Genomic DNA, 72,089 nt, shown 5'->3' on the forward strand with positions numbered 1-72,089 from the left:
GGAAACACGAGATATATTGGTTGGTTGAGGTGAAGATGGAAAGAGGAAAAGTTTGTAAATGATGACATGGTTGTGGTGCAAAATGTTTAAAGTAATAGTTCGATTGGGAATTAAGGGATATTTTGGTTGGCCGAAATGAGAAGGGCTATAATATGATATATATAGTTCGGTTGCAGGAAACAATAAATATGGTGTGCAAAATGCTCAAAATGATAGTTCGAATTGGGAATAAGGGATTATATTGGTTGGTTGAAGTAAGGATGATAAGAGAAAAAAATTATAATAATGAGATAATTGTGGTGCAAAATGTTCAAAATAATAGTTTGGTTTGGATATATTGGGGAATAAGAGATTAATTTTAGTCCAAAATGCTTAAAATGATTCGGTTAGGGAACAAGGGATATATTGGTTGGTTGAAGTGAGGATGGTAAGAGAAAATGTTTGTAAATGATGAGATGATTGTGGTGCAAAATTTTTTAAATAATAGTTCGATTAAGGAGTAAGGAATATGTTGGTTGGCCGAAGCCGAAATGAGAAGGGTTGTAATATGATATATAGTTCGATTGCGGGAAACAATGGATATGTTATGCAAAATGCTTAAAATGACAGTCCAATTGGGGAAAAGGATTATATTTGTTGGTTGAAGTGAGGATGGTAAAAGAAAATTTGTAATAATGAGATGATTGTGGTATAAAAAATACTCGAAATGATATTCGGTTAAGATATATTGGGGAATAAGAGATTGGTTATAGTGCAAAATATTTAAAATGATTGGGTTAAGAAATAAGAGATGGGTTATAGTACAAAATGTTCAAAAATGATTCGGTTGGGGAACTAAGGAACTAAGGATATATTGATTGGTTGAAGTGAGGATGATAAGAAGAAATGTTTGTAAGTGATGAGATAGCTGTGGTGGTTTTAAATAATAATTCGATTATGAGTAAAGAATATGTTGATTGACCGAAATTAGAAGGACTGTAATATGATATATTGTTCGGTTGTAGGAAACAATGAATATATTATGCAAAATGCTCAAAATTATAGTTCGATTAGGGAACAAGGGACTATATTGGTTGGTTGAAGTGATGATGGTTAGAGTACACATTTGTAATGATGAGAACGCTCCCCTTGAAACGATGTCATTTCCTCTTGCGATCGTCTTCACCCACGCATCGCTGGAAGGATAAGAACACCCCGTTTTGATTTTCTAAAAAAATAGAACTTCTTCCATAGTCAACCAAAACGGTTTATTCAAAAGGTGAAATGATCACCATACTTCGGTGGTCATTTCCTCTACAAAAATAGGAATGAATCATCCCTATTCCGGCCACTTGAGCCAAGAACTGCCAAACCAAAATAAGTGTTTTTGACTAAGTCGATCCACTTGGATGGATCAACCGACTCCGGGATACTATATAAAGCCTCCCTGAATAAATCCGAAGTCAAGAGATCTACTATTTACCTTTAAATCAAAGATTTACAAAAATATGCCATTAAAGCTTCAAGTTTTCGGATTTTTTGAAAACTTTGCATAATGCCTTAAAGCTCGGATCTGAACATCCCAACAACTTCCCTGACGTCTTAGAAGTGTTCTCCAATCCTTGGTAAGTTTCTAATCACACTCTAATTCATATTTCCAGCTTAAATTTGAAAATTTTAAATTTCAAATCGCAAAAGCTTGTATGTTGCCTTGTTATGATGTTTGATGATTGAAAATGGATCATAAGATCACATACGAACTTTCTGTGTAGGTTAGAAACAATCAATCAACCAAAAATAGAAATACCCAAATTTGAATTTTATAAAATTCAAAAATCAAGTTTGTTGTTATTGGGCTAATCCTCTTCACAACCCATAAAGCTAATGAGTTGGGGGCAACTATTTGGATTTGATCCATCCTGATTATGTTTGATCAAAATCAAAAATTTCAAAATAATAGAAAATTTTGAGTTCTTGATTTTGTTCAAACAAGAAACTAATGTTCTTGTTTTGGTACCAATCAAGTATATGTAGCATTAAAAAGCTATTGGATAACTCTTTACACTTCAAAATAACTTTAAAATTAAAACTCCGTTTTTTTTATCACTGATTGTTTTAAACAAATTGATCATCATTTAAGTCGATTGATACCTCGAGATGATGATCAACATGTTTCTAGGAGCTTTGTGAAGCTACCCAAGACCTCAAATCAAATAATTTGAGCAAAAATCAAAGTAGAAAAACCGGTAACTTTGGTATTCTTGAGGACCGAGAGGTCCGACTGAACATCCTCGGTTTGTGCTGAGACCTAGTACCGTTAAAATAGAACATAGGACCGAGACTTAGGATCGAGAATTTCAATAAGACCGACATGTATGACCGATCATCTCGAGCTAGGACCGAGAGGTTTGACCTAGGATTTTTATATCCAGGACCAAGAGGTCTGACCTAGGACCAAAGAATATATACATAGGACCAAGAATTCCAAAAACCGCCCATGGTCGTGGGGTTTATACACCCCGACCGAAGATCTTAGCTAAGGACTGAGAGTCCTTAACACTTTGACCGAGGGATTTCAACACTCTGAAAGAAGATCCCAAGCCTCGACCTAGACTGGGGGTTTTTAGATCTCTACCGATAAAAATGAACCCAAGGCCTAGGACTAAAGATGACAATTTGAAACCGTCCCGCAAAAACCGAACCGAATTGACCCATTTGGGGACAACTTCCCCTCAAAACTGAACGGAGATAGGGCGGGGATGGTATTTGTGTCCCTTGCCCCGATCTACCCCGATTATGCCCTAAATACTATAAAACATAATTAAATATATTAAATCACCAATATATTTATTTATTCACTATATTTTAGAAGAGTTGTAACTTTATTTCTTTATAATAATATAAAATTTCAATATATATCATATTAAAATATCCGTTTATATAATATTATTTTATAATTATTTTTAAATATTTTATTAACGGTATCCCACGGGGATTCTCTAAAACCGAACAAAACCGAACAAAACCGAACAAAACCGAACAAAACCGAACGGGGTGGGGATGGTATTAAAAAATCCCCGAACTAAAAATGGTACGGGGATGGTAAATGCATTCCCCGTCCCGAACCTCCCCACTGCCATTCCTACCTAGGACCCCATTCATAAGGCCGATTTTGTTCCACTTTTTAAAACCCAAAATTATTTTTGTAATTTTGGAATACCAATCAATTTTCTAAAAATCTCAAGTGATTAGAAAATGATTTCAAAATATTTTTAGGATATTTCTACAAAATTATGACTAATGACTATTTTGTGTTTATTTCTAAATCTTAACACCCTTAAAATGACTGATGTTCTTCATGTATACTCTTCCTTAGATATCATTAGCAACATGTACTATCATTTAAATATCGTTGTTTCAATATTTCAAATAATTCTAAAATCTAGAAGCATGTTTGGGATCAGAAGAGTAATAGGTTAAAATACAAACGTTATACAATTGATTTTTAAATGTCAAGTTTATGAGTAGAGACCGTTTTTAAAACCGGTACGGAGGATGAAGCGCGAATGCACTTTCCTAAGTATCACCAAAATTCGAACTAAAATGAAACTCTAATGAAAAATATGTTTATACACGTACACCTTTTTATTGATTTTTTAAAAATCATTTGGTGACTATGTCTTCAAATAAATAATATTTCTTAAATTAATTATGTTTAATTAATTTAAACTAGAATTTTGTAAAAATTCAATCATCATTTAATTACTGTAAATTCCCATATTATTAAAATTTGAATAAAATTGATTACTTTTATAATTAATTTTAAAAGGCTGCCAATTGTTTTCAAAAACTTTTAAAATAATGTTTTATTTTAAAACAATGTCTGACACGTAAATCAATGTTGAAACTATCAAACCTGGAGCCACTCCGGGCCCACACCACGCGCCGCGGGATTCTCGGTGGTTACAACTTTATTGGCGACTTTATTGGGAATTGAATGTTTAACTTGAAAACATAAACTTAACTTTTGAAAAACGATTGTAACACGTTTTCCACCCAATAGGAAATTCCTGAAAGGTACAACACCTAACTGACGCATATGTTTTACCCTATTAACCGCTTATACGTGTAAAGGGTATATCACCCTCACCCTACCCTACTTGCAAAGAAGTACATGACCGGGATCAGTATTCTACACCTATGTGCAAAGATTGTCAATAAAGAATGACAACTTGTTACAAACCGAGTGATGTTGTGAGAGGAAAAATTAGAATGCACCAGATTGACCCCACCCTTTGGCGACGAGTTGTCTGATAGGATGCAAACAATGTGGAGGTGGGGGGATTCCCAATTGAGTATATATTCTATGGTTTATGGAGGAAGTTTTACCCCTCATTATCGACGAATGAATCTCTCTTATGATTCCCCTTAGAATAAAAAACTTGGTTATTATCACCCATCTAGTTGTTTGTCGTGCCTAAACAACCAAAATCTCGTCACTATAAGATCCAACGTATTTTTATCCAGATACTACCGAGAGATAGAGTCAAAATTGAAGTAGAATAACATAGTATGCCGCAGGGAATAAAGCCTCTCTTCTATTAAAAGCGGGAACGTGTCATAACTTGACTCGACCACGATGTTCTCGTTTCATTCTACCGCCCAGGTGAAAGGCATGTGACAAGCAACTACATCGGCTAAGAATGCCATTAAAATTTCTTTAATGTTTAGTTTTACACACACCTTTTTTTAGGAGGTCTACAACCATTATGTGCCTTAGCACAATAACAATAAAGGACGTGACTACTATATATGTATTAGTGTATGCATGTATAGTCTAAGTGAGCATCTTAAACGTGTTCCTTCTTTTCAAAACAGACACATGTTTGTAAATATTTTGAATTCCCAACCATAGACAATGTCCATGCTGACGAATATCGTGCTGGTTCCATGGATAGATTCTTTCCATGCAAACGAATGGAACTAGCGATTCTATGGACTCATTCCTATCATGAGTTTCATAAACTTCGAGGTTAACTCCACCTTCATCATAGAAATACAAAGAAGGTGGAACCCATAAAACGGATCTACTTCATTGGAGAAGGGCATATGTGCCCGACCATAGAAGAATTCCGAGGTATCCTAATGATGGACAACAAGAATGTTGTACATTTGAAACCATTTGTAGAATAAATTTCCCTAAGGAAGCTCTTGCAAGAGGAGTAGAAATACTCGGTAACATCCGACGTTATCCTCGCAAGGACGTATATCGACTTCCCAACATGAACCTAAATGAAAGTAAGGAATGGATAAATTCCTTTGACCTTAGGATCATCCATGATAACGATGACAATCCTACTAGATCACTTCTTTTTAATACTAACAATTGGTAAACCCTCCTCAAGAATCCAATACGAAGGGGAAACAAAGAACCCTCATGAATCATCTTGACAAAAATGTTGATAGGTCTAAATAACTCATGCCTATCTTCCATTATGAGCAAAATGGGTTCAACTCTTATTCTCTACATCTGGCTGCTCGACAAACTTAAGCAGTTGTTGTTAGTGTATCCTAGAGACATCATGTCCCCTTCCCTTTAGTATTGAAGAATGAAGAAAGCTTCGCCCGAACCTCTTGTATAGAGTGACGACGCAATCAGGAAAATACTTCCATGGAATCCCATCAAGAAAATGATATTCATGATGGATGACAAACCCATGATTACGCTTTTAGGCTTGGAATGAGTTTTTGATCAATATTTTACATCTACAACGACAACTTGATATTTTTTCTAGGATCTCTATTTAAAAAATATTTAGTTTTAAAAATAAGTCAAATGTGAGGGGAACTAATTTTAATGTTGAAAATTTTAAGTTTATAAAAATGAGGCTTTTTAGACAACTCCATAACTTAGCGTCCCATCGAATCTAAAAGAGATTGAGAGTTTTTGTTTTATGGGAAGTATGTCATAGACCTACTTTAATTTTTTTCAATTTTAATTTCCTCACGAATAGAGATTCACCACCTAATTTATAAAAAATAGGAAATTAGAATCGAGTTCGGCATTTGGTTACGTGTGGGAAAGGATTTTTAGACGCCATGTCTCACAACTCCCCTAAGGTCTTTACTAATTAATTTTTGACCGTTTTTCAAATTTATGACACGTTACGATTTAAAATTTTATATTTTTAACATTTTAAGGGTTTGCATGAGATAAAAGACAATGAATGAAATAGACAAAGACAAATTTTAAAAATCCTAGACAATTAGTTCATGAATAAGGTTTTCCTTAACAAAATCAAGACTAAGCACATTAATGATAAGGATTTTATTGGCTTAAGTCTAATTTGATTTTCATGAATCTTTGTTAAAGTGAACAATGAATATCTTGAAGGCTCTATTTATATTTTTTTGGGGTTATATATATATATATATATATATATAATTGAGCTCAAGAGAACTCATAAAAAATCCTATGTCTAAGTTAGGGATAGGTTCAATTTTTAGTTAAGTGTTTGATTTTAAAAATTTTATTCAAAACCTAGGATCAAACAAGCCACAAACCTATCTAAGAAAATAAAAAAATATCAACAAAAATAAACCTAAATCTAAAGTGTAGAAAAAGAAGAAATCCTAAAACCTATACACAAATATAATTAAAATAAAAGCCAAAGAGCTGAAGGAAGGCAACAAACGTCGGATGAGAATCGCCAACAATATTTTTTAGCCATGAGGAAGCATTCAAAGTATCAGCAGTGGAACGTCGCTGCAATTCTTCAATTGCTGGAATTATTTCTGGATCAGAAGCGTTGCTGGAAAAGCGTTGACAACAATATTGGCTATTCTTTTTGGTAGGACAACCCTAAAACTCAAACAACACAACCAAGTAACCCGAAACAAGACGAAAACTCAAAATATTTCTGGACAAAACAATCAAGATCAATATTTAAAATCAAGAACATGCATATTTTCGATCACTTCTTTTTATATAATTTTTGTTTTTCAATCAAAAACTACTTAGAGCTGTCTATTTTTTTTTGTATGATATACTATTCACATTAAATAACATTCCTACAAAAATTCACCTAAACCTGATATGTGCAAGGCTAAGAATGAAAACTTACAAATTCCAAAACATGAAAACATGCATGTTTTGGGTCACTTTTGGTTTTTCAATTTATATGCTTGTCAAAACAGCCCAGAAATTTTTAAATTTTTTATATGTTTTTAAGACTATAGTAATTAACATGCATATAAAATTTTGGCCCATGGGGAGGCAAGAAAGGTGGAAAACCAAGATACAAAGTCAAGGACGCGAAGGGTGCTTATTTTTTTAGTATTATTAATCATATTTCGACTATGTCTTTGCTTTGGTTTTAAAGTTTCTATTTTTTTTATTCATGTTACATAACATACATATTTACATAATCATGGACGAAAAGAGGCCAAGTAAACAACAAATTAAAGCATGCAATGGTTTTTATTTTAATGAAATAGGCAAAACATTGAAAAAAAGGGGAAATCAAGAACTTACAATATGAGCTACTCTGGATTTCGGTTGTGCAAGGAATTTGTCAGCCTTAGTATGATTTTGTGGAGGAATGGAAGGGGCTAAAGGAATTTGGAGATAAAAATGGTGACCTTTGTGCAAGTGCACAAGGGTGTGTATTTATAGAGAACTCGTGAGAAATCCAGGGTTCAAGGCCCATTTAACACGCTGCATCGTTAAAAAATTTTTTTTGCATTTAAACATGTTCAAATGTTTAAAATGGACCAATCTCCATTTGACATGTCACTAATGTAATATGTTATCCAATGAGATTTGAGATTTATTAAATACATGATATAATATTTCGTCATTTTAATTTTTAATTAAAAAATGACCTCGACTACAACAGTTCTTCTTTCCATTTCCCCCAACCAACGGTTCTACAAACACCTATAAAAAAAATTAATTAATTTTTTTTATTAATTAGTTTAAACAATTAACTAATTAATAATAAAATAGAAAACAAAATGATTATTTCTTTTTAAAAGTCTAATTAAATAAAAAAAACTAAATTAATTATCTAAAATAACTCATCTAAACTAATTAAAAAAACGATTTTGTATATTTTTAATTAATCTAACTAAATAAAAAATCAAACAACTAAACGAGTTATTCAAAATAACTAATCTAAGTTAATTTAAAACAACTAATTTAATTAACAAAATTATACAAAATGATTATGATGGGCATTTTTTTTTGTTTTTTTGGTTGTAGAGAATCATTTTTATCCTCTATTTCATAATTTAAAAATAATTTTTAGTTATTAAAATTATTTTATAAATTTTTTATATTAGCTCATTGCATCGGATTAGAAGTAAATAATTAATTTAGAAGCGTATCAACTGAATTCTAAATTAATTAAATTCTGAATGGTTGAAATGAAATATAAATATATATAATTAGACAAATCAAATAAACCAAATTAAATAAATAAATTAAAAATAAATATTTTGTTAATAATATTAATTTATTTAACACCTAGTGGCCAAATGTTTGAATCAAATATGACCTAACTTAAATCTGATGTTTGATTAGTGTGCAAAATATGGTGTGATGCACGCATTTGATCCGGAATCTAAGGTTTGGTCGATCTCTGTCTTAATACAAACGGGTTTTATTTTATCAACACGTTTATTTTATCAACACGTTTACTAATGATTATTTCTACAAAATTATGACTAATGACTATTTTGTGTTTATTTCTAAATCTTAACACCCTTAAAATGACTGATGTTCTTTAGGTATACTCTTTCTTAGATATCATTAGCAACATGTACTATCATTTAAATATCGTTGTTTCAATATTTCAAATAATTCTAAAATCTAAAAGCATGTTTGGGATCAGAAGATTAATAGGTTAATATACAAACGTTATACAACTGATTTTTAAATGTCAAATTTATGAGTAGAGACCGTTTTTAAAACGGGTACGGAGGATGAAGCGCGAATGCACTTTCCTGAGTATCACCAAAATTCGAACCAAAATGAAACTCTAATGAAAAATATGTTTATACACGTACACCTTTTTATTGATTTTTTAAAAATCATTTGGTGACTATGTCTTCAAATAAATACTATTTCTTAAATTAATTATGTTTAATTAATTTAAACTAGAATTTTGTAAAAATTCAATCATTATTTAATTACTGTAAATTCCCATATTATTAAAATTTGAATAAAATTGATTACTTTTATAATTAATTTTAAAAGGCTGCCAAGTGTTTTCAAAAACTTTTAAAATAATGTTTTATTTTAAAACAATGTCTGACACGTAAATCAATGTTAAAACTATCAAATCTGGAGCCACTCCGGACCCACACCACGCGCCGCGGGATTCTCGGTGGTTACAACTTTATTGGTGACTTTATTCGGAATTGAATGTTTAACTTGAAAACATAAACTTAACTTTTGAAAAACGATTGTAACACGTTTTCCACCAATAGGAAATTCCTGAAAGGTACAACACCTAACTGACGCATATGTTTTACCCTATTAACCGCTTATACGTGTAAGGGGTATATCACCCTCACCCTACCCTACTTGCAAAGAAGTACATGACCGGGATCAGTATTCTACACCTATGTGCAAAGATTGTCAATAAAGAATGACAACTTGTTACAAACCGAGTGATGTTGTGAGAGGAAAAACTAGAATGCACCAGATTGACCCCACCCTTTGGCGACGAGTTGTCTGATAGGATGCAAACAATGTGGAGGTGGGGGGATTCCCAATTGAGTATATATTCTCTGGTTTATGGCGGAAGCTTTACCCCCTCCACTATCGACGAATGAATCTCTCTTATGATTCCCCTTAGAATAAAAAACTTGGTTATTATCACCCATCTAGTTGTTTGTCGTGCCTAAACAACCAAAATCTCGTCACTATAAGATCCAACGTATTTTTATCCAGATACTACCGGGAGATAGAGTCAAAATTGAAGTAGAATAACATAGTATGCCGCAGGGAATCAAGCCTCTCTTCTATTAAAAGCGGGTACGTGTCATAGCTTGACTCGACCACGGTGTTCTCGTTTCATTCTACCGCCCAGGTGAAAGGCATGTGACAAGCAACTACATCGGCTAAGAATGCCATTAAAATTTCTTTAATGTTTAGTTTTACACACGCCTTTTTTTAGGAGGTCTACAACCATTATGTGCCTTAGCACAATAACAATAAAGGACGTGACTACTATATATGTATTAGTGTATGCATGTATAGTCTAAGTGAGCATCTTAAATGTGTTCCTTCTTTTCAAAACAGACACATGTTTGTAAATATTTTGAATTCCCAACCATAGACAATGTCCATGCTGACGAATATCGTGCTGGTTCCATGGATAGATTCTTTCCATGCAAACGAATGGAACTAACGATTCTATGGACTCATTCCTATCATGAGTTTCATAAACTTCGAGATTAACTCCACCTTCATCATAGAAATACAAAGAAGGTGGAACCCATAAAACGGATCTACTTCATTGGAGAAGGGCATATGTGCCCGACCATAGAAGAATTCTGAGGTATCCTAATGATGGACAACAAGAATGTTGTACATTTGAAACCATTTGTAGAATAAATTTCCCTAAGGAAGCTCTTGCAAAAGGAGTAGAAATACTCGGTAACATCCGACGTTATCCTCGCAAGGACGTATATCGACTTCCCAACATGTACCTAAATGAAAGTAAGGAATGGATAAATTCCTTTGACCTTAGGATCATCCATGATAACGATGACGATCCTACTAGATCACTTCTTTTTAATACTAACAATTGGTAAACCCTCCTCAAGAATCCAATACGAAGGGGAAACAAAGAACCCTCATGAATCATCTTGACAGAAACGCTGATAGGTCTGAATAACTCATGCATATCTTCCATTATAAGCAAAATGGGTTCAACTCTTATTCTCTACATCTGGTTGCTCGACAAACTTAAGCAGTTGTTGTTAGTGTATCCTAGAGACATTATGTCCCCTTCCCTTTAGTATTGAAGAATGAAGAAAGCTTCGCCCGAACCTCTATTATAGAGTGACGACGCAATCAGGAAAATACTTCCATGGTATCCCATCAAGAAAATGATATTCATGATGGATGACAAACCCATGATTACGCTTTTAGGCTTGGAATGAGTTTTTGATCAATATTTTACATCTACAACGACAACTTGATATTTTTTCTAGGATCTCTATTTAAAAAATATTTAGTTTTAAAAACAAGTCAAATGTGAGGGGAACTAATTTTAATGTTGAAAAATTTAAGTTTATAAAAATGAGGCTTTTTAGACAACTCCATAACTTAGCGTCCCATCGAATCTAAAAGAGATTGAGAGTTTTTGTTTTATGGGATGTATGTCATAGACCTACTTTAATTTTTTTTTTCAATTTTAAGTTCCTCACGAATAGAGATTCACCACCTAATTTATAAAAAATAGGAAATCAGAATCGAGTTCGGCATTTGGTTACGCGTGGGAAAGGATTTTTAGACGCCATGTCTCACAACTCCCCTAAGGTTTTACTAATTAATTTTTGACCGTTTTTCAAATTTATGACACGTTACGATTTAAAATTTTATATTTTTAACATTTTAAGGGTTTGCATGAGATAAAAGACAATGAATGAAATAGACAAAGACAAATTTTAAAAATCCTAGACAATTAGTTCATGAATAAGGTTTTCCTTAACAAAATCAAGACTAAGCACATTAATGATAAGCATTTTATTGGCTTAAGTCTAATTTGATTTTCATGAATCTTTGTTAAAGTGAACAATAAATATCTTGAAGGCTCTATTTATATTTTTTTGGGGTTATATATATATATATATATATATATATATATATATATATATATATATATATATATATATATAATTGAGCTCAAGAGAACTCATAAAAAATCCTAGGTCTAAGTTAGGGATAGGTTCAATTTTTAGTTAAGTTTTTGATTTTAAAATTTTTATTCAAAACCTAGGATCAAACAAGCCACAAACCTATCTAAGAAAATAAAAAATATCAACAAAAATAAACCTAAATCTAAAGTGTAAAAAAAAAGAAATCCTAAAACCTATACACAAATGTAATTAAAATAAAAGCCAAAGAGATGAAGGAAGAGAACAAACGTCGGATGAGAATCGCCAACAACATATTTTAGCCATGAGGAAGCATTCAAAGTATCAGCAGTGGAACGTCGCTGCAATTCTTCAATTGCTGGAATTATTTCTGGATCAGAAGCGTTGCTGGAAAAGCGTTGACAACAGTATTGGCTATTCTTTTTGGTAGGACAACCCTAAAACTCAAACAACACAACCAAGTAACCCGAAACAAGACGAAAACTCAAAATATTTCTGGACAAAACAATCAAGATCAATATTTAAAATCAGGAATATGCATATTTTCGATCACTTCTTTTTATATTATTTTTGTTTTTCAATCAAAAACTACTTAGAGCTGTCTATTTTTTTTGTTTGTATAATATACTATTCACATTAAATAAAATTCCTACAAAAATTCACCTAAACCTGATATGTGCAAGGCTAAGAATGAAAACTTACAAATTCCAAAACATGAAAACATGCATGTTTTGGGTCACTTTTGGTTTTTCAATTTATATGCTTGTCAAAACAGCTCAGAAATTTCTAAATTTTTTATATGTTTTTAAAACTATAGTAATTAACATGCATATAAAATTTTGTCCCATGGGGAGGCAAGAAAGGTGGAAAACCAAGATACAAAGTCAAGGACGCGAAGGGTGCTTATTTTTTTTAGTATTATTAATCATATTTCGACTATGTCCTTGCTTTGGTTTTAAAGTTTCTATTTTTTTTATTCATGTTACATAACATACATATTTACATAATCATGGACGAAAAGAGGTCAAGTAAACAACAAATTAAAGCATGCAATAGTTTTTATTTTAATGAAATAGGCAAAACATTGAAAAAAAGGGGAAATCAAGAACTTACAATATGAGCTACTCTGGATTTCCATTGTGCAAGGAATTTGGCAGCCTTAGTATGATTTTGTGGAGGAATGGAAGGGGCTAAAGGAATTTGGAGATAAAAATGGTGACCTTTGTGCAAGTGCACAAGGGTGTGTATTTATAGAGAACTCGTGAGAAATCCTAGGGTTCAAGGCCATTTAACACGCTGCATCGTTAAAAAAAAAGATTTTGCATTTAAACATGTACAAATGTTTAAAATGGACCAATCTCCATTTGACATGTCACTAATGTAATATGTTATCCAATGAGATTTATTAAATAAATGATATAATATTTGGTAATTTTAATTTTTAATTAAAAAATGTCGACCTTGGCTACAGTTCTTCTTTTCATTTTTTTTATTTTCCTCAAACCAACTGTTCTACAAACACCTAAAAAAAAAAAAAAAGTAATTAATTTTTTTTATTAATTAGTTTAAACAATTAACTAATTAATAATAAAAAAGAAAACAAAATGATTATTTCTTTTTAAAAGTCTAATTAAATAAAAAAAACTAAATTAATTATCTAAAATAACTCATCTAAACTAATTAAAAAAACAATTTTGTATATTTTTAATTAATCTAACTGAATAAAAAATCAAACAACTAAACCACGATTTTGTATATTTTTAATTAATCTAACTGAATAAAAAATCAAACAACTAAACCAGTTATTCAAAATAACTAATCTAAGTTAATTTAAAACAACTAATTTAATTAACAAAATTATACAAAATGATTATGATGGGCATTTGTTTTTGTTTTTTTGGTTGCAGAGAATCATTTTTATCCTCTATTTGATAATTTAAAAATAATTTTTAGTTATTAAAATTATTTTATAAATTTTTTATATTAGCTCATTGCATCAGATTAAAAAGTAAATAATTAATTTAGAACGCATCAATTGAATTCTAAATTAATTAAATTCTGAATTATTGAAATGAACTATAAATATATATAATTAGAGAAATCAAATAAACCAAATTAAATAAATAAATTAAAAATAAATATTTTGTTAATAATATTAATTTATTTAACACCTAGTCAATGAGGCCAAATGTTTGAATCAAATATGACCTAACTTAAATCTGATGTTTGATTAGTGTGCAAAATATGGTGTGATGCACGCATTTGATCCAGAATCTAAGGGTTGTTCGATCTCTGTCTTAATACAAACGGGTTTTATTTTATCAACACGTTTACTAATGATTAATCTGAGAATTGTATAAAGCTAGGTGCATTAAGATATGGTCTGTTAATCTAGATAAGTTTGAGATTGAAGAAATCGGAGAGATGTCTAAAACGATGTGTTTGAGAGAATGTAGTATGAGAATGGTCGAATATTCATTCGTCCATTTCTCATAATTTATTCTTTCAAGCATCGATTTTAGGCAGCTCTACAATTTTTTTAATCTCAAATTTATCAGGATTAATATACCATATCTTCGGACATTTAGCGTGATGATCAAGACACCCAACAATAAACGTGATGATAAAATATAACAAGTTTAGAAAAACCCTTAGATTCCGGTTCAAATGCTGGCATCCGTCTTCCTTTGATAATATTAACACTGAAGAAGCTGGAGCCGCCTCCATTGGGGACAATCTATCGCAGACGAAGGTCACGATCGACTTGGTTCTGCATACGAGTGGGGCGCCATCGGAGTAATGCCATTTAAAAAGAAAACGAATTAATAAACGCGTTTCTGTCTTCTCTGTCATACAAAAAACGCATAAATAAATGCCTATGAACGGTTCATTTAAGTATTTTGGTCCTTTTCAAATTATATATTTTTTTTTAATAACGGTTGATTTCTTTATTTGCAAATTAATTCTTCAATTTTTTTTTTTTTACTTTCAAGATAAAAATCATAATATTTTTTAAATATATAATTAAATTATTAAATTTATTATACTTGAAATTTGATCTCATTTACTTAAATTTTATAAATTATAATTCAACCATCATAATATGTTTGTTTATTTAGATATATTATTGAATTATTTTGTTTGTTTATGAATTATTGATATATAATTAATTTTATCTTATTTTTATTAAATTAATGAAAAAAGATTGGGATTAAATATATAAAGTTGATAAATATATAAATAAGATTAAAAAGTTAGTGTAAAAAGAAATATTTTTTGTATTTTGAATTTAAGAATTAGAGATTTTCTAATTATTTATATAAAGTAAAGGAATAAGTTGGGGTATAATATTTTTTAATTATTTATATAATTTAATAAATATATATAATTAATATATATTAATTAAGAATTTCAAAAGTCTCTTCATTTCAATGATTCTTTATATTTTTTAAATAAAAATATATATATAGATAAATAATTTTATTTTTTTTAATTATTTTAAAATTTATATAATTATATATGAAATATATAATTATAAAACTCTTTAAAAATTAATTCATAATATATTTATATTAAAATATATTAATTTGTTTGATTATTTGTTTCTCTTTATATTCAAATAATAGGAGGTGATAGTGTAAAAGATTGGGTATTAAAAATATATATATATTTTTTTAAAATAAAGACTAAGAAATAGAAATTCACTAGGTGAAAGTTTAAAATAATTATAAAATTTTATATGAAAAAGTGCAAAATACTCAGAATGGTAGTTCAATTGGGGAACAAATGATATGTTGGTTGTTCGAAATTCGAAGGTCTGTAATATGATGAATTTGTTGTGTGTAAAATACTTAAATTGATAGTCCAATTTAGGGATGCAAGTGAGTCGAGTCGAGCTCGAACTAGCTTAAGCTCGAGCTCGAACTATCTTAAGCTCGAGCTCGACTAAAATTAAATTTTCAAATTCGAACTCGAACTTAAACTCAAACGAAAATCTTTTTCAAAACGAAAATATCAATCTTTCAAACATATTCAACATTTAAAACATAATATTTCAAAATAAAATACGAAACAATCATAACTATTCAAAATATTAAAAACATGATAGTCTAATAATATCAAACAATCATTAAGATCAAAACTCCAAAACATAAAATTCTAAAATCAAAATACAAAATTATATATATTTTTTTGAATAGTCAATATATTAATCTTTTTTAAGTCATGTTCTTCAAGTATAGCACACATATAACTATCAACCTGCATTCAATAATATGAAATATTTAAGCTTATAAATAATTAATATAAAAATACATGTTCAAACAAATAACTAAAATTTAACTTAATTTAAGAAAGTTAAATACAAAAGATCTGTTTTCTTTTAAATATTATTATATATATTTGAATTAACAAGATTCTATTAACTTATTTACAGCAAGAATTTATTAAATTTTTGATATATTATAATATATTATTAATCTTGTAAATTCTTTTTTTTTTAACATATTATATATAGTATATATACACTAACCTTTTTTTATCTCTTCATATTATATATAAAATATATATTAACATTTTTTATCTTTTATTAAATATAATATAATAACTTTTTTTTTATCTTAATATTTTTTTATCTCTTTTAATATTATATATAATATACTAATTATTATATCCCTAATATTGTCTATCCCTTTTTTCTATTATCAATCTAACCCTAATATAAATTAAAAATCATTATTATTATATATAATAATGTTTTTATATATTTAACTTAAAACCTTAGCTTATTTTGTTCTTGATAATGAATATATATAATATTTTTTTCTTCGTCCATGAGTAATCTATATAAGCATAAGTTTCTAATAATAAAAAGAGAAATTAAAGTTATAATAGAAGTGAAAATAGATTTTAATTTATCTGTAACTCTTGTGAATGAATGAGAGAAGTGGTGTAGATGAGATAACATAAAAAAAAAACTGAATCAACTATTATGAATGAGTGAATGAAATGGTGTTATGAATGAAGAAAAGAAATAGTGAAGAATGGTGAAGACGGAAGACGAAGAAGAAGATGAAAATAAGAAATGGTACTGAAGGAGGAAGAAAAATAAATAAACGCAAAAAGAAAAGGAGATGAAGAGTCGCATAGAATGGGATTGATATAATATAAATTAAGGTTTGATTTAGAGTAATAGAATATAAAATATAGATTGTGGGTCTTTTATATGAGCTTTGAAAAGAGAGAGAAAAGAAAAAAAATTTTGTTTTAATTTTAAGTTTTAATATTAAAAAAATATTATATATTATAAGGCTCAAAAAAACTCAACAAGATTTCGAGCAAGCATTATATGAGTTCAAGTTCGACTCGAATATTAAACGAGCCGGCTCGAGCTCGGCTCGAACTCGATCAAAGTCAAGCTCAAGTCGAGCTTTGACTGAACGACTTACGAGTAACTCACGAGCGGCTTGACTCATTTACAGTCCTAGTCCAATTGGGGAATAAGAGATATGTTAGTTGACTAAAATGAGAAAGTCTATAATATAATATGATGATATGATTGAGGAACAAATAATATATTGGTTGGTTGAAGTGATTCTGATGGAATGTGTTAGGGAATAAGAGATTTGTTGTTGTACAAAATGTTATATAATTATATATTAAATATATATAATAATTTATTTTAACATTAATTCATAATATATTTATATAAAAATAAATTAATAAATTAAATTATTTTATATTCTAAGAATAAAAAATAATAGTGAGAAAGATTGAGTATTAAGAATAATTTTTTTCTTAATATAAGTTGAGTGATTTTTTTTTAATTGTTACTTATATTAATTATACATTCATAAATAAAATTATAAAAATCAATTTACAATTTGAAATGGTATAATGGTTGAGTATTCATAATTCTTAATAAAGTCCAAGAATTCGAATCTCGCTAAGTGTAAAATGTTCGAAATATGATAGTTTAATTGCGATTTAAAAACAAATGAGATGAGGATGGTTGTGGTACAATATTAACCGCCATAAGACATATTGTTATTAATAAAAAATAATCATTTTGTAAGCGGTTGTTATTAAAAAATATCTTCACTCACAAATATCGATTACAAAGAGGCTATAAACTCTCAAGGCTGCACACAAAATGACTCTCACTTGTGGGGATATTTTTCTATCCGAAATTCAACAATTTGTCTTGTGCAGCTCAAGAGATATTTATAGCCCTAAAGAATAACAATCTACCTAGGAAAATAACCGTTTAAGGTGTGGGGGTCAGTCTGCCGGGCAGTTGGTGCTGGTCGTGGGTCTAACTGGTGGGCGGTTGCTGCTGAACGTGGATCTCAACTGCTAGTCGTGGGTCTCAACAGTCCACTACTGCAGCCCCACGTTCTCCATCGGTCTTAGCTGCGCACCTGCTGCTGGACATGGGTCCTAACTAACCGTAACCGTCCACTATGCCCACGTTCTCCACCGAGCCCAACTGCTGCTGACTTTTTCCCTCACTCGACCCATCATGCCAATATTTCTGGGTCCTCGACCCATCATGTCGACATTTTTGGGACCCTAATATGGTCGCCTTCGGTCCTCTTCTAACCGTCACCAGCCGGCTCCGCATTTTCCGCATCCCATGCACGCATTCTCATAATGCGCTAGACATTGTCACCCTTCTACCCACGTCGCACGCACACGACTCCTCCTAGGCACTCACTTGGTCCTAGCCTTCCGCAATCGGGCCACAACCAACATTTTCTAACACCTTGTGTCTTTGTCGCATGCACACGACACCTCTTCAGCACACTTCTCTCGGTCCTGGCACTCCACACTCATGCCACGACAAACGCATGCTAACATTCTTCTCTCGGTCCTAATATTCAACACTCCGGCCCCACTTGTCACAGGGGCAACTAATGCAACGGATTTTTACTAACTTTTTCACACTTGTGTGGCTTGTTTCGCGCACCAAAACAATCAGCCAAACTCAACACCGAGGTTTACTTCTCTCGCACAGAAATAAACAACTAACACACACAACAATTAATAAGTATGCAGGAAAGAGAACACACACAATTACGGGCCACGCCCAACTTTATACTTGTATTAATACTCATTCAAGACAATATAAAGAGGCTACAAACTCACTTGGCTGCACACAAAATAACTTTCACTAGCTATGGATATTTATAGTAAAAGCTGTTGTAATAATTCAATTACAACTATTGTAAAGGTTGTTGGCATTGTTTATTCCCGAATTTATAAAATAATTATTTCAATTATTTTTAATTAAAAATTATTTAAAAATACATTTCAATATTTAACACAAATTTTCAAATAACAATATAATTTGTAAAAATCATTCCAAAATTAACATTCAAAACCATTTAACTCCAACGCATACAAATCATACACTTGAAAAAAAAAGTTCATAGTACACAAATAAAAAATGTTGGATCTTCTATTTACTTGTTAATTCACTAGTAAATCTATCGGCATATCCCTTCCAGAAAAAGCTCAACACTTGTAAAATTTTATGTGTTTCTTGGAATGGGCTAAAACAACAGATTTAGCCTAAATTTATCGGCATGTCAAGCCAATACCGATAGATTTTGTGCACCTATCGATAAATATTCATATTTACGACAAGTTTCTTCATGTCGGAATTTATATCGACAGATTAATATTTTTGTCGGTAAAAATCCAATTTTTACTAGTGGTTCAATATCATTCCTTACATCTTTTCAAAATTAATTTGGAGTTCGTCGTCAAAATTTAATATACCTATATAAAAAGACATACGGTATATACGTAAGAATGATCAAAATTATTATATCACATTAATATAAATAATTAAAGTTAATAATCTAACCTTTATTAGAAAATGTAGTGAGAGTAATCAATGTAGATGTAGTTCTCAAAAATTGTGACATCATAGATGTCATTTTTTTATTCATTTCGAGCTTATTATTTAATCTTGATTTCTTGATTCTCGATTTTATCATTTAATTTTGACTCTTTATTCTTTAACTTATCATTTAATCTCGACTCTTTCATCTCAAGTTTATCATTTGATCTCTAGACTCGAATATTTTCCAATTCACTTTCAGGAATTCTTTCAAAATCTTCTATTCTCATTTGAATACATAAATTTTTGTGGCAAAGAGATTAAACATCTCTTATTTGTGAAAGCAACACTCCTCTCATTCTGATTACATATTCATGACTTTGATTACTGAAAACACGCTCTACTAAATCAATATTCAAAACTGAATGAATTTTTTTCTCTCGTTAAGTGTATTTCATCCTTCAATAAGATATTTAATATATTAGAACATTAATCAAATAAGTTAAATATTATATATATATATATATATATAATATATATATATATATAATATATATATATTATATATATATATTATATATATATATATTATATATATATATACTTACAACTTTCAATTGGATATCAGGATTAACGGTTTTATCTTTTCTAATCTGCGTCTCAAGAAAAACGTCTTCGTATGATGGAGGGCGTCAATCTCTAAACTCCAAAATAATTTAAATCATACAAAATTCAATTTATACGAATATTCAAATGTATTTGATTTAATTAAAATCAAATAATTTATATTGTAATGAACTACGTTGGACATGTTTTCTCTTTTTATGAGAATACGTATGTAGTCTATCAGGGGGTTCGATCAAAATAATGTCCAAAAACTAAAAAAAAAATTTATGTTAGCACTAGGGGCACCACAACAAGGATATTTTTAATATCAATTCTTTTGTAATTGGAACTACATTGAGCTTGATTTCTCTTTTTATGAGAATACGTAGGCAATCTGTCATAGGTTCGGTTCCAATCATAACAAAAAAAAACATAAACCCCTATTTCAATACTAGGAGAATTTTTACTAAATTAAAGATCACAAACTTTTAACTTAGGTAAAAAGCAAACATTGACCAGGTCAAACGTTAGAGCCCAACATCAAAACTAGGGGTATTGAAAATGATAAAATGCTTTCACGCGATTGATTATGATCACATTGAGACGAGTGTAGACATTTTGATGCTCTAATAAATGATGGATAAAGAAAGGAACACGAAGAGTGAAACAAGGATTTAGAAAAAAATGTAAGGATAAGGAAAGGTCAAATGTTTCCTTGACTATCTCAAAAGGAGCCAAAGTAACTATTGAAATTTGAATAGAGTACTATCTGATTGAACTCACTCGAAATTCTTATAGAGCGCTCGAAACCTTGTTGGAAAAGTTTGTAAAAAATTCAAAATACCCAAATTCAGATTCATTGTTTCCAACTGAGGCATTTCATCTTTAATGGAGGTTATGCGTGAGAACTCAAGGCCTAAAAAAAATAGAAAAATACAAGAACTTATATTAAACAAGACTGTTTTTGTTTAGATATAAAAACCACCACTTATTGATTGTTCAACCTAGACTCTTGTCCAGATTGCTAAACGCAAGAACAAAAGTGTGTCAATTCTATCGATATACTCCAATCATAAGAAAAGAGATGGTGAAAAAGACACTCATAGTGGGTGAGATATTGAAACTCCCACTTTTATTCGATTAAACTTTTGTCAGATTTACTAAAGTCAATAACAAGAATGTATCGATTCTATCGGATATACCCCGAGTATGTTTAAGGAAAAATATTTTGAGGCCTAGAGTTCAAATCACATAACTTTTATAAGAGAGGCGATATCTAACATCATGGTACGTGGTTGAAAGATTAAGCTTTACGTGAACTTGAAATATTGATGTTAAGCATATAAGATCCTTCAAAGAAAATCGATGTTATCGTTCATATTAGAGTTTAAATTCGCAATTGATAAACTCTATATCGAAAAATGCACTTACAATTGGTCTCTTTAACTGTTTTGATCCAACATCACTAAAACATGAGAGGCGCTCAAATACCTAGAAGGATAAGAATGTCTACATTTGTTCCTCAAATGTGGTTGACTAGGAATGTGATAAAAAAAATATAAAAATCTTTTATATTAGGGGAATTTATTTTAAACTAAAAATGAAAAGTGTTTAGTTAATTAACTTAAGTGGACAAGCTAAGCCTTAGCTTAAGTGAATAGGCTATTTTCAATGACAAAGATTTCTGATTCTTAGCTTAAATGGACAAGTTAAGTTAAACGTACAAGATTTTAGTTTAATGGATAAACTAAACACAAAACATACTTAGCTTAAGTGAACTAGTTAAGTCAAACACATTATACTTAGCTTAAGTGGACAAACTAAGTCAAACACATGATACTTAACTTAAAGTGGACAAACTAAGTAATTTAAAGTTTCTTAGTTTAAGTGAACAAACTAGATATATAATGACTTAACTTAAGTGGATAAGCTAAAAGACCTATCTTAGTTGAAGTGGACAAATTAAGTCAAACAAAAAATCGTTTTTTAGCTAAAGTGAAAAAGTGAAGTCAAACTCCATAACATTTTTTAGTTCTTAGTTTAAGTAGACAAACTAAGTCTAGTCGGGTCAAAAATAGAAACGCTTCAGGGTTCTTAGTTTAATTAGACAAATTAAGTCAAAATAAAAAGTTTTTGTTTCTTATCTAAAGTGAACAAGTTATGTCAAGCCAAAAAAAAATAATTCTTAATTTAAATGGACAAAAATTAAGCCTAGTCAAGTCAAAAACCAATAGTTATCAATTCTAGATGAACCAAATGGATAGCAGTTGCATTTCGAATAATCCAACAAACGTCATATAAACATTAAGTTGGAAATATCATGAACATGAGTGCTATCAGGTTTTATCTCTCTATTTTTTAATGTTTTCATTAAACAAAAATGATTTAAGCGGCCTACGGATCTCGTGATTTTTACTCTGGTTTAAAGGTTTTTCACACTAAAGTTTGTATGTTTTAATATTTTTGTGACTTGATTGGTTGATTGAATAATAATAAGTTTGTAAACGTGATAATAAAATAGAAAAAAAAAACATATTTTGTATTACTTTTTTTGTTCAATGATCTCTGAATGGACCTACTAAGCTTACTTTATTAAATATGTGTTATATTCTATAAACATAATCTAATATAATCTGAAATTTTCGAATTCTTTAAAATGTCATGATAATAGGTGATACACTTAAAAAAAAACTTCAGACAGAATCTCATAAATCTTTCTCCATGATTAACGTACTAACAGTACTATTATTAATCTTCAACACTTCATTAATTTGGGCCCATGGTGGATGTATTTGTGATTTTGTTGAAATAGTTCGTAAAATCCTAATAAATGTTCTATTGTATTATATTTTATTTTTTATTGAAGGTTTATTGTAAGAGTGAGGATCACCCGTGACAACAAAGAACAAAAATAGATCATTGTAATCAATTTGAATTTATAATAAATGAAGGAGGTTTTCAATCTATACTTTCAAAAAATAGCAAATCCCATCAAGAGCTCGATTGAGGACGGATTATTTAGGTTTTATCTGGATTTTCTGTTTAATGAAATTAGGGGAAAAACAAGTTTTAACTTTTATTACCATTAATAGCCCTGCATATATCCCTCACCCTTACCCTCACATAATTAATAATACTTTTTGAAAATTAATTAATTTAATATATATTAAAATATAATAAAATAAATATTAAAAAGTACATATTTTAATATTAACTTTTATTAATACATAAATAAAAATCCTTACTCTCACATAATTAATAATACTTTTTGAAAATTAATTAATTTAATATATGTTAAAATATAATAAAATAAATATTAAAAAGTACATATTTTAATATTAACTTTTATTAATACATAAATAAAAATTTAATGAATATTAATTTTATAAATCACTACTATTATAATTTAAATATTATATAAGTTAATATAGTATATTATAAATTTATTTTTATTTAATATAATTAATATAAAAAAATTATATGAAATAAATTTTATAAGGTAATAACCATACATCAAATAAATCTATTAGAATATTTATTTAGAAGGATTGTTTAAAATTAATTTATACAAAAAATAAATAAATAAATTTCTTTATAATATTTAGTAGATGTTTATAAATTAATTAATATTTTTTTAATTAAATATATTTAACTTTATTTTCTAGTATAATTATTTATTTATTTAAAATTTAACGCCTAGTCCTCTTCATTCCTCTACAGTTGGGCATATTTCTTGGTTCCCAAATCTAAAAGTATGGGTATGTATGTCCCAGTGTTCTAAAGCTTGTGTCAAGAAGACCTCGGAGGAGCCTAGGTATGTTATATTTGAATTAAAAATATTAAAATGAAATAATTTCAGAATTTAATTTATGTTAAAAAAATGTAGTGAATTTTTATTAATATAAAATAAAATATTTATATAAATAAAATTATTGATTTGTGACGTGATATTTGAATTTTGGAATAAAAACTTTATCTTGTCTTAAAACTTTGCATGTCTCAATCAAAATCTGATCAATGAATCTTCATTTTCCAGCTTGATTCTCTGTAGGTCTCGATCAAAATCATCAATGTATCTTCATTTTCCTGCTTGATTCTATGTATGTTTGATAATTCAATCTTTTCATCTTACTTTGTCTTCTTACATAGATTGTCTGGTTAGGTTTCAGGACCAATCATCAATGTCCAAAGTCTTTATGATTTTCGATACGACCTTGATGTTCTTGAAATGCTGCTGGCAACTTCTAGAATTATTTTTGAAAATTATTTTTTTTTGATAAATAATGATAATGGTTGTGAGTTTTTTTTTTAAAATTAAAAAATTGAAGACTTGAGATAATTCCTGTCCAGGAAGTTTGATAGGAAATTTGTTATAATTCCTTTTTGGGATGGATGTTCAGGAAGTATGATGGGAAATTTGTTGTAAAATTCATTTATAATTTAATTTTATATTTCATGATCACAAATAATTTAATTTTATATTTCATGACTTCTATCTATGAAGTGTTTTTTTTTACTGGAAATCCCAAATTTTATAAAAGGAATGCGTTGTTTTTCCATAAAATTGTCAAAAACATTGAAATTGAAATCAAATCCACAAAAACTAAATTAAAATTAAAAATGAATTAAAATTAAAATATAAAAAACCAAATAAAACATAAGTTTTCTCCATCAATGAAAAACAAAACAGACCCTAAATTGATAACGTTTTAAAATAAAAACTAGGTAGTCTGCCATATCTCCCACCAAAATATGAATAACGCAACTTCATCTTACGGGCTTGCATGTCCATTTCCCCGACCTCAAAGCCTCATCCACTTCATCTATCCCAACCTCCTTGCACGTAACCGCCACAGTCCTCCAACTCCGACCATTCTCAAGAGGAATTTTTTCAAGAGTCCACCTACATCCTCCATTCAACATCTCACAAATATAAATATCACCAATCTCACTTGGATTATATAAATAAATCCAATTTCCCGCGGAACATGCATTAATCGAGGATATTTGAAAACTCTCCTCCTTCAATCTCCCAAACATAGCTTTTGGCATCTCGCCAAGTTCTTCAATCTCATAAGTTTCTGTATTAACAGACCTTATCTTCAAACTTGTAAGGTTGTCTCTTTCACCGATTAATTGAATTACAATTAAACGTCCATTAGTAAAAGTAATTATAGAATTAAACCCATTTGGAACAAGGCAAAGTTCATACGGATCCGACCATCTCTTAGATTCCGAATCAAAACCATGCATCAAACCAGATTCTTTATCCATCACATACAAAACCCTACCATCAGTAGCCACTGATAGCCAAGTTGACGCTGCAGATGCATTGAAAACCCCCGGCATCGACTCACCTGATTCCATCAAACCCGTGTTCATATCATAGATCTCTACGGCGAGAGGATCGATAACATCGTCGTAGAAGTTGGTGCCACCTCCGGCAACGAATATCTTCCCACCGACTAAGGCTATGATTGAGTCGTGTCTGCATGCGAATGGGGCGTTGTTGGAATGATGCCAATTAAGATTAAATGGATCGATGGAGAAGGTGAACTTTGATGGGGATAGCATGTAGAGGAGATTAGAATGAGATGAATGGAGGGTTCCGGAGACGTTTGACGGAGGGGTAGGTTGTTTAATTTGCATCCAGAGTTTGGAACGTGTGTCGTAGGCTTGACTGGATATGATATTGGGTGAAAAGATGTTTTGTTGGTGGAAGAAAAACCAGGGTTTTGATGTGTTGATATAGAGAAGAGAAGATGAAACGGCGAGTTTCCATTCATTTGAAACATGAGTTGCCGGTGCTAGGTCGATTAATGGAACAAATGAAAAAATGGATTCTAGTATGTCTTGTTGTATAGGCGCCGCTGCCTCTATGATTTCTTGCTCCATTATATATTATAAAAGCAAGAATTATTAATCCTCTCTTCTCTATCTCTTTTTTGTGAAGAAAACTGTGAAGAAAACTGATATGATGAGGGGGTGATGGTGGGTATTTATAGAAGAACATGAGTCCATTTCTTATAGTCGCGCCTCTTTGAACTATTACAACTCTTCTAAATTATTACTTTTTTTTAAATTTAAATTTAATTTTAAATTTAAATGGGCAAATTACTATTTAAAGGATTTTTAAAATGAGGTCACATTTTGGACATTTTTGTCATTTAAAATTTTAAGCCAACCAAAAAAATATATTTTAATCTAATAATTTTATTTACTTAATTAATTTAACATATTTATAATTTTTATTTATTAATTCTCTTCCTTTGATTTATTCAGTTATTATTGGTCACATAATTTTTAAAAGTTTTTAAATGTGTTTGATAATTTGATACAGGTTTATTTAATTTAAAACATAAATATAGTCAAATTGTATACACAAAATTATGTTGTTTTGATGTTTTATGAAAAATAAAAAATAAATTTAATTTTTTTTTGAATTTTTTTAAATCTTTCTTTAAATTTATACATTTTTAATCACCAGAACTATATTCAACACATTAGAATACGCAAATTCTAAAAATAAATTCGATTTAAAAAAGTACGTAAAAAAATGTTTGTAAATATAGTGGAAAATTAATTAGACAAACAAAAATTATAGGTTGGAATAAGAATACAAATATTTTGTTTATATAAAAAAATAAATTCAAATGGTTAAAATTGTGATAATTTGAGTCTCCAATAACATAATTCAAAATTCGAAACTTATGAAGACAACTAAATCAACCCTTGTGCTAGATATTAATTAAATACATTAGGTGTTAAAAGAAGTTTTGAAAAATATTCTCAAAGTGTGGGACTTTGGTTTGGTTTGATTTTATGAAATAGGCTAAGGGCATATTTGATTTCAGATCACTTCACCTAAGAGCTAGGGGCGTCATTGATTCCAAGCACATGTTTAAATTTAACAAAATATATGTTTTTGTTAGCAACATGCTAATACATGTTTCAATTCAATTTTTCAGTTAGCACCGGGTTAAAAATATGTTTGAATGCAATTTTTAGCTATAGATAAATTATGTTATCAAAATGTAAAAACCTGATTAGATCTAAATGCAAGAGATAAGTTATGTTAGCAGCGAATCAAAGAAAAAAAAACATAACTTTATTATTTAAACAAGTCCTTAAAACTTGATTTGTTTATACTTTTTAATTGACTTATTATCACATTAAATGATTAAACGACCCACTAACCAAACATAGAGTAATTAAGTAAACACATAAGCTCCTTACAAATTACATTTAAACAACCTTATAACACCAAAAAAATAACATTTTCGAGAAAGAGTTTTATTTCCTCAATAGTCGCGTTTCATAACTCACCTTCCTCTTGAGTCTCGAGTTTTGAGTGAGACAATGATCAAAATAATAGGCTTGACTAGAGTATATTAAAAATACATTTATATATAGTAATTTTGACTTTTTTAGAGTCGTCACTTAATTTACTACTCAAGAAATTATGAAAACAAAATATTTTACGTGTTTAAATGTATTTTACGTATTTAATCTTAGGGGATTCGTCTAAATATAATCCAAGCCTAAACACGTGTTTAGATTATATCATTATATTTCTAAGACATGCATCTATGTCATTATTATAAATATAAGACGTAATTAAATAAAATAAAATGTTAGTACTAGTGAGCAAGAGATGAGACTCGAAAAATAAATGTACATGCAAAAACAAGATAAAAAATTATTTTTTTAAAAAAAATATAGAATCTAAACAAAAATTTAAATTCAAATTCATTTCTTATATATATATATATATATATATTAGAAATCATTTTTTAATATATATACCTTTATTTTTCTTAATTTTCTTAATAAAAATAAAAGAAATAATAAGATAAAGAAATGAGTCAAAGGAGTCCTAAACAAAATTATTTTTTTGTTTTTGTTTATTTTCAATGGTTTATATTTTTTTTAGATTTAATTAAATTGTTTAAAAGTAGGAAAATAAATAAATATAAAAAATGAACTTAAAGTTCCGATTAACCGAGATATTAGACAAGGTGAATTTTAATCAAAGAAGTCAGTTAGTGTAATGGTTTGGTGCTCCGTGCTCGATTCCAAAAACGGTTATATATTTTTTGGGTTATTTGATTAATAATAAATATGCATAGGTGTAGTGGTCCAACACACTGAATATTAAGGAAATGAGAGGGTAGGAAAGTTTTTACATAAATATATAGGGAAAATAATGTATCTCTATTGGATTGAAATTTTAAAATTCTCTCTCCTATTACATTTTCAGAAGAACTAACCAACAACCACCTTTTACAACAGAACGAACAACAATCTGTTAAAACCGATTTCAGCCATCTTTTCTTGCCTTTTGTCAACTCCAAAAACGAAACATGCTTGATCACATATAGACATACACTACAAAATGCAGTTTTCCTATCTAATTCAAGTATATATAATGAAAACTTTCTAACAAGTCAAATGATGATTTTTATAGAACAATGACTTTAATCACTTCCCTTTTGCATTGGGCCGTCTGGGTGTTCTTAAAATATATAATTTAGAATGTGTATATTCTAGTTAGAGTAAATCAGAAGTAGTATAACTCAAACACAATCCAAACTCAGCAGCTTCAAACATGGAAACACAAAATTTCTTAACAAGTCAAAGTGCTATATCTTGGAAACATGGTTCTGGTTGCATTTCAGGCGCACCAATTGTTCTTAAATCACATTTGGATTGTTTCTATAACATTTATGACAACCTAGGCATAGTTATCATCAATAATAGTAACTGAAAAATGAAGCTGCAGAAGTTTGAAATTGGGTTTTTCCTTTCTAATTCATTTCAAATGTCTAAACCAAATCAGAAACATCATACAACACATATAGGACTACATCATAACAAAAGATCAAACATTGGATGTCTAGAAGATCAGAAAATCATTTCTCTTCATTATCTGATTTTTGGAAAGTTACAAAGCTATATGAGTGAGATTTAGAAGTTTACAGCTTACTAATGACCCTAGGGAAGCATTCAGATTGATCACACGCCAAACCGAGGCTTCCAACTCCTAAAAGCCAAGACCCCAAGAACAATGGCGATATCTTCTCCTCCCCTGCTCTATAGCTTCCTCCCTCCTTTAAAATGACTTCCTTCTGGTTCTTTTAGATAGTCCAAGCCTCGTGGTCCCCGTGCTCTTGAGATCGTTTGCCCTCTTGTACTAGACGATTTGATCCAGCATGTTGGAAATCAAATCTTTCTAATTAGTGATAGGAAAATATATTTTTTTAAAACAGAACGTTTTCCTAATTAACTGGATATAAATATAAGCAAAACAGAATGAAATCAAAACGACAATGCAAAACAGATTTTAGTGTGGAAAATATCTCTTCAAATTGAGAGTAAAACCACAGGACCAGTTAGGTCACTTAAAAATTTACGATCATTAACAAGGTTACAAACAAGAGCTCACTCTAGATATAAACTAGATTCATTAATCAATTACATCAAGATCACACAACAATCTTAGCAAATAACAATAAAGAGCAAAAAGATTAAGATCAACCAACCTTATCAATTCTATAATTCTGGTTTCACTTCAACTACTTAAAAGACCTAGAAAACAGATCTTCACCATTTAAAATGTAGCCCCATAAATAATCAACAAGTTGTCAACGTTTCAAGCCGATCAAACAGTGCAAATCCAGCAAACGGAAATCTTCTCAAGTTACAACCTCAAACCCTTGAATTTGTTTTTTGCTCTGATCTCTCTCTTGTTGTTCTCAAAACCCAATTAACCTAAATAAAACATAATTTCCTTTTACATTATATACTATGGTCCTAAATAAAGCCCACACCAAGTTGAGTCTCTCAAACTAGGAGGACCAAACCCCTTCGAGTTTAAACGTCTTCTCATCCAAAGCATCACAAATCTAGTGATAACGGACTTCAATGTGTTTCGACTTTGAATGAAATGAAGAATTTTGGGCAAGATGAATTGCACTTTGATTATCACAAAATAAGACGTATCTTTCTTGTTTCAACTCAAGTTTCATTATGAATTTGTTCAACCACAATAACTCTTTTGTTACCTCAACTGCAGCTATAAGCTCGACTTCGGTAGTAGAAAGAGAAACACACTTTTTCAATTTACATTGCCAAGCCACAACTCCACCGATAAAAGTCACCATATATCATGAAGTAGATTTTTGATTATTCAAGTTTCTGGTCATATCTGAATCAGTATATCCAATTAACACATGCTTCTCACATCCCAAAGTTACATGAAAATCCGTCGTTCCCTAGAGATATCTCATAATCCACTTCACGACTTCCCAGATTTGATAAATATCTACTTACCAAACCAACAACGTGCGCTATATTTGGTCTAGTACAAACCATAACGTACATAAGGCTACAAAATGCTGAAGAATATGGGATGTTCTTCATACAAAACTTATCATGATTAGTACAAGGACAACTAATATGACTAAACTTAAAGTGAGAAGCTAAAGGAATACTCACCACTTTAGCTTTGTCCATATTGAAGCGTCGAAGAACTTTCTCAATGTACATCTCTTATGACAAATGCAACTTTCTGTTATCCCGATCACGGATAATTCGAATCCCAAGAATTTGACATATTGGTCCTAAATCTTTAATGGCAAACGACTTACTTAAAGTCTCTTTTAGCTCACTAATTTTAGAAAAATTTTCCAACAATCAACATATCATTTACATAGAGCAGAAAAATAATAAAATCATCAATAGAGAATTTTCGCACAAAAATGTAATGATCGGTCTTGTTCATCTTGTACCCAAGTTCAATCACAACTAAACTGAACTTCCGATATCATTGATGCGGTGCTTGTTTCAAACTGTATAGACTCTTCATTCTTTCAGTTTGTCTTGAAAACCCTCTAGTTGCTCCATATATATCTCTTCTTCTAAATTTTCATGAAGAAATGTTGTTTTCATATCCATTTGTGAAACCTCTAGATTAAGGCTAGCGGCTAAACCAAGAACCACACGAATAGATTGCATTTTCACCACAGGAGAAATGATCTCGCCAAAGTTAATACATTTTCTTTGCGAGAAGCCTTTTAGAACCAAACCGAGTCTTATATCTAGGTTGTGAAGTATGCTCATCTTGCTTCAACCAATAAAACCATCGATTTTTTCAAAGCCTTATTGCTCTTATGCATCTTTTTTAGCTTAAAAGTATTATTCACACGAATAGATTGCATTTCATCCTCCATGGCATTCATCCATTATTTTTTATTTACTTTCTAATGCTTCTTAAAAACTCTTAGGTTCTTCAGCATCAATGAAAAATATATACTCATTTGCTAAGTATCTAACTTAATGACGTCTTTATCAAGTAGACCGTCTTGGTTCATTAGAAGGTATATATGTACTCCTTAACATTTTCATTCCTTTGCTCATTTTCATTTCCAGCATTAGATTTACTACTAGAGTCAACATTAACAAAATCATTAGTATTTAAAGGATTACCAGAATGTAAACACATACATCGATTTTCAGTTTGATCGTTGTTGATGTTTATCAAATTATGAGGAATATGAATTGAATTCATGTCAACCATCTCCTCATTTACTTGAGTGGGAACAACCTCTTCTACCTTGTTGATATCTTCAATGTTATAATCCTCCATAAATATAGCATCGTGACTACGAATAAGTTTCTTATTAACTGGATCAAAAAATCGATATCCAAACTCATCCAATCCATAATTGTCAAACACACACTTCTTAGTCTTGTCTTCCAACTTTGACCTCTCATCTTTGGGAATATGCACATAAGTCATACACCCAAATACTTTAAGATGATCATAAAAGACATTTTTATCCCTCCAAACATAGTTTGACACATCAAAGTTCAAAGGAACACATGGTGTGAGATTTAACACATGTACCAATGTACTCAATTCTTCGCTCCAAAAGTATTTTTGGCAACTTTGCTTGTGAAAGAACACATCTCATCATTTCCACTAGTGTCCTATTAATTCTTTCAACCAACACATTTAACTGTGGTATTTTTGGAGGCAAACTTTGGTGACAAATACCCTATTTTCAAAAATACACATCAAAAGGTTCAATGTACTCTCCCCCGTTATCTGTTCGAATATATTTAATTTTTTTTCCATTTTCCCTCTTAATTGAGACTTGAAACACTTTGAATGTGTCTAGCACTTGATCTTTCGTCTTCAATGTATAAGCCCAAACCTTTCGAGAATAGTCATCAATGAAGGTTACAAAGTAGTATGCACCACCAAGTGATATTGACTTCATTGGCCCACATACATCAGAATGTACAAAGTCTAGTAATTTTGACTTTCTTTTCGATTCAGATGATCTAAATGACAATCGTCTCTATTTTCCAGCTAAACAATCTGAACATCTCTTCAAGTGCACATTTAAAACTCCACATATCACAATTTTCTTAGCCAACATAGATAAGCCTTTCTTGCTAATATGAGTCAAACGTTTGTGCCACAACTCAGAAGAAGAATCAACTTCACAAGTGTTGATATAACATTTAGATATTCCAAAACGAACAATATATAGATGTGAAAGTCTCTTACCTTTAACAACAACCATTGATCCCCTTTTAAGCTTTCATTCACCGCCAAAAAAAGAATTATAGAAGCCTTCATAATCCAATATTCCAACCCGATAAAAAATTGAAGCGAATATCAGGAATATGCTTAATCTATTTTAGAACAAGAGTAATTCCATTGGACATCTCATCACAAACATTACCAATTCCAACCACTTGAGCTGACTAGTATTGCCCATACGAACAATACCAAAATCACCAACCTTTGAGAAAAAATATCATCGTGATGTAGCATGAATAAAAGCACCATTGTCCACAATCCAATCCATCTCATCACAAGACACATTAACATTCTCAACATAACTATAACAAACAGTAAATAAATCATCAACAATAGCAACATCATCATGATTTTTACCATCTCTGTGGTTAGAAATAGTGAGTTTATTCTGAGTTTTCTTCTTGTTCTTCTTCTTTAATTTAAAACATTTTTTCTTCATATGGTCCTTTAGGCCACAATTACGACACTCAACATTTGCCCACTTATTAGAAGCCCCACGAGATTTGCTACGATTATTTTCTCGCCATTTACTTCTCCCCTTGGATTCTGTAACCAATGTCTCTGATTGTAAAGAACAATCTTGTATTTTTCGTCTCATCTCTTCATTCAACAAACTATTTTTTTACTATATTCATTGAGAGAACACTATATGGAGTAGAATTAAATAGAGTTGTTCTACATGAATTAGGCAGAGTTACAAGTAAACTGTTATAACGGATGCGAGAACAATGATAATAATAATAGTAAAAGACAGAATGAAAACGACACCCGATTTAACGTGGTATCCAGCAAAAGTGCTTACTAATCCACGGGTAGAGCCACTGAAAAATATTCCACTATAATCGTTAACACAGATTACAGATACTCAAAATAGTTCAAGAGAAAACTAACACCCAAAGCCCTTTATTTATAGGTCCAGGTCAAGACATTTTTCTTGCTCACTTCCTATGTGGGACAAACACCCAAAAAAGAATATTCTAGGCAAAGAAACCAACAAATCTCCACCTTGACTTGAATATTTTCCCAGATAGCCAGATGCACCAGATGTACTTTAAATACCAGATGTGCCAGATGCATTATACTGAATTCCCAGATAAACAAAACATATGCATTACACTAAATGCCCAGATGTGACCTGCTCTGCCTCAGGCCTTGCCCCTTCAAGGGCAATCAACAACTTCTAACATTGAGCAAGTTCAAACAGTGTTGAAACTTGCTCTGCGGAACCGGCTTGGTAAACATATCAGTTGGATTGTCTGCAGTCCCCACTTTGTTCACCTTGATCCTCTTCTCACTTCTCATAAAATGGTACCTCACACCAATTTGTTTTGTTCTTTCATGGTGAACTTGATCCTTGGTTAAGCATATTGCACTCAAACTGTCGCAGTACACTGAAGCCTGATCGTGGTGTTGACCCAAGTCACTAACCAATCCTTTCAACTAGATTCCCTCCTTAGCAGCTTCTATCAAAGCCATATATTATGCCTCTGTAGTAGACAAGGTTACTGTCGGCTGCAGAGTAGCCTTCCAACTCACAACAGAACCACCAAGCATGAATACATAACCGGTCATCGTTCTTCTACTGTCTACATCTCCAGCATAGTCAGATTCTGAGTAACCAGATATTAGACACTGACTATCACCACCATAACTGAGACCAATATCAGATGTACCCCTGAGGTAGCAGAAAGTCCTCTTCACTGCTTGCCAGTGTTCCTTACCAGGGTCCATGAACCTACTGACAACACTAACAGCATGTGCAAGATCCGGTCTAGTGCAGACCATAGCATACATCAAGCTTCCCATTGCACTAGCATAAGGAACATGTGACATGTATTCCTTCTCCTGAGATGATTTATGTGCAAATACTACAGACAAATGTGCATTTGAAGCACTAGGAGTATCAATGGGCTTAACAGTAGCCATTCCATACCTTGATAGAACTTTCTGAATATATCCCTTCTGTGACAAGAATAGCTTCTTATGACTTATATCTCTGTAGATCTCCATTCCCAGAATTTTCTTAGCAGCACCTAAATCCTTAATTTTGAATTCTATACTGAGTAGTCCCTTCAACTTTTGAATGTCAGACTTCTTTTCAGCATCTAGCAACATATCATCTACATACAATACCAAATAGATGAAGGAACCATCTTTGAGCTTGTTGTAGTAGACACAATTGTCATACAGACTCCTTGAATAGTCAATCATAAACATGTAGCTATCGAACTGCTTATACCACTGCCTCAGAGACTGTTTCAGTCCATACAAGGACTTCTTCAACTTGCAAACATATTCCTCTTTTCCATGTTCCTGAAAACCATCTGGCTGAGTCATGTATATCTCTTCTTCCAACTCTCCATGCAAGAAAGTTGTCTTCACGTCTAACTGTTCGAGTTCTAGGTCCTGATGTGCAACTATAGCAAGTAGCACCCTGATGGAAGTATGTCTGACTACTGGTGAGAATATCTCATTATAGTCCACTCCCTCTTTCTGACTGAACTCTCTAGCAACTAACCTGGCTTTATACTTGACCCCCTCAGCTGGTGACAACCCTTCCTTCTTCTTGAACAACCATTTACAAGTGACAACCTTTCTCCTTGGTGGTCTTCTAGCTAATTCCCAAGTCTGATTCTTTTGAAGTGATGCCATCTCATCTCCCATGGCAGCAAGCCATTGGACAGACTCAGTACCCATAATAGCTTCCTTGTAGGTGGATGGCTCATGAGGATCCACTTCCTCTACAACCTGTAAAGCATAGGCAACCATGTCCTCATAGCCATACATTATATGAGGTACACCAAAATTAGCTCTTCTAAGGCGATTAAGAGCTAGATTTTGATGTTCTACAGATGATGATGGAGCAACTAAAAAATATGCCGCTGAAAGTGGTTGAGAAACACTCTCCTCTACTTCACAACTAGCCTCAGTCTTTTCCTGCTCCACCTGTTTCTCGACACCACAATCTACTGGAATGGTGAATTTCACAGTTGGGTTAAGCATGAAATTTTCATCAAAGACAACATTCCTACTCAGAATAACCCTCCTCTCAAAAGGGGACCAGATCCTATATCCTTTCACACCATTCCCATAGCCTACAAATACTCCCTTCTCTGCTCTTGGCTCCAACTTCCCCTCATTGACATGATAGTAGACCGTGCAACCAAAAGTTCTCAAAATAGAGTAATCAGCAAGCTTCCCAGACCACAGTTCATAAGGAGTTTTCAGATTTATACATGTGTGAGGTCCACGATTAATCAGATAGCATGATGTGTTAACTACTTCAGCCCAAAACATTCTTGTTAACCCAGCATTTGAGAGCATACATCGAGCTCTCTTCAGTAGTGTCTGATTCATACGTTCTGCTACACCATTCTGCTGAGGTGTATTCCTAACCGTATGATGTCTGGCAATCCCCTCAGTCTTGCAAAACTCATTAAACTCAGACCAACAGAATTATAAATCATTATCAGTTCGTAACCTCTTGACCTTCTTCCCAGTTTGATTCTCCACTAATGCCTTCCACTGCTTGAAGTTCTTGAAAGCATCACTCTTATGCTTCATTATGAATATCCAGGTCATCCTTGAATAATCATCAATCAACGACAGAAAATACATGTGACCCCCAAAGACTCTACACGTGACGGCCCCCAACAATCAGAGTGGATGTATTCAAGTGTGCCTTTTGTTCTATGAATCGCTTTTGGGAACTTGCTGCGATTTAGTTTCCCAAAAACACAATGTTCACAAAACCCAAGATCCTTTATCTTATGCCCACACAGAAGATCATCTTTAGCCAGAATTTGCATCCCACTCTCACTCATATGCCTAAGCCTCATGTGCCACAACTTCTTCATGTCTCCTTGGTCAATATCAGAGGAAGCAACAGCAGCAGAATCAGATATCGTAGTACCTTGTAAAAAATACAAAGTGCCCCGCTTCACACCTTTCAAAATCACACATGAACCCTTGTAAACATGTAAGGCTCCACTTTCACCTTTGAAACTAAACCCCTTCTTGTCCAAAAGACTTAGAGATATCAGATTCTTCGTCATGTGTGGAACATGTCTAACTTTGTTTAGTGTACGGAATTTTCCATCATGAGTCCTAATATTGATCGATCTCATCCCAACCACCTTGCAGGTAGAGCTATTGGCCATAGAAATATTTCCACCATCCACCTGCTCATAGGTTGAAAACCATTCCCTCCTATGACAAATATGGTAAGATGCTCCAGAATCCAGAACTCACACATCAGTGTAATGTGTGTGACCATCAGCAACTAAGGCAATATCCTCTTCGGAGTTTGTACCATCTTCAGCAACTGCAACAGTACCTGGTGCCTTCTCATGTTGACTTTGTCTCTTCTTTGGACATTCATTCTTCCAATGTCCCTTTTCCTTACAGTAATTGCACACATCGGTTAGTTTCGAACCCCTACTGACTGGTTTCTTGGGGAACTTCTTTTTCCCCGGTTTACCATATCCCTGATGGTTATTTGCAACTAGCCCAACAACCTGACTATCCGAAACAGTGCCACTACAGTTATGTCGCAATTCTCTACTATGAAGGGCAGTGATAAGAAAAATTAAGTAAGTTAATTTTCAAACCGGCCATACATTACAAATTTTGAATATTTATTCTAAATAATCAAAAAGGGAGAAATTGATAAGAAAAATTAAGTAAAGTTAATTTTTGGAACCTGCCATAGAAACTAAACGACTATTAACTTCTATGTGCAGGAACATATTGAATTGCACAAACCGGCTGGAGCCTCACAAACCGGCTGAAGAACACTTCAAAGAAATCCAGTTCCAAGTGATCAAGTAAAGATCAAGAGGAACCGGCTTTAAACTTTCTCAAGAGACCGGCTAGCAAAGACAAGTCTACATTCCAACTGGACTATACTGTGTAAGATGAAACCGGAAACTACAATCTGCAGAGATGACGCAATATGACGAAATAGACGTGTTTCGAAGAGATAAACGAAGATAAGATCCGATCAGAAGCATACAAGGAAAACAATGATGATTTACTGATCCGACTTCGACAGCCGGAAGGTGCATGCCTGACACGTGTTTGATTCTGCAAACCGGCAACGTCATCTTTACCTGAGGAGTGTCTGCATGCTTGCCAAGTGTTGAAGAAGGTGAAACGTGCAAGCAACCTCCCTGCACCGGCGTGACGTTGGATTAACCAATCCCACGGTGAGAGAAGAAAGTGACCGTTGGGATCAGCCTCACTAAAAAAGGAAGACGAAGCGACCTCATTAATGGCGACACAAGTTACGAAAATCTTAGAGAGATAAAGAAATCTTACGCGATCCAAAACCGTTGTGTCATTTACCGGAAGCTTTGTTTGTTTGTGTTTTGTGCTGTGTTGTGTATTGCATCAAGAGTGAATTGGTGTAACCGGCGAGTAGCGAGTTAGGCTCGACCGGCATTGTAAGTGTTGTAACTTTGAAAGTTAGTGGAGATCCTTCTCATAACCTGAGAAGAAGGGGTGACGTAGGAGGGTTTGCTCCGAACATCCATAAAAAATCTTGTCTCGTGTCATTTCTTTTATTTCCTGATTACTTACTCTAAAAACCGAACTATCACCAACCTAAACATAATCCCTAATCAAACCGGTCTATATACTTCATCTAACCGACTCCTTGTTAATCTCATCAAACTAAGTCGCATACGTTGCTTCAGACTGAAACAGACATTTCCGCCCTTGAACCCGGTTCAAGAGTCTGTGACAGTTTGCGAAGTGCTGAGAACGGTTATAGTCTCTAACTGGACTATTACCAAAGTGTGTTGTGTTGTTGTAAGCGGCCACCCTTCCAGAAATCGGAACACCCCAGTCCCTCAAGGGCGTCCCCGATCCTAACAAGTGGTATCAGAGCGAGGTTCTTAGCACTCAAGCAATCGAAGAAGATGGGAAGCATGACCCACAGCGACAAGCCGCCAATGCTAAACAGTGAAGCGTTTAGCAGTTGGAAGAAACAGATGTATCTACATCTGATCACGTTGGATGATGAGATGAGCCGAGTCCTGAAAGAGGGGCCAATCAAGATCAACAAGGAGTTAGACGAATGGACAACTGAAGATCGAAGACGGAGTAACCTGGACAACCATTGCATGAGACACATCTATAAAGCTATAGACGATAATACCTTGAACAAAATATCAGCCTGCGATAATGCAAAGGAAGTCTGGGAAACGATCATTCAGATCCATGAAGGAAACGAAAGAACAAAGGAGAACAAAATCTTGGTGGCTACATAGAAATATGAAAACATCAGGATGAAACCGGGGGAAAATATGAAGGAATTCAGTAACCGGTTCACCAGTGTGGTCAACGAGCTTCAAACACTCGGAAAGAAATACGACAACTGAGAAGTAATCATCAAAGCCTTAAGATCACTGCCAAGCACATGGGATATCAAGACCATGGTGATGAGGGAATCAAGCAACCTCGGGCATATGAAGTTGCATGACGTGTTTGAGGATCTAAAAGCCTACGAGTTCGAGATTAAGTCTCGGATCGAACATGAAGCATCCACGTCAACCGCAACCAGAGTTTTGGTTACATCGGTGGAACCGGCTGTCCAAGTATCAACCGTTCTGGCTCCAGTCAAAAACGCTGATCAGATTAGTGGAGATGTGATGGCGATGCTAGCTCAGAAATTTGGGAGATTCATGAAGAAGAATCAGCCACCATCTAACAATAACTTTAATTATAATTATGTAGATAAATCAAATAAAAGATGTTATAATTGTGACGGTTTTGGATATTTCAGGTCAGAATGTAGGAAACCGAGGAGAGACGACATAAAACCGGAAGGAAACTATCAAGGCAACAACTACCAAGGTAACCGGTACCAGGGTAACAACTACCAAGGTAACCGGTACCAGGGTAACAACTACCAAGGGAACAACTACCGAAGAAATGACAACCAACGGAACGACTACCGGAGAAACGACGACCAGCATGCCGACGAAGGGAAAGAAATTCAGAAAGCACTCGTTGCATCCGACGGTGGAAGCGAATGGGCGTACTCCGACAACGAAGATAATGAAGAAAGGGTAACATGCTTCATGGCGAACGACGAAGAGGTATTTGATTTCTCTTCTGATGAGTTTACTAAGGAAGATTTGATTTCTACACTCAACGAAATGGTCGCTGAGTTCAGAAACATATCTGCATACATACCGACTCCGGTAGAACCTAAAACCGTAGAGTCAAGTGGTATCGCTGATAAGTCATGCGAAACCGCAATGTATGAACCGGATGAACTATCCTTAGACAATGAGGAGACAGTTCAACCGGTAACTGAAACTGATGAACGAGCAATGTACGTTACGGCTGCGTGGGAGAGATCTCGTCAAGCCGTAAAACAAATGTGTAATTATAAAAGACACCCTAAATGTAGATTTGGTATCGGTTACGAACAAAACAAACAAAACGAATCAAAACAACCTAACGGAATGGAACTCACGAAAGACAATCTTCCATTCATAAAATTTGTCAAGAGTTCAACAACCGAAAATAAGGAAAAACGTGATTTAAAACCGGAAGAAGAACTAAAATATGTAAGTCCGACTGAATCAGAAAACTGGCTTCATCCTGAGAGAAGGAAAGTCAACCGGAAAGAGAATAAACAACACAAAACGAGTAAATCTAGGTCTCAAAGAAACTCATCACCACAACATAAGGCATTCTTGAGCAAAGATCAAGAAGTTAAGCCAAACATTATAAGAACAGATACCGGGAAAGTGATTCGACTTATTCAAGTCTGGATCCCAAAGGGACTAATCAACCATGGACCCAACTGAATGTGGGTACCAAAAAGGTGTAAATAATTTTCTTTTGCAGGTTAGGAGAAGCAACCGGCTAAAGAACTCGGAATGGTATCTGGACAGCGGATGTTCAAGACACATGACCGACAACGATGAGCTACTAACCGACATCAAGTATGAAACCGGAGCAGTCATAACATTCGGTGACAACTCGAAAGGTAAAACCGTAGGCAAGAGTAAGATTTTTCATGGTAACCTATCCATAAATAATGTATTACTGGTAGAACAAATGCATTTTAATCTATTAAGTATAAGTCAAATGTGTGATGTGGGTTATAATGTTGAATTTCATAAAAATGCATGTTTAGTTAAGAATCAGCAAAATGATATCCTTTTAACCGGTAACCGAATGGGAAATATTTACAAAGTTAATTGGAAAACTGATTTTGAAAAACCTGTATGCATGATAGCTGGAAATGATCCAAACTGGCTTTGGCATAAACGGCTAAACCATTTGAATTTCAAAACATTTAACTTTATATGTCCAAAGAACTAGTCTACGGTTTTCCAAATGTTAAGTTTTCAAAAGATAAAGTATGTGCTGCATGTCAAATGGACAAACAGATAAAGTCATCTTTCAAGAGTAAAGGAAATTATCAATCTGAACGATGTTTAGAACTCTTTAATATGGATCTGTTTGGTCCGGTTAAAGTAACCAGCCTAGGAGGCATGCATTATACTATGGTAGTTATTGATGACTATTCTAAGTTTACTTGGGTAACATTTCTAGCCTCTAAAAATCAAGCAACTCCAAACCTGATCAAATTGATTTTGAGAATACAAAATGAAAAATCTATTCTAGTAAACAAAATCAGAAGTGATAGAGCAACTGAGTTTATAAATAGCAGATTAACCAATTTTCTTGATGATTCCGGTATTAGACACGAGTTGTCTAGTGCCATAACTCCTCAACAAAACGGTCTGGCTAAGAGAAGAAACCGAACTCTCAAGGAAGCCGCAAAGTCAATGATAGTCGACTCGGGTATTGCTCAAAAGTTTTAGGCTTAAGCTATCAATACCGCATGCTACACACAAAACCGATCTTTAGTAACTAAACGATTTTTCAAAACCCCTTTTGAAATATACTATGATCGAATTCCAAACATACGGTATTTTCGAATTTTTGGTAGCAAATGTTTTGTTCACAACAACGGCAAAAATTATTTGACCGCTTTTGATGCTAAATCCGATGAGGGAATAATGTTGGGATATTCAGCTATAAGTAAAGCCTATAGGATATATAATACTAGGACTTTAATAGTTGAAGAAACAGTCCACGTTGTTTTTGATGAATCGGTTGAACGAAACACTGCATTACCCTTCGACCTTCACAACATAATGGAAAATTTCAATATCTATTCTGATGATGAAGACGAGATTCCGGTTTTTAGACGATTTGTCAATGACCAAGCGGTTGATGCTGAACCTCAGCCTGCTCAAGTTGCTTTACCGCAGAAAGTTGACTCTTCAGTTTCGACTGAAGAAATCGGTCGGTCTAACTCTGTTCAGCCTACCGATCAGTTTAACCTTGATCAGCCAACCGAAAGCTTGATAGACACGTCTCGGATAAACCTCAGAAAGGAACAAAAATCATCCTCTTGAACTAGTAAAAGGTAACCTATCCTCACCCGTCCGAACTAGGCAACAAAATTTGGAACACTATGAAAACTCCGCTTTCATATCACAAATTGAGCCGAAAAAGGTGGATGAAGCATTGTCAGATCCCGATCGGATCTTAGAAATGCAAGAGGAATTAAACGAGTTTGAGAGAAATAAAGTCTGGTACCTAGTCCCTAGACCGAAAAATAAACCGGTTATAGGAACACGATGGGTATTCAGAAATAAACTCAATGAAGACGGTTTAGTTACGAGGAACAAAGCCCGGTTAGTGGCTCAAGGCTATAAACAGGAAAAAGACGTTGATTTTGAAGAATCATTTGCCCCTGTAGCTAGACTTGAGGCCATTAGAATATTTTTAGCATATGCGGCTTTCAAAAATTTCAAAGTTTTTCAAATGGATGTTAAAAGTGTTTTTCTAAACGATAAGGTAAATGAGGAGGTATATGTTAATAAACCTTCAGGTTTCAAAAATCCAGAACACGAAAATCATGTTTACCGGCTAAACAAAGCCCTTTACGGTTTGAAACAGGCTCCAAGAGCCTGGTACGATACGTTAACACAATTCTTATTTGATCACAAATTTACAATAGGTTCAGTCGACAAAACACTTTTTAAATTTGAGAGAAAGGAACACATATTACTTGTTCAGATATATGTCGATGATATAATTTTCGGATCAACTGATCCAAAACTATGTGATAAGTTTTCAAAAATGATGACTGACAAATTTCAAATGAGTATTATGGGAGAACTGAGTTTCTTCCTAGGACTTCAGGTTAAGCAGATTGAAGCCGGAACATTTATAAGTCAACCAAAGTACACAGCCGAACTACTGAAGAAGTTTGGAATGGATACATGCACAGAAGCGGCTAAACCAATGAGTCCTTCCGTAAAGTTAGACAAAGATGAGGATGGTCAAGCCGTTGACATCACAGCATATCGGGGAATGACTGGATCCCTACTTTACTTAACAGCCAACCGACCGGATATTTTGTTTGCGGTTGGAGTATGCGGAAGATTCCAAGCCAATCCAAAGCAATCACACTACACTGCGGCTAAAAGAATATTAAAATATCTAAAGGGAACTCAAGAAGTGGGACTTTGGTATCCAAAAGACTCAAGTTTCAATCTCATAAGCTACTCAGACGCAGATTACGCAGGATGCAAGATCGATAGAAAGAGTACAAGTGGAACCTACCAGTTTCTGGGTGACCGGCTAGTTACCTGGAGCAGTAAGAAACAGACCTCAGTTGCAACATCAACCGCAGAGGCAGAGTATATAGCAGCCGGAAGCTGCTGTGCACAACTCCTCTAGATCCAACAACAACTAAGGGACTTTGGCGTAGTTGTTGAGGAATCTCCAATATTCTGTGACAACACTAGCGCGATAGCGATTACATACAATCCGGTGTTGCACTCACGAACAAAGCACATTGATATAAGACACCATTTCATCTGGGAGCACGTTCAGGAGAAACACATCCGGTTGGAATACGTCTCAACTGAGCAACAAGTAGCTGGCATCTTCACCAAACCGCTACAGGAAGCTAAGTTTTCTCATTTAAGAAATATTCTAGGAATTACCGATGTTAAGCAACTCATATCATGATCATGCATGCATACTGCTTACATACATAATACTGAAAAACCGGGATATGTGTTCAGGGAGAAGCTCTCGCTTCTCAAACCATATTCAAAATAGGCCATTGAAAATTCAAGAATGCTAACTGGAAGGAAGTCTCCAGTTATGCCTGATCACTTCATGATGTCAAATCACGTGTATACTTATTACACGGTTGAAATGACCGGGTAGAAGTGGATATATGTAATCCAAAGTTGAACAAATGTTGATATGTCTCAACATTTCTTCATAATCGGAACAAAATATCCAACTAAAACCGGTCATGAAAAACCGATCAGTACAAATGCACTCTGGTTTCGATGGATTGAACTTTTCCGGTTAACTTGAGACAACTAACCGCGTTTTCATGCATACCTTGAGAAATGGAGCCTGTAATAAATAAAATAGTCTACCGCAATCGAGATGACGACATGTGTCCATCATCAAGAGAGGGAGATTCACATTTTGTCAATAGATTTTTGTCATCATGAATATCTTAGTAATAATTAGTTTTGCATTGGCAACAAACATTATACATTTCAACAAGTTAAAGCCTATTAACTAATTGATGACATCACTAAGCATGCTTAATCTATTGATCTAGCCGAACCCCTGGCTATATAAACCACCCTCAAATCCTCACAACTCTTCACAAAATCTAATATTCACAAAAACTATCTTGAGTTCAAATCACCTCAAGAACATGAACTCCGACCCACTAGCAAAGAAAATTTTATTGGCTGATTTCAACTCGATCTACCAATACGAAGATCACGATGTCAAAGAAATGTTCTTAGCCGTTGAAAGAAGCGGGCTAAGAGGATTTCTGGAAAACAGATTCATTCTCGACTACCTAGCAGTCGATGAATTTTTCCAGACCGCAATGGAGGTGCATCGAGACATAATCGTTGCACGAGTTTACGGTCAGTCCTTTCTATTCAGCGAGACGGATTTCGCTGAATATTGCAGTTTGCCCACTGAAGGGGTAACCGATTTAACCTACTCTCAGGTGACCATTGAAGAAATGTGTCATCGGTTCTCCAACTCTGACATCCCGGTTAGACCCTGGGATGCTAAAAGCCAACTCTCTCACAAGTACCAGCTTCTTTGTGAGATTCTGGGAAAGTCTGTTCTGGGAAGAGAGAAAGGCTACTACTACACCCAAAAGCTTTTCGAGATGATGATCGCCATTACGGTTGGGACACCGGTAAATTGGTCCTGGATCATCTTCAGCAACCTGAAGAAGATGATTCTTTCAAACAAAACCGGCTACGCTCCTCAGCTAAGTAGTTTCTGTGCCAGCTTGGATATCCACTCCGGACCCTTCGTCACTCTCCATCCGAAGCATGTGCTCACTAAGGAGAGAGTCCAATAGCTTATCGACCGGTGGGAAACAGCTAAGGCCAAAAGGAATCAAGCGGCCGGGTCATCAAATGTTTAAATTATTTCTCATTTTCTTTTATCCTTTCCCAAACCGGTAATTTTGTTGTACTACCGGTTCGGTACCTTCCATTAATGAAGATCATTTCTTTCCCCTTTCAATCGAAAATCAAAGAAATCCTAAAGTAAATGATCAACATTAAATGCGCCGTATCAAACCAAATCAAATCACTCTTGGAAACAGAAATATTCGCTTTCAAGAAGCATGCCTGATCCGAAAAGACTAGACATACCCTTATCCTCTTAAAAATTGACAAGACATTTATGACCAGACATAAACGGTCTGATTTTTCAAAAATATTCTCATTTAATGCACCCAACCGCTCAAGCTATAAAAGGGGATCTAACCCTTCTTCTTCAAACACGCTTCCATTACTCCTCTCTCTCTAAGCTTAAAAGTTCAAAGAACTCTGTTCGATTCTCGATTCCCACTCTAATCTCCAAAATGAATGCTGAACTACGAAACACAATCATAGTCAACTTCCAAGAAATAAAAGATGGCCGGTTTTACAACAGCATCTTCCAACCGATCGTAGAATCGGGGCTTCAAGAATTTCTTGAAGGTTCAGACACCATCCTCGAAGAGGAGATGTACGAGTTCTTTAACAATGGGCACATTCTTGATGATGGTAGCATTCGGACCATCATTGACGGAAAATTTCTTCGACTTACCGAAGAACACTTTGCCGCTTTCTTCATCCTTCCAACCGAAGGATTTTCAGACTTCCCAACGTCGTTCTTTCCGGCTAAAGAAGACTACGCCCATATCTTCTCCTCTTCCATCGAACCGGTCGCCGACCACGGGAAGAAGGAAAAACTCGTTCCTCATTTCCAAGTCCTTCATGACTTGGTTCAACGGTCTATCATGGGCCGAATGTCCAACCAAAACTATAAACGGGAGGCTTTCGACATCATGATAGCCATTATTCGTAAATCGCCCATCAACTGGGCTTCCTACTTTTTCAAAAATCTGAAGCAGCTTATAACCGCTCCAAGGGGAAGGATCGGTTTAGCTCCACAAATCACTCGATTCTTGAAGGATCATCGCCGCAACCTTGGACCCGGTGTTCCTGTCGGCCCGGCCAACACTCTGACTCTATCCGTGCTAGATAGATGGATATCGAGAATTGAGAAACAGACACCCGAAAACACCGTATCCAAATGGCTTGTTAGAATGACCGAGGGAGAGTGGATCGAGCTAGTTTAAATTGTCTGTATTTCTTTCCGGTTTTCTGGTCCTTTTGTTGTACGACCGAAAAACCACTTAGTTACTCAATGTTTCGGTCTTATTAATAAAAAATTTCTCATTTTTAAAGTCTCCGGTTATTCAGAAAATCTTTCCTTCCAGTTTTTGACTTGAATAAACATAAGACTCCACGTTAAACGAAACTTCCGGTTAACAAGCCTCCGGTAAATCAAAACATCAAACAAAACCTGAAAATTTTTGAAAAACTTACCGCCCACGGTTTTACCGCGCATACACTTACCGCCCATTGTATTCTCCGCATTTACCGTCGAAAGTTACTGTAGTAACTTTTGGAGGGAAAATTGGCGCCAAAAACATAACCAAGTGACGGTTCATCTTCCAACCGTTCGAAACCGCCTCCTATATAAGTTCGAAACAGTTCATTTTCTACACAAGCTTTCTCTCCCTAAAATCTCAAAATCCTAAGAATCTCTCTAACTTCTGTTCATCGCTGTTCTTCGTCTTCTTCATACACAAATTCATCATGGCTCTAGTAAAAGCACCATTTCAATTCATGTTGCAGGTCGATTTCAGCGACATCGATGAACACGCCGCAGAGGAAAACAAGGTCGTGCTTCAATCGCTGAGGGATGCGGGATTGGAAACGTTCTTATCTGGTCCGTTTGTCGTGCACCCGACGGAAGTTATGGAGTTTCTAGCGACGACGACTCTAACAAAGAGGAAAGTCTCTGCCACCGTAAGCGGAAAAACGGTTAACATCACGGATGAGCTATTTTCTGAAGCACTCGGTTTGCCAAATACCGGGTTGGATTTCAAGACAAGCCTGACCGATGCAGAATCGAACGCGGTCCGGTTGGTCATATCGGCTGACGACCAGGACCTGGTAACTCACTCCAGCTGGAAGAACAAACTCAAGCCGGAGTTCAGATGGCTGTTCAACATAATCTCTCGTTCAATTCAGGGTAGAGGAGGTAACTTCGATAACCTGACCAAACTCAAGTTGAAAATGATGATGGCGATTGTCCGCAGTGACAAGATAGATTGGGGAACCATTATCTTCGAACAGTTCTGTGAAATGATAGTAAAGAAGGATGGCCGGGTTCAGGTCTTCGCGATGAAAATTGTAAAAATTCTTAAGTTCCTTAATATGGAACTTGGTGAAGGTGAACCGCTCCCACCCGTTAACATTCTCAACTCTGAGCAAATGAGTAAGAAGACTATCAAAGCGGCTAAGCCGAAATCCTCCAGAACGAAGTCATCAAAGGGAACCAGTTCATCCGCTCCGGCTGGAGAAAGCTCGAAACAAGAAGATCCTAAGGGGAAGGCGGTTCAGGTCGGGGCCTCTCAGAAGAAAAAGGGGAGGAAGAAGACATCCGCAAAGAAGAGCTCCAACAAGCCGGCGGATTCCGAGAAAACTCTTTCCTCGGATCATTCGCCAAAGAGAACCGGAGACGTCTTTCAGCCCATTCCCATCAACACAGTTCATCCCATACTAGTCGATTCTCCACCATCCAGGCAAGCCGAACCCTCGGGGAGCCAAGAAACCGAATCAACATCGAAGGAGGAAGAAAAGGTTAGTATTCACTCTGAAAACTCCAAATCTCCTAACAAGAACCTCGACGAGATAATGGTCGACGTAGGTTTAAAGACTTCAGAGGTCATTGTGGACGTAGTCCAAAATATTGTTAAGGAAACCGAAGACGATGTGTCAAGTCGTCTTAAGCCAGCTGATCAGGTTGAGATACCCGGTCAGAGTGAAATCCATCCGGGAGAAGAAATGGCCAAAACTGAGAACATCACCCCTCCGGCTCAGGAGGGAAATACTGAAGAAAAAGAACCATCCGGTTCGGCGGGGAACAAGTCTGTTCCAACCGAAACAACGCTCCAATCGGCCCAAGATGGGCCAGCAGACTCAACTATCACACCTGAAGGGCCAATTCAGGTTAACAAAGGCAAAGGGGTTTTACTTGAGGATTTTGCGGTAAAGGGAAAATGTGTTATGCAAACCGGTTCCCAACCTGAGATTGTAACCGAGGACGAGGTCCTCACTTCAGCAGAAGAAGAGGAGGAGATGTTTGAGCAGCTCCTTCTGGATATGAACAAAGATGCTGGTGAGTTGATATCACCATACCACTTATGGGTCAAGCTCCGTTGTGAGACAAAGCTATCAGACATGATCCCAGATATGAGCGGTAACAAACACTGGGAGAAACTGTTGGAACTATTTTACCGGAAGCTTTGTTTGTTTGTGTTTTGTGTTGTGTTGTGTATTACATCAAGAGTGAATTGGTGTAACCGGCGAGTAGCGAGTTAAGCTCGACCGGCATTGTAACTTTTGTAACTTTGAAAGTTAGTGGAGATCCTTCTCATAACCTGAGAAGAAGGGGTGACGTAGGAGGGTTTGCTCCGAACATCCATAAAAAATCTTGTCTCATGTCATTTCTTTTATTTCCTGATTACTTACTCTAAAAACCGAACTATCACCAACCTAAACATAATCCTTAATCAAACCGGTCTATATATTTCATCTAACCGACTCCTTGTTAATCTCATCAAACTAAGTCGCATACGTTGCTTCAGACTGAAACAGACATTTCCGCCCTTGAACCCGGTTCAAGAGTCTGTGACAGTTTGCGAAGTGCTGAGAACGGTTATAGTCTCTAACCGGACTATCACCAAAGTGTGTTGTGTTGTTGTAAGCGGCCACCCTTCCAGAAACCGGAACACCCCGGTCCCCCAAGGGCGTCCCCGATCCTAACAGGCAGATATAACTTCTTCTAGAGACAATGAATCTTTACCACTAATGAAAGACTCCTTAAAGTTTTCATATGATATTGATAAAGAAACTAACAGAATCAAGGCAGCATCCTCATCATCTATCTTAATATCAATATTACGCAAATCTAATAATATTGCATTTAATTGATCTAGATGGTCTCTAAGAGGTGTACCTTCCTGCATACGCAGACTGAACAAACGTTGCTTCAAAAGCATCTTGTTGGTTAAGCTCTTCTTCATGTATAAAGTCTCCAACTTAGACCACAAACCAGCAACGGTTTCCTCCTCAGCCACCTCAGTAATGATATCGTCTGCCAGAGCCAAGAGCAATGTTGAGTGTGCATTTTCTTCCAAAGACTCCATATCAGCAAGTGGTGGGACAGGTGCAGGCTTCATCAAGGGAGCCCATAGGCCGTGTTGTTTCAACAATGCCCGGACCTTGATCTGCCATAGACTGAAACTATTCCTCCCAGTAAACTTGTCGGCTTTCAAACTTTTACCTCCAACCATCGTTCTTGCCTGAGCAGATCTGAACAACCCTGCTCTGATACCAATTTGTTATAACGGATGCGAGAACAATGATAATAATAATAGTAAAAGACAGAATGAAAGCGACACCCGATTTAACGTGGTATCCAGCAAAAGTGCTGACTAATCCACGGGCAGAGCCACTGAAAAATATTGCACTATAATCGTTAACACGGATTACAAATACTCAAAATAGTTCAAGAGAAAAACTAACACCCAAAGCCCTTTATTTATAGGGCCAGGTCAAGACATTTTTCTTGCTCACTTCCTATGTGGGACAAACACCCAAAAAAGAATATTCTAGTCAAAGAAACCAACATAAACATAAGCCCTATATCTCATCAACAAAGTTGAGTTCCATCGTCTTCAATTGATTAATAATTCCACATTCAAGTGATCAGTCATCGGAGAACCAACTTGATACCTTAAGGACATCAATTGATTTATAATTTTTTTTTTTGTTATTACCTGTTTTCTCTCATACAATTCTTTAAGTTTAGTCCAAAGAATACGAGCATCAGTTATAAAAATTACATGGTTTAGAAGATTATCATCAACCCATTGACGAATATCACCACATACTTGTCTGTGCAAAAAAATTCAATCATCCACATTTTTTTCTACAGGCTTAACTGAAGAGAACACTGGAAAATGAAAACTTTTCACAAATAGAAAATCTTCCATTTTAGCCTTCTAAATATTATAATTGGAACCATTCAAGCTCACCATTCTGGATGTGTTAGTTTCATCCTTATACTCAAATAAAACCAAGTTTTGATACCACTTTATTGGAAAAATATATATACTTCAAAATAGAACGCTTTCTCAATTAACTGAGTATAAGAGATGAGAAAAATAGAATAAAATTAAAACGACAATGTAAGACAAGTTTTAGCGTGGAAAACCTCTTTTCAAGTTGAGAGTAAAAAACAAATGACCAGTCAGGCCACTTAAAAACTCACTATCATTAACAAGGTTACAAACAGATGTTCACTCTAGATATAAACTAGAGTCATTAATAAATTGAATCAAGATCACACAAGAATCTTGACAAATAACAACAAAGAGTAGAAAGAGTAATATCAACCAACCTTATCAATTCTGCAATTCTGGTTTCACTTCAACTGACTTAGAATAATTAGAAAACATATCTTTATCGTTTAGAATGTAGCCCTAGAAATAATCAATAAGTTATCAATGTTTCAAGACGATCAAACGGTGTAAACTCTAGCAAATATAAATCTTCTCCAGCTGTTACCTCAAACCCTTGATCTATTTTTTTCGATTTCTCTCTTGTTGTTCTTAAAACCTAGTTAATCTAAATGAAACATAATGTCCCTTCACATTATATACTCTGAGCCTAAATAAAGTTGAGTCTCTTCAACTATGAGGACAAAACCCAACAAATAGGTCTTATGTTGTTAGTGTTAGGTCATCTCGGGGAGATAGAGAAGAATATATGAAGAAGAAAAGGAGAACTGTGCGCCTTTCTATGTTGGCTGATTTGGCTATACCCTCCCAAAGAAGTTTCTACTAATTATGATAGAAGGCTTCGGGAGAGAGAAAGTGGATTGAAGAAGAAAACCTTAAGTATTGTTTGATTTCATATTTTTTTTGGGTCTCGGCATAAGCGTACAGGTCTTGTCTACACATTTTCTTTTTTATTTTCCTTCAATCTACACAAATATTAATTAATAAATATATATTCTCATTAAGTCAGTTGATATATATATATTATATATATATATATATATATATTTAAGATTATAAAAATTATGGATGCAAAATATATAAGTGTTTACATAATGCTCTCTTAAGCAAAGTTTGAAAATTATAACGAAATTTGGAAAACGCATGTCACCACATTTGTAAAAAAGTTAATTTATAATCTCTCATAGACTTATTTTTATTTATTTTGGAAAACATTAAAAGGATGGATAGATAAAACCTAGCGATCACATGATCGATGATACCCTGATTTTGGTGTTCGTTGGTTGTCTTGTCGGAAAATTTGGATCTTGAAAGATGTTCTCCTTACTTAATCCTTGAAACGTGGTAGGGTGTGCTTTTAACTCTGGTCAAGGTGTTGACTAGTGATGCAAGTATCTCTTTCGATCTTGGACGTTGAGACATTATGAAACGCTACATAGGGTTACATCATCATTTAGACTGATGAAAATAGTGTATTAGTCTCAAGCTATTACGGTCGAGAGACCAACTATGTGAGATAACCAAAAGGTTTTTATTATTCTGTGGATCGATAAACGTGGTGCGGTGTATTGATCTCAAGTTTTTATGGGCCGAAGAAGAATCATGTGAGATAAATGAAGAGTTTTGCATCCTTGTGTGAGTGGACGTCTTATATATACATTAATTTAATGCTATTATAGTTTATAGACCATCTGTGTGAAATATCTAAGGAGATTTTCATTGTCTTTTGAATCAAGTGGAAAACCAAATATATTAATTGTGTGTCACTATAGTCCGTGGACCAAATATATAGATAACTAGAGTGTTGGCGCCCTTCTTCAGGTGTGGGACTATATCATCTTAACCTCACAATCCTACTCGAGTGCGTATCTAATTAGTACGAGTTTACGTGTTTAATTAGTCTAAGTTACATGACAGAATTCGTAAGATAACCAGAAGCTTGAGTCAACTTGGTAGACTGACATCTAAATAATTTTACTAGTCTTATGATTGCATAATTCGGGGACTCAGGTCCCTGATCACACAAAAGTGGTTTGGGTTGCGTCATTTGCACAATGAGCAACATACTACTTAATCTTTGCAACTACTTCATGCATCGACGGTCGCTTTTGTGCAAATCAGTTTCAAGTGGTGGTATCGTATTTAATAATTGAATCACTTATCTTTTTTGCTCCTTCTAGAACCACAGCTATCTCGACTACGGCAACTACGACTCCTCTAATCCCATCATAAAGATTAGAGAGACAGACTGATTACACTAACTTGACACTCTAATAATGAAGGACGGACGATACACGCTTGCACTTTTTTCGCCAAAAACTATTGTTGAGATTCATAAGCTCTCTTCTTTGATTACCCACTTGCCTAAAATCTCTATTTGACTAATTATGATTATTGGCGTACAAATCTCATAAAGGCCCTAGAAATAGGGACCCGAGGACATAATCTTAAATAGATTGTCTTGAACTATTTCATCACTTTTGCTTTTTGATTTTTTGATGTTCAAGTCATGACCACTTTGTTTTTTTGTTTTAAGAAACACTTTTCATCATGATTTCCATTTTCTCTTTTTATTTTAAAAAGACTTGGACGCTTCATTTTATTTGAGAAAATGCCCTTAGTGAAAGACTTTGGGGGTTTTCTCTTTTTTTTAAGACTTCGACTCTTCATTTATTTTGGAAATGACTCTAGTGAATGACTTGAGGGGTTTATTTTTGGAAAATTCCCTTAGTGCATGACTTTTTTTTTTCCTTTTTAGAAAATGCCCTAGAACTTGTCTAAGGGGTTTTTACACACACACATATATATATATATATTATTTTTGGAAAATACCCTAGAACTTGTCTAGGATCTTTCACTATTTTTTATTTTTTTATTGTGAGTTAAAGCGTGACTTGATCTCTCTCATTTTAGAATGTTTGGAGTCTCACTTTGAGTGTCGATTTTGGACTCTTCAAAAGAAAACTGATTTTCTATCTTTTTGGTTCGACGCGAAGGTCATCAATAATGCACTCAAATCTGTGTTCTCACTATTATTTTGAAAAGTTATTTTTGTGAAAGAGAGTTTTCTTCCCAATCATCATTCTAACGTCTTAATCAAGATTCTATTTTGCGTCACATGCTTTAAAATTTTGTCCCGCTTCCTTTATTACATTTTTTATTTGTACGATTTTTCGTCATTCTTGGCTTTAGAGAGATCTTATTGTACTAAGAGTAATATCTGACATAATCAGTACACTAATGTTGCTTTTGAGGCACATTAAGACGTGAGTCTGAATAACATGGATTGGAGATTTCAATATCTCATCCACTTTGAGTATTATTATATTATTTTTATTTTGTGGCAACTTGGTATATCTGATAAAATCGATACACTTATGCTCTTGCTTTTAACAATTAGGACGAGAATCTATGTGAGCATTATATAGTTATTTCAAAATCTTAACCATGATGGAAGCTATTTTTTCTCTCTTTTTAGCAATATGGGTATATCTGAAATAATCGATACACTCGCGTTCTTGACTTTTGATAATAAGGCAAATGTCTAGATGAACGCGTAGTGGTGATTTCACTGTCTCAACCTTGATGACTACTTTGGCTCATTTATTATTATTTATTTATTTCAAGCTTAGGGTTTCATGTCAATGTCATCTCCCATTTTTTTTAAAAATTTGTTTCTTTTCTTTTAAGAATCGGAACAATGTTCTTTATTCGCGTTGTTTAATCTTGGGCTATAATTTTTTCCACGAGCTTTTTTTTAGAAATAGTCGCGAGTACACGAAACGATGCAATCATATATCCTTTGTTAGAACCGTCTAAGAAATTATTGAGTTACTTTTGAAACGATCGTCGAAGGGACACTCTCATCTCAACTCGTACTTGTTTTCTAATATTTGTTTTATTATTATTTTTGTTTTCTTCCTTTTTTTAAAAGAGGGATCTTGTCGACCTTTATTCACATTATTTTTTAAACGAATAGTTACAACCCCTCGAGAAAGGTTGCCTACGTATCCTCTTGAGAGAGTAATCATGTCGAAAAGTAGTTCAAAGTGCAAAAGCATCGGTTTCATTTTGAAAATGCCTATAGTGTGAACTAAGGTTTTATTCTCTTTTTTTCTCGTTTTTTATTTTTTGGAATTGCCCTCGTGTGAACTCGGTTTCTTCTTTTTATTGAATAGTTTAGAATGCACTACTTGCGGTAAACAACTTACGTTTCATGACCATTATTTTTTTTTCATTTTAAGATGACTTACAACGCGTTATCGAGGATATACGTCTTACATCGCATATCTTTTTTCCTTTTTTTGTTTGGATGATTTAGGATGCGCTATCGGTGATAGGCGTCTTACATCGCATATCTTTTTTTTGAATGACATAGAATGCGCTATCGATGATCAGCGCCTTATTTCCAATCTTTTTTTCTTTTTTTCGGATGACTTATAATGCGCTATTGGTGATAAGTGTCTTACATCACATCTCTCTTTTTCTTTTTCTTTTATGACTTAAATGCGCTATCGGTGATAGCCGTCTTACATCGCATATATTTTTTTATTATTTTGGGCTTAGACATTTTATTCGTGTTTTTCTAAAGAATGCCCCTAGTCTTGACATAGATTTGTTTTTTAAATCATGATGAATATCGTCTTATTTGATTTATGTTTAATAAAGAGAGATGACGATTATGACCGGGCCTAGTGAATAGGCTGCTTACGTATCTTATCACAAAAAATCAGGTCATTGACATAGTTCGTAGTCATTTGAATCTTTTTTTATTTTTATTTTGTTTGTGTTTTTATTTTTTATTTGTTTTTATTTTGAAGATGTCATAGGGTATGAATTATGATTTTATTTTATTAGAAAATCACTTAGTAAGAAAACTGTGGTTTTATTACTATTTATTATTTTGATTATTTTCTTTTCTTTTTTCTTTTCAGATGTTTTTCATTCATCATCTTTTTTAGTGCCCTTAGTATAAAATTTAGATTTCATTTTGTTGATGTTGTTATAATTTTTATGTGTTTGTTCATGCACATATTTTCATTGCAAATGATGTTAATGAATGTATATGCAAATGCAATCTTACGAAAGGTTAATCGTCTCCAAATTCTTCATTCATGCTATTTTAGACATCCAAATGTATCATCAATCAAGTATGAGAAGGAATCTTGCGAATAGATTGTCTAGGAGATCCTTTATTGTCCTTTGTGATTTTACCTTAAATGTTCGACTCATTAGCTCGAGTAGACGTTGAGATTCTTTCACAAGAGTCGTTCTAGAGTCTAAGCTTTAGTCGTGGTCCTAGGACTTAAAGTCATTACTTATGATCAAGAGATCATGTATTAATTTATTTCCTTAGGTTTTTTGGGAGATTCTTTATCTTCTTCTGTAATTTAACTTAAATGTTTGACTCACTAGCCCTAGTAGATATTGAGAAATACTTAGACGTGGATAAACATCACTCCTCGGTTTAGAGAAATGTTCCTTTTAAGTATCGCTCTTCTATTTAACAAAGCACTCGATATAAATTTCCAAACATCGCTCATCTGTTTAGTAAAATGCTTGATTTAAGTATCGCTCCTCAATTTAGAGAAATACTCAAATATGAATTTAAGAACATCACTCCTCCGTTTAGCGAAATGCTCAATTTAAGTATCGCTCCTCGGTTTAGCGAAATATTTAAATATAAATTTAAGAACATCACTCCTCTATTTAGCCAAATGCTCGATTTAAATATCGCTCATCAGTTTAGCAAAATACTTAGATATGGATTTAAGAACATCGTTCCTCTATTTAGCGAAATGCACGATTTAAATATCGCTCATCGGTTTAGCGAAATACTTAGATATAATTTAAGAACATCGCTCCTCTATTTAGAGAAATGCTCAATTTAAGTATCGCTCATCCGTTTAGTGAAATACATAGATATGAATTTAAGAACATCACTCCTTTATTTATAGAAATGCTCGATTTAAATATCGCTCATCGGTTTAGCGAAATAGTTTGATACGAAATTAAGAAAATTGCTCATTTGTCTAGAGAAATTCTCGATTTAAGTATCGCTCATCGCTTTAGCGAAATACTTAAATATGAATTTAAGAACATCGCCCATCTATTTAACAAAATGCTCGATTTAAGTATCGCTCCTCAGCTTAGCGAAATACTTAGATATGAAATTAAGAACATCTCTCATTTGTTTAACGAAATGCTCGATTTGAGTATCGTTCCTCAGTTTAGCGAATTTACTTAGATATTAATTTAAGAATACCGCTCCTCTATTTAGAGAAATACTCGATTTAAGTACCGCTCCTCGGTTTAGCGAAATACTTAGATATGAATTTAAGAACATCGCTTATTTGTTTAGAAAAATGCTCGATTTAAGTATCACTCCTCAGTTTAGCGAAATACTTAGATATGAATTTAAGAACATCGCTCCTTTATTTAGCGAAATGCTAGATTTAAGTATAGCTCCTCCGTTTAACGAAATACTTAATATGAATTGAAGAACATCACTCATCTGTTTAGCGAAATGCTCGATTTAAGTATCGCTCATCGGTTTAGCAAAATACTTAGATATGGATTTAAGAACATTGCTCCTCTATTTAGCGAAATGTTTGATTTAACTATTGCTCCTCTATTTAGCAAAATGCTTGATTTAAGTATTGCTCTTCGATTTAGCAAATACTTAGATATGAATTTAAGATCATCGCTTCTCTATTTAGCGAAATGCTCGATTTAAGTATCGTTCATTTTCTTAGCAAAATACTTAGATATGCATTTAAGAATATCGTTCATTTGTTTAGAAAAATGCTCCATTTAAGTATTGCTAATCGGCTTAACAAAATACTTAGATATAATTTTAGAACATCTTTTCTCTATTTAGCGAAATGCTTGATTTAAGTATCGTTCCTCAATTTAACGAAATACTTAAATGTGAATTTAAAACATCGTCCATCTATTAGTGAAATACTTGATTTAAGTATCGCTCATCAGTTTAACAAAATACTTAGATGTGAATTTAAGAACATCGCTCCTCTGTTTAGAAAAATACTCAATTCAAGTATTGCTCCTTTGTTTAGTGAAATACTTATATATGAATTTAAGAACATTGCTTATCTGTTTAGCAAAATGTTCAATTTATGACTTGTATTTAAGTCGGGAATTAGACCCTTTTAACTTTCATGTGTTGGTATCTTTTCAACTCTTTTCCAAAATTTCATCCCCTGCAAAACATTTTCAGGATGTTTCATCACCTTTAAAACATTTTTATAATCGGTTATGTAGATTCTTCCTTGGAATGTGTCACAAGGAGACCGCGTGCAACTGACGTTCTTTGAGATTAATGTCATCGCTTTAAGGACTTATCTTTTTCCGATACGTTTTGCCCTAAGTTCTTTGAGGGATTTGCTTGCTCGAACTTCGTTTAGAGGTTTAGATTAGGCTTAATCATTCAACGTGTAGTCTCACTTCGCGGACTTAAAGGCTATCGCGCTTTAGATTTAAGTCATTTGGGCACTTTTCTATACTTAGAGTATATCTGATAGAATTGAAATATTCTTGTTCTTTCTTGGAAAACTAGACTAAAGTCTAGATGAAAACAAATAGTGATTTTAAAATCTTAACCTTTGTGAGTATTATACTTTTCTTCGGCCTCTTTTCTTGATTACCGAGGTGTATCTGGTAGATTCAAACACTTTGTTCTTACTTGGCAAGTTAGACAAAATTCTAAATGAACAACAACATTGTGTTTCGTATCTCAACCAACACAGTTTTGTTTGATTGATTTATTTTCTTTGAGGCCTTAGACTTTGTACTTAACCTTTGTCTGAGACGACATTACCTTCGTTGACAACATGGTTCTGAGTTTGGCCATTTGTCTTTTATGAGCTCTCTCATAAACGTCAAAAGTTTAAGCTTTCGTCTGGGCTCAAGGTAAATCCGTTTGTGAAGCGTCTTGCTCTAATCTCACTAGTCGGCTCGTCAACAGACATATGTTGGGGAGAAACATCTTTTCCTGCATCCCTACTTATTTATTGTATTCGTTCATCGTTTTGCTTAGCACTAAAGAGGTTCAAGTGTTTAACTCATTTTATTTTTCAAAACAAATGTTATAGTGTTGATATAGGGGTTTGATTGTTTTGGATAAGTTGTAATCCCATGTTCCTGTTAGCTTGAACTCTGTAGGGATGTATTTTGCCCAGCTTAAACACTTTGACTTGCTATGGGTGATTTTGTTTATAAAATTTTGAATTGATGCTAGGTAGTTAATTTTGAATTGAATTTCATTTTATTTTAATAAAAATACCCATAGTGTTGACATAAGGGTTATATATTTTTTGTTTTATTAGGATCGAGCTCATGACAAGCAAGGACGTTCATAGAAAAATTATTAGCTTGACCAGAGAAAATAAGTCTTTGTTCGTGATTTAATAGATGTCTCATAAGTTCATTGAGACTTATAGGTTCAACTCTTATTGTGATGGCAAAGACAAGTGATTCGAAGTCTAGTTCAAGGCCATTGAATATATATAAAAATCAGATCAATATCTTGAACATTTTGTCTAGAAATTGCAAGTGAGTGGCCTATAGATTTCATATTTGGTAAGAAATGCTAATATATTGTGAAGTTTCCCCTTTTTTAGGTTTGATTTGGTAGTTTCAATCCTATTAAGATTGACTAGAAAACACAGTTTTTATGGCTAATCAAAGTATCTTGTCGTGTAGTTTGTTTTTGTGGCAATTTGTGCAAAATTATTTTCTTAAGTGTATAAATTAACAAATATAGTATTATTGAGTCTTGAATCTCTCCTTCTTCAAATTGTGGATTCTTGATATTCTTGATTATGCCGTCTCGAGCGATAAGCGCGCATTCAATAGCAGATTTTCTTCTCCAATAAGATGTTTGATTAGATTGCATTATGTGATTTCTCATTACATAGTTATTTTGGTCCAACTTTAGTGATATTTTAGAAAGAACATTCTAGTTTTTGTCACTTATAATCTTGCTGGAGTTTTTGGTATACCAAGATGAACTGAAAATATGTAGGATTAAAGAAAAAGTATATGCACCGTTGAAGAAGAAAACAGTAATCAAGAATGAAAACGAACTTGTGTTGCTAAATATTTTTATTTGTTAATATATCTAATTTATGACATTTAGTTATAGAGTAAAAAAAGAGAATAATAAAATAATTCCTAATTAATTGGGATGGTAAATTGAGTAATAACTAATTGAGTTTATCACAGGATAATCACTTAACTTTTTAGCTTCTCTAATATCCTAAAAGATAATCTATTAAAATGTGTAAAATGAAGTAAAAATATGCTAATTAGTTATATTTATTTTGAATAATCCAGACCTTAATTATAATCCTTACTTAACTAATTAATCAAAATATAAAATATTCTTAGTCTTTTTTTCATTCAAAAAAATCAATTTTTCAAAATTTCTAAAGAAAACAGATTATCTAATTATAATCTAGTAGAATTATTGAACCCTATAAAGAACAAGTTCTAACCTTGAGTTGAGAATTGTGATTATGACATTTACATGACATTAGGTAATTGTGATATTGACTTGAAGATATACATACATTCATGACCACATATTACACAAGATCATATATAAAGAGAGAAAAGAGTAGTTTTATGTAATTAAAAATAACAATTGGGGATCTGATAATTAAATTCAGATATAATGAAATTAAGCTAACTAGAATCAATGTACTTCTCTATTGTGGTGGTGAGAGTAGATTTTGGAACAGCTCCAATGATGCTCTCCTTCCTTTCTCCATTCTTAAAGAACAAAACAGTAGGTATGCTTCTTATCCCATACTTTGTTGCTATATTTGGACTGTCATCGGTATTAAGCTTGTAACATGATAGTTTTCCAGCATACTCCTTTGCAAGTTCATCAATAACCGGAGCTATCATCCTACACGGCCCACACCATGGTGCCCAAAAGTCAACCAGAACAGGGGTTTCACTTCCAAGAACAAGTTTGTCCCAGCTTGAATCTGTCACCACTTGAACTGCAACCATATATAAATTCAGATTTCATTTCAAAGATAACATTTTTTTGAAAACCCAGAGCTCATATTGCAATAATTCATGTTCTTAAGGTTATGGGTTCGAAAAAATTAACCTTCGTTTATGGCTTCACGAGCTTTGCAGACGGTTGAGGGAACACTCCGGGGAGTTAGGTTGAGGGATGATGATTTGCTGAAGTTGAACTTCTTCTTGTTAGTGGGTAAAAGGAGTTTTTCTTTGAATGAAGAAGAATGGTGAGAGGGTGGAAGACCAACTGATCTGCAAGTGGCTGTAATTCTTCCAACCTGTAAGCAATTCTCAAGAGCCATTATTGGTCAATGGAGGAGGAAGAAGAAGAAGATGAATATGGGAGCAATTCTAATTGGGAGGATGATGTTTGATTTTTCTAGTGATGATATTTGAAGTTTTATCTAGAGATTGAGAAAGAAAATGAGAGTGGATAATTGTATGATGAATGTGAGGTGCTTAATATGCAACAAAATTCTTGTGGACACAATTTAGTTTAGCCTCACAAAAATGGAATTTTTCTACTATCATACATTTATTTATTTTGTGTTTATTCATTTGCTTTTTCTTTCTAGTGTAAACCTTTTTTTTTTATATACATAATAACTATTTCATTTTATTTTCAACAAACTATTTCAAATAAATTATTCCTAACAAATATATAAGGCACAATTACATTTTGTCTTTGTCGAATTTTAAATCGGTCGTCCTCGTTAGTAAAACTTTAATATTTTTAATTGTTTCAAATTTTTAACATTGTCATTTTTTTAAAAATATTTTAATAATTAAAAGAAACATGAATCTTTCTTTCTTTTTCTTTGTAAACATGTAAGATTAGGAGAAGAATAATGAATAGAAAATGAATAACATTATTTTTCTTTTTATTTATTTTTTTAAAAAAAATAATCTAATTAATTATGAATGTAATGTAGTGTAATATAAGTCCTTTTATTTATTTTTGAAAAAGTACTTTTAAGTATTCATGTAATTTAGGTATTAAAAGTTAAATATTTGAACTTTACTTAGATCTCCCAGTATAGCTTGAATTGAAATATTTTAAAATTCATATAAAATATGAACGATAAATAAATAAATTATTTGGATTTGAATTTTACTTTTTGTCACCAAATTATTTAGTGTTAGATATTTTAATTATTTTAAAATAAATATTTACAACTCTAAACAAGACAGAAAAATGAGGAGAATTAGGTAATTTGAGAATTTATTCTTACTATCATGTATTATATTCTAAAAAAACAATTATGATAATTGGAAATAGTCGGTTATGAACCGGACCTGATCGGTTCGGACACCCAGGCCTAACAACCGGACAAAATGACGTCGTTTTGAAAGCAATTATTGTAATGAATTCTGAAGAACTATCAACTTAGGGTTTTCTCTTCGACTCTTGGATCGTTCGACGGCCAGTGAAGAATCTAGGGTTCTCGAACGACGATTCGGACTTTCAGTAATCGGCATTAGGTAAACATTAGCGATTAATCAAGTAAGATTGCATTCTGTTAGGTAAGTAGATTGCTGATTCTTAAATCTTTGTGTAAGACAGTTCAAGAAGCAATCGGCGGGCATCTTATTCTTTCTGTTCTTCATTCTTTTGGTTGTTCGGCTAACTGTAACGGGTAAGTCTTATAATCTCTTAGTTTACAATTACATTCATAATCTGTAACATAATTTATTAGACATTAGAATTAGTCAAATAAATCCCAAATTAACTGATCATGATATATACAAATTTGGCCAATTTCTTTGATCACTTAGATACCCTCTATTGCTAGTTAGCTTAACTGATTCACTTTTCGAAGTTAGGAATAAAAATGATTTATTTGCGTTTTATTGGTGTACTTTCTGCAAGTGTTAAAGATTTAAAACTGCTATTGCTACTTGATTTCATTGGTGAACTAGAAAACTTTAATAGGTTATTGGGCTATAACATATTGCTGCATTTGTTCAGTTAAAAATATTTATACAAACTGCTCTACTGTCTATTGTATTTGCTACATTTGCTCAATTAAAAGGTAGTGAGTTGTTCAATTAAAATCTGATAAACTGATCCTTTATGATTTGTCTGATTCATCAGATATAGGGCTGAATATAGATGTTTAGCTAAAAAAACGAATCAATCTCACCCACAATTACCCTAATGCCTATTACTTTTAGACCCATCTCAAGGCTTATTCGAGAGCAGCTTCTTCTGAAAATCTTTTGGGTTTACTAATCTAATATCCTTTTGGTTTCTGTACAAGTTTTAGGCTACACATATGTTTGCATCAAGTATTAATTGACGTTGGCATTTCAAATCTCTTTGTCGTGTTCAAATTTGGTTATTTGCAGCTGGAATATATTTTCTTGTTGTAGTTTCGTCTATTTATGTTTGTTTTAAGATTTCCAAAATTTTAGATAAGAAAGTTCCTAAACCCAAGAAAGTACTATTTGTTCACGTGTTTGGTACAAACACAATTGTAAGTGATTTTCATCTAGTTTTGGTGTTTTTGTTTGATCACTGTTATGTTCTATAACATTTGTTGCTAACTGGTTAGTTTGACTATTTTAGTGTCAATTTCATTTGGTAGGCCAGCTCTTTAATAAGAGGTATAATTGCTATAATTAGTTGCTAACTGGTTAGTTTGACTGTTTTAGTAATATTGTTTTATAGCTACTGCTTCTAGTCATATCTCAGTTAACGATTATACTGACTAACCGACCAAACCGAACCGACATTCAACCACAACCAACGGTTAAAAATTTTAAAAGCCGAAGCCATAGGTCTGAATTAATTTTTAGATTTTTTTATTACTCAACTGAACCACTTAATATACCTATGCACCTACTACTCTAAAATAATGAATATAAACTTTGAGTTATCTCCAGCGGAGGATTCTGATTGAAGCGGAATGGATCATTCTTATGGAGGGAGTGGAAGCTGGTCAATGATCCCCAACATTTCTGTCCATGGAAGCCCAGCTACTCCCTCAAGCCAAGATCATCTCTATCTTCAACAACAACAACAACAACAACAGTTGCAACAACAGCAGCAGCAGCAACAACAATTTAAGCAATTCCAACAACAACATTTCCACCAACTTCAACAACAATCACAACAGTTTCTCCAACAACAACAACAACAATTTCAACCACAACAGGAGCAACATCATCAACAACAACAACATTCACCATTACAGTTGCAACAGCAACAACAATCACCATTACAGTTGCAGCAGTCACCATTGCAAATGCAACAACAACAACAATCGCCATTGCAGTTGCAACAACAACAACAACAATCGCCAATGCAGGTGCAAGTGCAAGTGCAACAACAGCAGCAACAATCGCCATTGCAATTGCAACAACAACAAAGATATCATCTGCAACAAGTTCAACAACAGCAACAGCAGCAGCCACTCGCTTCTCAATTCCATCTCCTTCACGTATGATGAAAGAAATACATATCCCTAATTTGGAGCAGTGTGGGATTTTACATTCTGGTTCTCCTTTCCCGGTTGCTAAGAAAAGTTCTTAATCTGTGCAGTTGGTGGAGAATTTAGCAGACGTGATTGATAATGGAACCCGCGATCAGCATTCTGATTCATTGGTTTGTGGTTCTTCTTCTAATTTCCATTGACTAATGACTGTTTGGTTGTTTTGTTCTTAATAATGATTGGTTCTTTTCTGATTGTAAAGGTGAATGAATTGAACAATCAGTTTGAGAAGTGCCAACAGCTTCTCAACTCTATATCAGGGTCGATTAATGGAAAAGCAATGGTAACAACTTATGCATTGATCTTGAAATATATGCTAGAAGATGTCATTTACAATTTCCCCAAGGGAAAGAATGAACAACAAATGAATTAATTAGAAATCTGATGGATTTTTTTCCAATAATTGTTTGTAGACAGTTGAAGGTCAGAAATGCGAATTGGAAGAGAGTGAAAGGATGCTAGCTCAGCGGAAGTATGCATAGATCTTATGATTCAGTACTAATGAAAATCTTTTGTAACTATTGAAACATTGATTTAGTAGTTTATTTTTATTTTCAGGGAGCTTATTGCCAAGTACAGATCTTCTGTTGAGGAGCTTATGAAGTCTGATGCATAAGTCACTTTTCATTCTCTTTATTGGTGAGGTATGAAGATCTTTTTTTTTTGTTTCTAGTGAAACAAATCTAAGTATTATTGTCATGTAATTGAATAATTGAGTTTATTGAAAATTTGTATGTATTGGGTTTTGATTTGGCATATTGCAACTTATTTAGAAGTTTGTCACAAAATTCTATTGGTAAATTGTTAAAGGGAAAATTGAATGTGATTTTTTTTTGGATTATTATTTCAATTTGTTATATTTTTTTTGGTATTTGATATTTTTAGTACCATATTCAAATTGATTTTTAGATTCTTTTGGTTATACCATGAGATTAAAATAATATAATATTACTATATATTTAAAAAAAATATATTTGATTTATCTTATAATGTATCATTATATATGTCACTCTTTATAAGAGATTTAATTGAAATAATAACATTTTTTTATTGATATATTTGTCCCTTTTTTCTACACGTTATAAAAGAAACTAGCCTGTGCATTTGCACGATTAATAATATAAAAAACCGTAAAAAAAAATTACGGATAACATTTTTAATTTTATTTTTAATCGTTTTAAGTTTATGGGTGGGTCAACCCACAATCCGACCCAAAATCCATTTACTCAACATCATTATATATATATATATATAGATTAGTTAGTTAGTTAAAAAGTTGAACTTATATTAATATTAAAATGTCCCAAGTTTATCAAATTTGGTGTTGAATTTAAAATATAAAGTCTTTGTAGCCTAGTTGGTTAAAGAGTTGTACTTATTTTGTTAGGTTGCAAGTTGTAGTCATTATATATATATATATATAGATTAGTTAGTTAAAAAGTTGAACTTATATTAATATTAAAAAGTTGAACTTATATTAATATTAAAACGTCCCGCGTTTATCAAATTTGGTGTTGAATTTAAAATATAAAGTCTTTGTAGCCTAGTTGGTTAAAGAGTTGTACTTATTTTGTTAAGTTGCAAGTTGTAGTCATTATATATATATATATATAGATTAGTTAGTTAAAAAGTTGAACTTATATTAATATTAAAAAGTTGAACTTATATTAATATTAAAACGTCCCGCGTTTATCAAATTTGGTGTTGAATTTAAAATATAAAGTCTTTGTAGCCTAGTTGGTTAAAGAGTTGTATTTGTTTTGTTAGGTTGCAAGTTCGAAACATACCTCTAGCATTTTTAATTTTATTTTTAACCGTTTTAAATTTAAAAACGGTTAAACCCACAATCCGACCTAAGTATCCAAATTAACCACAACTCTCGACCCGGCAATCCGGACACTTTAAAAATTAAGCATCATTATATATATAGATTAGTTTAATGAAAATTTTAAAATATATTATATTATTAGATTAGAATTGTATTTTATTATATAATATTAATAGGGAAATATATAACTAAAAATAATTATATATATATCTTTAATTAGTTATTAAATAATTAATAGACTAATAGTATACTAACTTAAATAGCTCATTCTAAATTTTATTTTAAAAAATGGTAAAACTCGCAATAAGATCGTTCTAATTAAGTTTATTTTGTTTTTCTCCTTAAAATAATCAAATAATAATAATAATAAAATCAAGTTTGTTTAAAAAAAAAAATTAAATCATAATCCAAATTGACATAAGAGTTTTTTTTTCATCATAACAACAAATATTTTCTATTGCAAAATAAAAAAACACATCAAAACAGCCAACATCAAAATGAATTGAAAATTTTGACCATGGCCAGAGCAAAATAATTTAAGATCCTTAAATATATTCGTTTTTGAAAAAACTCAACATTATATGATTAAATTATATTTTTACAAATTGTTCATATAATTTAACATTTAGATCAATATTATTTATTAATGTAACTAATTCTCAATTGAATTAAATAAAAAATAACTCCAAAAAAAATGACATGACAAGCTGTTTTTCCAAGTTGAGCACTAAGAAGTAAGGACTAATAACACATGAGTGCACGGATCTATAAAACATATTCTTTCAATTCTTATTAGCAAAATAGAAACTAATCATTTTTCTATTACTAAAAAAACAAAAATCAAGGAACTCCCAAAAAAACATTAGTCAATCCAGACTGAAATACAAAATATCTTAAGATTAACATATATTATACAGTACAAATAAATAAAAAAAAGGGAGGGTCGGGGAAGACACTTAACTTTGTGGTTGTCTTTCATTTGAACCGTCGGATGGATTCCCACCTGGAACAGCAGCACCACCAGAAAACATTCCCATCATTGATCTCAAAGTGCCGGCAATATCATTTGGCATATGTTGTTGCCCTGAATTCAGATTAATGTTTATTTCTGGTACTGTCGATGCACCTGAACTCGATGACATTCCTTGAAAATTACTAGTAATTCCCGAGAGCATGTTTGCAATGTCTGCTGGCATTTCATTTATATTAAATGAAATTGGTGTGGTCTGGTTTGTTGAGAATCCTCCTTGGCCAGATTCGGTTGAATTTGAGTTCTGTGAGATGATAACAAAATAAAACGTAAATAAGAGGGGTAGACGTTAATATACCACGATAATTCCATTGGTTTGTTATCAACTTTTTCTTGATGATTCTTAATAAAAAAAATCACATTTTAATCTAAATTCATGATTAAAAAACGTTGTAATTGTAACAAAATATCCATTTTCAAATAGGCTCAAAATGAGAGTATTCATGCTTGTGACATCAAGGTATACATTCAGATATTGTCTACTATATGAAAAATTCAACTTTTTTTCTCTTTAGGCCTTGACTTCTTTTGATCAAAATGGTCCTTTTACAAAAGTACAGTTATATGGGTCTACCTCATTTGGAAACACTTGTTAAATTTGTTTTTGTATCCAGATCAAAAAATAAATTTTTATAAATCTGTCTCTTACAAATGTCACTTACTAAGTTTAGTTTTGATATCTGAATCTAAATGCAGAAACAAAATAAAAAGTGTTTATAAATTTGTTTTTGTATCTTAGATCAAGAAATAAATTTATAAATTTGTCTGACTAAGCTTAGTTTTTGTATGTGTTTTTATTTGAATCTGTATCCAGGTGTGGAAACAAAATAAAAAAGCTGCACATGGGACATGGTATAATCATAAATTTTGAATCAGAAGCAAAGACCCTTTATCTTCTTATGACTCAATTTACTGAAAACCTTCTTAATTGCCACAGCTTTTGCACAAATCGAAGTGATCTCTATTATGGTTACCTGTTGATGCTCTCTCCTTTGTTGTTCCTCTTTCAATTTTTGCTCGGCTGACTAATTTGCAAATTCAAAATAAGTTTATGAAACCAAGGATCACAAAAACAGATCATAATAATAAAACAATAATGACTATGGATGATGTGACTGACCCGAATATTTTCCTTTACAGAAGCATTATTTGGATCTAATAGCAATGCTGCCAAAAGAAAATATCACATATTAGGATAAAAGTTGATATGTCTACATGGATCCAAACTTCAAAGTGATGTTCATGCTTGTTCAAATTACTTTAGAAGCTTCCCTTAAATTCTTAAACCATCTATACACAATTGTTATAACTCCACAATCCCAATTCTTTGCAGTGACGGATTTAACCAGGAAATAAGAAATGACGGTGAGATGTAAGAGTCATTTTAGAAAGATCATGGAGTAACATGAGCTTCCTACCTCCTATATAAATCAATTGAAGACGAGCTAAAGATAACAAAGACACAAAAGAAATACCGGAATTATAGCATCAATGCCTACATTATGATAGATATTAAAATTGGTTATTCTTACTATTAGAAACAGGTTCTTCGAGAGTTTTTTTTGTAAGGCTGGCATTACTGATCACAAGAGCCAGAAAACCAAGATATTGTAATGTGAAGCTCATAGGGTATACATATATGGAAATGTTAGATCCTGAATGCAATGAAAAGAGTGACTTAAGGATAAAGAGTAGGGTTTAGGGTAGGAATGACATTTACAGGTTCTCATCCCCATCTTCTAAGTCTCACCTTCCTTTCTCTGATCTCTCATTCCATTCTTTATTGAAAATCCTAATTTCTATAATCATTATTATTAGATGTTACAGTTTGCTCCTAGTACTTCATGCCAAACCCTGGTCAGAATTGATGGACAAAAACCTAAGGATACAAATATAAAAACCCCTAGTTCTAACATCTATTTGATCTAATGTCATATTTCCCATATATCGCAAGCCACTAAGGATTCCGTTATCCCCAAATAAGACTAGTAATAATGCATATACAAAAGGAACCCTGTTATATGTGTATAGAAAAGAACATGAAGTCAAGTTATTCAAACAACTATGTAACCATGTTAGGACCCTGGAGATATTTTGCACAAAAGAATGGCTAGATCCAGTATGCTTAAAAGTTTGTGTGATTGCGGTAAGAAGAAGAAAAAAATTATAGCAATACCAGAATCAGAAAGAAAATCTAGAGAAAATCATCAAATAAACATGCTCTTAGAAATTAAGATGTAACCAGATTTGTCATCCTTTAATGTGTAATATGCGGAAAGCAATACTAAAATTGTAGCCAGATAAACATAATTTATAGAAATTAGGATGTAACCAGATTTTTCATGAATAAGTATAGAACAAACCTAACATGCAACAAAAATTTATAGAACAAACCTTTGACAAATCCTTTCTCAATAGCATCCTTGTACTTCCCTTGTGCATAATAAGCAAAGCCTAATCGGCTGTATGCCTTGCTGTAGTTCGGGTTGATTTCAGCAGATTTCAAGCAGTCCCTAATTGCTTCTTCATAATGTTGAATCTGGGTGTATGCTGCTGCCCTGATAATACATATCATAACCCACGGGAAATTTGTTAAGTACTGTCAATATTTTAACACTAGGAAATTAATCAAATTATGTTGCCATAGGTAAAATAGTTTTTATGTAATTTTCCGACATTAGTTTCATATTTAATCAAATCAACTTACATATCAAGTAATTAATTTAGATATGCATTTGGTTATTAAGCATTTAATTTTCAAATACTTCAAATTAAGTAAAACATGCGGCACTTAATTTATAGTTATATCAAACGCACCCTAAATCTACTCAATAAGTTCGTCATTAAGAACTTGGGCTTACAACAGAACACTAGTCATTTTTACACCATGTGTTGCTCAAATATTGAGTTTGCTAAGCCCTAGTACACATGCAAAATTTCCCTCACCGTTCCCTTTTTTCTATGTATTCTCTCTTCACTCTCTTTCACAAATCCACACCTGATTATACTCAGCAAAAAAGAATCAACCTTTCACATAAGCAATGAATAAACAGACAATATAAACTAGAAACACTCGACTACAGCTGTAAATTATCACCAATTATAGGAGCTTCCTTTGCAAATCAATAAAATGAATTAGTGCATATTCTAGCGAACCTGTTGCAATAGTAGATTGCATTGTCTTTAATAAGACAAATAGCAAATGTATACAGCTCAACCGCATCAGAATGTGAGTGTGATTGCAGGGCCTTGTTTCCTACACGAAAAACAGAGTATAATTTCATCACTGGATCATAATTCAACATGAAAAATAAATCGACCATGATTATGAAACTCATCCTATTATCTCTCTGAACCTTAAAGTAGGCAGAAGGCAGCAAGGATATTCTTTGAAAAAATTAATAATAGTGGATACATATAAATAACATTCAAACACCAATAGTAGCTCCCATAAAGTAAAAATCATGTACATACCTAGAATTTTGAAAGCATCAGCAAGGTTTTTCTTGTCAAACGTCGTGACACCATTTTTTTGCATCTCCTGAAATATAACATTTATTATTGTCATTTAGAGGTGTATGAATAGACTACAAGTTATAAATTCATGTTTCAAGTAAGATTGCAACATGGCCTTCACCAGTTATTGATAAAAATCTAAACTGTAAGTAAAAGGCAACTCCCATATGCAAGACTGGGTAAAAAGTTATCCAGTTAAAATTTCATATTGGAACAGAACCATGTGGAAGAACTAAAGCTTAGATTTTCCAAATGACTCCATCTAAACCATAACAGTCAAAAAGTTGGCAGTAGGTATGTTGGAGATTGAAAAGGCTCGCTTAGCTCATTGATAAACCCAAGACTCATTGCTACAAGATCGTGGGTTCGAATCTTCATACAAATATGTTTTAAAATGTATGTTGGAGGTTGAGAAGAGAGTGGTAGCTCTCGCCTTTTTATTCCATCTCGTTCATTGTAAGACGCAAGCTTTTATATATGGAATGCTATTCATTTAGAGTAGACATGATTGTTATGTTATATTATGAGCATAAGAATCCTTTAATACTTCTTTGTAGTCTTACAAAGGCATTTTTGGATTCTCTTGCATTTACTAGCTATTAAAAATATCAACTTTTCTTTTTCCCAAAATAAAATATCAACTTTTCTTTAAACCTTTACTCTACTGAAATTTGGATCAATACGAAGATTAATGGTGCCCAGAATGAAAGGAATATAAAATGGACTATCATGATGTCACTCTTATATCTAATGAAGAACTCTGAATTTTTATTAGCACTTTGAGATTGATGAATGCAATAAACTAGCTTTTGTACACAAGCCATGATATCTATGATTATAATGAATCACTTAATAGAAAGTTTGAACGAATAAATTCACGAGGGAAGTTTGCACAATAGAGAAAATACTTTCAGGGCATTGTGGAATGACTTTGTTGCCCTATCCAGTTGAATCTGATCATCAAGTCCATCAGATGTAGGCTTAAAATAGCGATCTTTTTCAAGCGCAGCAAAAAACTGCCCAAAAAGTTCATCATCAAATATCCCTGATACAGGCAGGTAAATGAGTGAAAAAATATCATCAGATGTAAGATTAATTATAAATAATAAAAGTTCACATTAAGGACTCCCTAACATTGGATACAATTCTCCTCTGAATGCCAAGTTTCATTCATGCATTTAACAAGGTCAACAAGCAATCTCGTCTGAGAAAAATGTAAATAGCATGAAGTATTAATCAATTAAGTCTATACTCACCCGAAACAGAAGATTGTTTTGCTGAATCTTCCCCTTGATTCTGTTCCCAGAAATAAAGGAAAAATTAAATAAAATTATTAACCTTGTTTGTTAAACGAACTTATTACCTTTAACCCTAGAACTGACATAAGGATAATGATTTGTTACAATTTCTCTCCATCTTCATAAACCATAAAGTAAATAAAGATTGGTAAACAGTCATTCTTGAAAGATTAGAAGCATGG

The 72,089-nt window shown here is 33.0% G+C and overlaps 4 protein-coding genes across 4 annotated transcripts in view; 1 reads left to right on the forward strand and 3 right to left on the reverse strand.

Moving 5' to 3' along the window:
- Window positions 1–25,090: 25,090 nt before the first annotated feature.
- Window positions 25,091–26,218, reverse strand: LOC124924443 (F-box/kelch-repeat protein At1g23390-like). The gene has a single exon (XM_047464484.1). It carries the CDS (start codon window positions 26,216–26,218, stop codon window positions 25,091–25,093), a length of 1,128 nt encoding a protein of 375 aa, XP_047320440.1.
- Window positions 26,219–60,315: 34,097 nt separating this feature from the next.
- Window positions 60,316–61,127, reverse strand: LOC124927557 (thioredoxin-like). Its single transcript, XM_047467997.1, has 2 exons — window positions 60,830–61,127; window positions 60,316–60,716 (listed from the first exon to the last, which is right to left on the reverse strand). Exons 1-2 carry the CDS (start codon window positions 61,041–61,043, stop codon window positions 60,394–60,396), a joined length of 537 nt encoding a protein of 178 aa, XP_047323953.1. The 5' UTR covers window positions 61,044–61,127; the 3' UTR covers window positions 60,316–60,393.
- A 990-nt stretch (window positions 61,128–62,117) lies between these two features.
- On the forward strand, window positions 62,118–65,091 carry LOC124926452 (mediator of RNA polymerase II transcription subunit 9). The gene is made up of 7 exons (XM_047466679.1): window positions 62,118–62,223; window positions 62,306–62,378; window positions 63,628–64,184; window positions 64,286–64,348; window positions 64,438–64,518; window positions 64,649–64,707; window positions 64,794–65,091. The coding sequence occupies exons 3-7, from the start codon at window positions 63,651–63,653 to the stop codon at window positions 64,849–64,851; spliced, it is 795 nt and encodes a 264-aa protein (XP_047322635.1). The 5' UTR covers window positions 62,118–62,223; window positions 62,306–62,378; window positions 63,628–63,650; the 3' UTR covers window positions 64,852–65,091.
- A 1,738-nt stretch (window positions 65,092–66,829) lies between these two features.
- LOC124927854 (small glutamine-rich tetratricopeptide repeat-containing protein) overlaps window positions 66,830–72,089 on the reverse strand; it is a 6,902-nt gene continuing 1,642 nt past the window's right edge. Inside the window, exons 3-10 of the mRNA XM_047468341.1 lie at window positions 71,866–71,905; window positions 71,518–71,654; window positions 70,568–70,634; window positions 70,250–70,349; window positions 69,488–69,651; window positions 68,214–68,260; window positions 68,068–68,118; window positions 66,830–67,337 (exon numbers count right to left, since the gene is read on the reverse strand). Coding sequence (XP_047324297.1) covers window positions 67,020–67,337; window positions 68,068–68,118; window positions 68,214–68,260; window positions 69,488–69,651; window positions 70,250–70,349; window positions 70,568–70,634; window positions 71,518–71,654; window positions 71,866–71,905 — 924 coding nt within the window. The 3' untranslated portion in view covers window positions 66,830–67,019. The remainder of the gene's footprint in view (window positions 67,338–68,067; window positions 68,119–68,213; window positions 68,261–69,487; window positions 69,652–70,249; window positions 70,350–70,567; window positions 70,635–71,517; window positions 71,655–71,865; window positions 71,906–72,089) is intronic.

This window comes from Impatiens glandulifera, chromosome 2 (genome assembly GCF_907164915.1).
Source record: "Impatiens glandulifera chromosome 2, dImpGla2.1, whole genome shotgun sequence".
NCBI classification, from domain to species: Eukaryota; Viridiplantae; Streptophyta; class Magnoliopsida; order Ericales; family Balsaminaceae; genus Impatiens; species Impatiens glandulifera.

What these genes read in the sequence shown, in the direction of transcription:
- LOC124924443 (XM_047464484.1), bottom strand. Translation starts at nt 26,218, where the DNA reads ATGGAGCAAGAAATCATAGAGGCAGCGGCGCCTATACAACAAGACATA.
- LOC124927557 (XM_047467997.1), bottom strand. Translation starts at nt 61,043, where the DNA reads ATGGCTCTTGAGAATTGCTTACAGGTTGGAAGAATTACAGCCACTTGC. An exon ending in TCGTGAAGCCATAAACGAAG is followed by an intron (nt 60,717 to 60,829) that starts GTTAATTTTTTC and finishes ATATGGTTGCAG; the next exon opens with TTCAAGTGGTGACAGATTCA.
- LOC124926452 (XM_047466679.1), top strand. Translation starts at nt 63,651, where the DNA reads ATGGATCATTCTTATGGAGGGAGTGGAAGCTGGTCAATGATCCCCAAC. An exon ending in CGATTAATGGAAAAGCAATG is followed by an intron (nt 64,519 to 64,648) that starts GTAACAACTTAT and finishes AATTGTTTGTAG; the next exon opens with ACAGTTGAAGGTCAGAAATG. An exon ending in AGGATGCTAGCTCAGCGGAA is followed by an intron (nt 64,708 to 64,793) that starts GTATGCATAGAT and finishes TTTTATTTTCAG; the next exon opens with GGAGCTTATTGCCAAGTACA.